Raw genomic sequence first — 62,813 nt, 5'->3', positions numbered from 1 at the left:
ACAACTCTTCTGGACGAGAGACGTTTATCTGTTGTAAATGACCAAGCCACTGCAATGTTTGATGTTGAATTTGACGTTCAATTGGTTCTTGGCAGATTTCAAATTGAAGGAATTTCTTATCTTGTTCAGTCTTGATACACCCAAAATAGATCTAATACAGCGCATATGAAAAGTGTTCAGTCTTCGAATATCTGCTTGAGTGATTGCCCAAGTCTCACAACCATATAGTAAAGCTGGCATCACTAGTGACTTAAAGACTCTCAGTTTTGTGTTCTTGCTAAATCCTCGGTTTGTAAACACTCTACGTTTCCAGGAACAGAATGTCCTGCTAGCTTTCTGAATACGTTCAACAACCTCTACGCGACAATCCCCTGACTTAGTCACAATGCTGCTCAAATAGCAGAATTCAGAAACATTCTCTAGAACACGATCAGCTAATTGAGATGTTTGCTTCTTCAGCACCAATACTCAGAATTTTAGTTTTGTCAGTGTTGAATGGCATACCTGTCACAAGTAACTGCGTCCTAAGCACGCGCTCAACTGGTCTTACTGTTTACTCAAGGCGATCTATTTCAAGAATGACTGGCTAGTCCTAAATGCCAATCAAATGACTGGACTCACACAATGTAATTTCCCGGATGTATATACTACATGCTTCTCCCCCATCTATGTCATTGAAATTAACAATTAAGAGATATATCGTACAACTCAATAGTCTAATCTACTAAAAATTCAGTCTGTCGGGTGCCTTTCTCCTTCTGCTGGAATGGCGGATTGGAGTCACTCCTTTGCTGGCACCTAGCTTTGATGCTGTCGTTGGTTCCACGTGTGTCTCTAAGTTTTCTGGTCCTGTGCTGATCTCCGGCGATGATACCATCGCGTCCTGTTCTATTTGTTTGTCAACTCCATCTTGTTGTTCTGGTAAGTCTGGTGCAACAACCCACTCTTCGGGTCTTCCTGGCGATACCGGTACCATTGCTCTTGAACATGGTTTATCCTTTGGATGTACTGGTTCCGCCAGTAGGTCTTCTGCTTCACTTCCTTCATGTCTTTCTGATTGTAAGGTTTTCCGAATCTGATCTAAATGTCGTTTGACTACCCTCCCATCATCCAGTTTGATAGTGTATGAGAGGGGGCCTGTTTTGGACTAAACCACACCAGCTACCCAAGGACGACCTCTGTTGTAATTGCGCACGTAGACACTCACCCCGTTGTAAAGGTCTATCATACTATTCCGGTTACCCTTGTAGAATTGTTTCTGTTGCCATTGCTTTTTGTGTACTGTTTGCTTCAAGTTGGGGTGTAACAAATCTAACCGTGACCGTAATTTGCGACCCATTAATAATGTCGCAGGTGATATTCCTGTTGTGGAATGCGGTGTAATCCGGTAGGTGAACAACACTTGTGTCAAGCGATATGACAAGGTTCCTTGTTTTGCTAGGGACAGTCCTTTTTTCAATACCTGTACTGCTCTTTCCGCCAGCCCATTACTTGACGGATGATACGGTGCTGTTTTAATGTGGTCTATTCCATTCGATTTTACAAAATCGGTAAACTCTTGACTGGTGAATACTGATCCATTGTCTGATACCAGTTTTTCAGGAATTCCATGAGTTGAGAAAATTTTTCTTAACTTTTCTACTGTAGTTTTTGTCGTTACTGATTCTACATGTTCTACTTCCATCCACTTCGAGTGTGTGTCAATGAGTAGAAGTAACATTTTCCCTAGCAAGGGTCCAGCATAGTCCACGTGCACCCTCATCCACGGCTGATGAGGCCAAGACCAGGGATGCAATGGAGCTTTTGGTGGTGCATTCCTTGTTTCTTGACAACTAGAACAACCTTGAACCTTGCGTTTGATGTCCCCATCCAGTCCTGGCCACCAGACTATCGTTCTGGATAAGCCTTTCATCGGTGCCACACCAGGATGACCAGCATTTAACTCTTCCAAAACTTGTTGTTGCCCTTGTGGTGGTATAATCACCCTGTACCCCCATAATACGCATTCCTCTTCTATAGATAATTCACTTGCTCTTCGCCAGTAAGGAGTTACGCTTCGATTAGTGGTTTATTAGGCCAACCATGGTGAACATAATATTGTACCCTAGACAGTATAGGGTCTTGTTCTGTCCATCTTCTAACATCTCTTGCCAATACAGGTGACGATTCCAGTTGCTGTAAAAATTGAATTGTCTCTGGTTGTTCTTCCTCAGTTGTCGACGGTAGCTGTAAGGGTAATCGACTGCAGGCATCTGCATTACCTATGTCCCGGCCTGGTTTATATTGCAACTTATAACTGTAACCTGATAGGATCATGGCCCATCGATGAATTCTCGCTGATGTCATTGGCGGGAGAGGCGTATTTTCCCCAAACAATTCTACCAGTGGTTTATGGTCTGACACTAGCACAAAGTCTCTACCAAATAGATATTGGTGAAACCTTTGTAGACCAAAAATTACTGCCAATGCTTCTCTTTCCACCTGTGCATAATTCCTCTCCGTTTTCATCAATGTTCTCGATGCAAATGCTACTGGGTGTTCTTTGCCGTCCTTCCCTCTCTGAGCCAATACAGCACCTAAACCGTACGACGAAGCATCACAAGTTACGACGGACTCTTGTTGTGGATCGAAATGTGCTAACACTTTGGCTGACACTAACAGTTGTTTTGATTGGTGAAAAGCTCATTCTTGTTCACATGACCAGTTCCACTTTACTCCTTTTCGTAACAATCTATGTAGTGGAGCTAGAACTGTTGATAAATTCTGTAAGAATTTGCCATAATAAGATAGCAATCCTAGGTATGCTTTCAATTCTGTAACGTTTTGTGGTCTGGGTGCTTCCGTAATTGCCTGGATTCGTCCCTTGTCCGGATGTAAACCTGTCCTATCAATGACATGTCCCAAATACACTACTTCAGCTTGCATGAACCAGCATTTGTCTTTATTCAGCCTTAGTCCAGCCTCTTCCAATTTTGTCAATACTTTATCTAAGTTAGACAAATGCTCTTGTTCGTTTCTTCCTGTTATTAGTATGTCATCTAAGTAGACCACTACTCCTGGAATTGCTTGCAACAGAGTTTCCGTCGTCCTTTGAAAGATACCAGGAGCAGATGAAACACCAAACGGTGGTCTATTACACTGAAATAATCCTAGTTGGGTATTGATGACTACATACTTACGTGATTCCTCATCAAGTACAAGCTGTTGATATGCTCTATCCAGATCCAGAGTTGTAAACTTTTGTCCTCCTGATATTTGAGCAAACAAGTCTTCAGTGCGTGGAATGTGATAAGTATCGCATTTCGACACTTGATTCACTGTCAACCGATAGTCTCCACAGATTCTGACCTTTCCATTGCTTTTCAAAACTGGAACTATATGGGAGCCGCCCACTCCGAATAGTGAATTGGCTCAATAATTCTGGCTTTTGTGAGATCGAACAATTCTTCCTCTATCTTCTCTCTCAAAGCATACGGTACTTGTCTTGGTTGGTAAAACTTGGGACTCGTCGTTTCTGTCACTGGCAATTTCACTTTTACACCTTGCAATCTGCCTAGCCTATCACTGAACACTTCACTGTGTAATAGCAATAGCCCTTCCACTTTTCCTTGGTGAGGGTTTGTCTCCAAAAGATGAACTCTTCCCCAATCAACTTGTACTTGTCGAATTCAGTCTCTTCCCAATAAACTCGGGCCAGACCCTGCACTACCACAAGCGGGAGAGACAATCGGCGTCCATCCGGAGTGTCTACCCACACTTCCAACTTTCCACATACAGGTACCGGCTCACCAGTATATGCCTTCAGTGTCTTCTTTGTAACCTTCAATGGTGCTTCACCTTTCTTCCAGACTGACTTCCATGTTGTTTTGTTCACAATACTGACACTCGCTCCCGTGTCTATTTCCATCTCGAGTGGCTGTCCTTGTACAGTCAACGTTGTCTTCATAGGCTTCTCCTTTCCCCTGTGCAACGCGTGAATATTGCCATTAAGCCACTCAACCTCCTCATTCTCATTTGTATCTGACTGCGCCTCCTCATAGCCGATTTTGTATGTACTTCTGCCACTGTCCCCTTCTGAGCCATTTTTCTCACTGTGCGACAAACAACCTTCGCATGCCCAATTTTTCTGCAACCAAAACATTTGACATCCTTGAACCAGCACTCGAACTGTTTGTGTCCCTGTTTACCACAGCGATAACAACACCGGATATCTTGTCAGTCGGCCTGTTACCTGCTTTGGGTACTCGTTGCCTCTGTAACTGGTGTACAGGCTGTTTCTGTAACTGGTGTACAGACTCTCTTTCTGGGTTGCCAGACGCACTACTTGCTTCCTTCTGTTGTAACTCTGTGGTATTCTTTTCAGCTGTTTCGTGTGCAATCGCTAAGTCATACGCCCTCTTGAATGTCAGCTCTTTTTCTGCCAACAGCCGTCGCTGTATACGGTCATTCATTATACCTACGACTAGTCTGTCTCGTAGCATCTCACTAAGCACCGCCCTGATTTAGCAATGTTCACTGAGTTGCTGCAGTTCTGCCGTGAATTTAGCGACCGACTCACCTTCCTGACACGATCGACTGTTAAATCTAAATCGTTGTACTATTACTGATGGCTTCGGGTCAAAATGTTCTGTCAACGTCTGTAGTATTTCGTCGACTGACTTCTCTTTAGGCTTCAGCAGAGCCACTAAACTTCGTAGAGTTCGATAAGTACGAGCTCCAATCACGCTTAATAGAATAGCTCTTTGTCTAGCCACGTCGTCCACGCCATTTGCTGCGAAGTATTGTTCTAACCTTTCTGCATAAAGTGGCCATTCCTCCTTTGATTCGTCGAACTCCGCTATTTGTCCGCATACTGCCGCCATCCTCGTCGCCAGATGTCACAAGTAACTGCGTTCTAAGCACGCGCTCAACTGGTCTTACTGTTTACTCAAGGCGATCTATTTCAAGAATGACTGGCTAGTCCTAAATGCCGATCAAATGACTGGACTCACACAATGCAATTTCCCGGATGTATATACTACAATATCCCATTTTATACATGTATCATGGAAAGCATTCACCATCTGCTGCAACTCACTACTTGACGTACCTAGTAGGGCCAAATCATCGGCATACATGGGAGCTTTGATCTTATGTGTTCCATCAGGTTTTACATGATAATTCATGAACAGGCCACCATCTGTTCTGTAAGCAATCTCAATGCCACCACCCTCAAACTTGTCCAGAGTCTCACGCATAATTCTGTTCATAAACAGATTGAACAAGACTGGAGACATCACACACCCTTGACGGACACCTGTAGTTACTTCAAACCTTGAAGAGATTTCCCCCCTATTTCGCACAACACAGTCTGTATCATCGTGCAGGTCAACAATCAATCTACCCACTTCATCTTCTGTGCCAGAATCTTTGAGAATTTTGGTGAGATCATGTCTTGGTACAGAGTCAAATGCTTTCGAGAGGTCAACAAAACAAATTTGTAAGTTGGATCTGTGCTCTACTGCCTTCTCAATGACTTGTCGAAGTACCCAAATCTGGTCAATTGTTCCCCTTTGAGGACGAAAACCACATTGCTCTTCTAAAAGAGAAGGTCCTATCACTGGTTTCAGCCGACCCAACAGAATATTGGTAAGGACTTTCCCAGGAATACTGAGCAATGATATCCCACGATAGTTATTACATACGAGACGGTCCTTCTTTTGGAATAATGGAATCAGAACTGAATCTTTCCATTCTTGAGGTACTTTACCAGTCTTCCAAATCATTTGAATAATCTCAATTAGCCAGTCGACAAGTTGGGGTGGTCCAGCTCTGAGAAACTCTGTTGCTATTCCGTCCTGACCAGTTGCCTTACCATTTTTCAACTTTTCAGTGGCTTCTATAATTTCCTCATCATTGAGTGCAGTGCCAGGAACTGAACAAGGAGAAGCCCCAGTGTCCAAGGCCACTGCACAGGTCATGTTCAACACTGGCTCAAAGTGGTGTTGCCAATGAGCTGATTGATCTTCAGTTGTCAACAATTTGTATCCTTGTTGATCTAAGATCACATCAGAAGGCTGCACCGACACCTTATCAAACTTCCTGAGTTTCCTAAAGTACTCATCATGCTTGTGTTGCTTACAATCACTTACAATCACCACACACACACACACACACACACACACACACACACACACACACACACACACACACACACACACACACACACACACACACACACACACACACACACACACACACACACTGGCAGACAACCATATGCCTCCACTGCACTTGTGCACTGAGGCATAAATATGTGTGCATTTGCTTTTAGACGTTTAGCATCATTGCAGAAAAGAAGAGAGTTGAGAGCTGCTGGTTTAGAGTGAGTGTAGCTTGGGCGCATTTTTTTGATTTAACTGTCTTATTTGTTGTGGAACAGTGTGAGGCTGAGACCAAAGAAAAGCCGTAGAAGAGGTGTAGATTACAGTGCTGATATTCCATTTGAAAAGAAGCCTGCACCTGGTGAGTGTGGTGTTTTCAAACTAGACATGTGTAGAGTGGGTTGCAGTTATGTGTGATTAAATGATTTGTTGTGTTTCTATGTTTGGACACGTGTCAGTCTGTCTGTTTGTCTCTTTTTCCTCTTCCTGTTCTTCGTAGCTTGTGTGTGTGTGTGTGTGTGTGTGTGTGTGTGTGTGTGTGTGTGTGTGTGTGGGTGGGTGGGTGGGTGGGTGGGTGGGTGGGTGGGTGTGTGGGTGTGCGTGCGTGCATGTGTGTGCGTGCATGCGTGCATGTGTGTGTGCGTGTATGTGCATTTGGAGAATGAAAACATCCGGGACCTTGCGGTGTTGCAGGTTCAAGTCATAGTGATGGCGAGCTATGGCATAAGAAACTTACACACAATTGCTTCTCTCGACTCAGGAGTATAAATGAGTACCTGGTCATTGGCAGGGGTGGACATGACCGCTGGCTTGACAGTAACATCATGCAAGTAACATCATGCAGCAGACGGGTACAGTAGAACCTCGCTAATCCGATTCCTCGCTAATTCGATTCCTTGCTAATTCGAATTACTTTTGGTGCCCTGTCTTGCGTACCCAGATCTTATTGGGCAGTGTGATTCGGCTTGTGGTTATCTAGTTTTCAGCAAATGCGTGTATCTAACTATTTTAAATCCTGACTGTCATGTTATTTAGAAGTACATGTAGTCATTGCAGCAGTGTCCTTTACCACAAACATGACATGTGTGTAGAGATACATAAATGCGCTAGTAGTTTGGGTGTCCGAAGCAAAGTCTGGACCTCCAAGGCTACATGTTTGGCATGTTTGATAATTCGAACGGGGCTTGGCACGGGGCTGTACAGATTAGCGAGGTTCTACTGTACTTGTGGGCCTTGGTGTCCAGTCCCAGAGCTGCACCGTAGTCAGTGCACCTAGATGACTCCCGCCAAGCTCCATCTGGATTGTAGCACTGGCCCTAAGACTCCACATAGCTCATGGAGGCCCTATCTCTAGAGGCAGGGGAGCTATCTTCGCAACTGACTTTAAGGTCAACGTCAATGACGTGGAGGGCTTGATATTTTTATCCATTTGTCCATTTGTGTGTGTGTGGTGGTGGTGGTGGTGGTGGTTGTGGTGTGTGTGTGTGTGTGTGTGTGTGTGTGTGTGTGTGTGTGCGCACGCGCACGCATGCCAGAGACTTATTTTATGGGCGTGGTTGGGTACATAATATGAGCCAGTTACAGCGCTTGTACAGGTCACATGGAGGTAGAATATAACCCATTATCCACCCACTGTCATAGCAACAGAATATACTTTGGGTATAGTTTAGAGTAAACATCAGGCTCCAATACAATACACTAAATGCCATTTAGTCTATTAGGACCTTTCCCTTATACAAACTTTTACAAGCCATTACCTACCAAACATAACACAACACACTTAGGGCAGTCACATAACACCTATTACAATCTACTAATTACATCAGCAAGGTTACAAGCACAAACAAGTTATTTAGTGCTTGTTGCCTGTGTAGAATGTAACCCTGCAATTTGAAAAGTGGAAGGGGAGTGCAGGTGTTGTTGCTTCACATGACCTGTCCCATTCAGCAGCATTGCTGGGGTTGTTTTCTTTGTTGTCACTAGTGGTAGCCTCGAATTTCCAGACCAGAGAGCTTGCAAAGCGCGCGAACTCTAGTCTGGACCAAGTCGATACTACAATGATTTTGTAAGTATTTATCAATAGCGATGCTAAATGGTGTCTAACAGTGTAGGATAGTTTTACCTAGATCAACATATCATTGGTAAATGCCATGAGATCTCATGAACAAAGAAAAGACGTCTGCCGTGTTTGCGGCGATATCTTGGTAGATGGCATGAAACAAGGATTCTTTGATTCTTAACCGCTCGACTAGTGAGACTACCGCTCGACCAGTTGTCAAAGGTGATGATGGTCTGGCGACGCTGCGGTGCATGTCCTGTCACTGCAAGCTTGAAAATATCAAAGAAATGAAGCTGAAACTAAAGCTAAGTTGTGTGCGTGCAGAGTCTAATCATTGTTCTGGCGTGCACTTAGCATAACCAATTATTGCTAAGCCAATCAGAATTTACAACCGAGATTTGGGTTGTAGAAGCTGATTGGCTTAGAAGGGCTATTTCCGAAATCATTTGGTATCGACTTGGTCCAGACTAGAGTTCGTGCGCTTCGCATGCTCTCTGGTCTGGAAGTTTGAGGCTACACTAGTGGGTGCTAGTGTATCCAACCACGCCCATATAATAAATTACATATTACATTGGTATGTGGTGTTTATGGCATTATCGACACCTTGGCCTCAGGGCTTATCACCTCCGTAATTAAACCTTGCGTCTGGCTTGGTCAATTATCTGTTGATAATCCAGTGAGGCCTGGGGTCAATAAATGCCACAAACACCAGCTACCCATGTAATAACTAATACTAAATGATATATTGTTGACATCTTTATCATAGGTTTTTATGGCATCTTTATCATAGGTTTTTATGGCATCTTTATCATAGGTTTTTATGGCATCTTTATCATAGGTTTTTATGACACATCTGAGGAAAAGCATGCTACCATTCTTCCAAACTTTAAGCGGCTTCGGCGTCATGATTTGGATGAAAAGCGACGAAAGCATGAAGAAGAAGTTGGCTCTCTCACTACTTTAGTTTTAGTTTGTGAAATTTGTTAATATTTATACATCACAGCGTGAACGACGGAAAGACAAAGAAAGACAGAAAAAAAGAAAGGAGATGGACTTACCGGGTGCTGTTAGTCAAATCAGCAAGTGAGTGCAGAAACAGAGTCTGCACGGTATTGTGTTTGTCATTATTGTTGTTTTGTGAGGTTGAACAGTGCAGAGCCAGTAAGAAAGAGGAGCAAACTAGTGCTTCCTTCACCACAAATTTCAGATATAGAATTGGAAGAGGTACAGAAGTTTCTGTAGAACAAATGGGGCAACAACGACTGTAACCTTAATCTTTGCAGCTGGTATATGTGATGACCAATAAACTGTTGTGAAACTGTTGTCTGGTGTTGTATCACTCATTAGAATGTCTTGAAATTATGTTTTACTGCTTGGAGGGTTTGGAGATTTGAAAGTTTGAGGTGGTATTAAGCATTTCCATTGATGATGTAGTGAGAAAATAATTTTATACAAACTTGTCACAATGGAAACATTTTTGGGCAAGGGATGAGCACTACTAAATCGTCCCTAGCTCAGTTTTTATGGTTGTATAATTTTGGCTTATAAAGCTGCTGACACTAGAATGAGTCTTCTAGTTGCACAAGCCTGAGTGTTATGTGGCATATTAAGCCATGTCATATTTTGTTGTACAGCTACAAGTGCACATAATAAGTCTTGCTTCTGACATGGGTATTTGATTGTTGTATGTAACTGTTGCAATGTATTGTTTGCTTTTGATCTTATTGTGTTTCGCATCTGTTGCATTAAATTGAGCATTATTTCACTTACAGGTTGTTAAGTTGGGGCAGGCAAGTGAACAAGCTCACATTTCAGCCATTGAAGATGGAATGTCTGCAGCTAGTCAGTCCCTCTTGGCTGACTATTCTATAACTCCAGCATCTGGGATGAGTCTTCGAACTCCACGAACACCTGCCGCTAATGATAGTTTACTTCAGGAAGCTCAGAACCTCATAACTCTGACACAGGCAGAAACCCCGCTTGCTGGTGGTGTTAATGAACCTCTTCATGAGACGAGTTTTGAAGGAGTGACACCAAGACGGCACCAAATTGAGACTTTTAGGACACCAGAACGTGGAGGTATGTAGTAGTGATTAACTGCATGTTGAGTGTGAGTTCTATTTACTAGACAGATGTAGGAGCTGCACATTAGCATGTTTGGTTTCGGTTTTCTCTTTTTGTCAAATGTATATTTTGTTTAGTAATTCTAGTACAGGTAAAGCAAATTAAAACGTTTATGTGCAATAAATGTGCCAAGAATATGGTTTATGCAAATGTACTAAAGAATTTTATGGAGCCATTAAACCAACAGTTAGGCTACTGAACTGAAATTGAACAGTGTCTAGGTTTGGCTGGCTCATTGTTGAGATGATGTTCTAATTATGTGTATTTCTTTGACAGATTAAAACCATTGTTGAAATTTCTAAAACTGACTTTGTTTCTAATGTGTTTTGAAATCAGTGGAGTGCACCTTTCTGTCTACATTATGTTTCTGTTTATCTTTCTGCATATTTATTGTTTGTGTACTTTCCAATTTTCTTTTTGTCCATCCCTTATTGTCTGTTTGTTTTTTGTAGTAATGTTTATGCAAGTCAAATATTTTATTTTTTGTGATTTCCCAATGAAGAGATCATCCTTGCGCACAGAGAATTCTTCATGAATGTGCAGATAACTTATGGGACTTTCTAGTTGCCACTAGAGAGGCTGAGGGGCAAACTACATCATAGCTCTCAGTTAAACATTGTTGCTGAACTCAGGTGTTGTATTATCTGTTGCAGGAGCTACTCCTCGAACTCCTGTCAGAGACAAACTTTCAATTAATCCAGATGAGGCATTGCTCGATGATTCTGAGGAAGCATTGAAGCAGCAGGAACAAGAGATTATGATGCAGCTTAGAGAAGAGCTTGCTGGCTTGCCTACTCCAAAAAATGACTTTGAGATTGTCATGCCTGAGGTTAGTGGTCAGTTTTTGTATGTGTATCACATTATGTTACTACGTTGGATGGGTGAATCAACTATTTACCAAATAAGATGAAATATTGGTGGGGAATATATTTTGGGGTGGATTTTTCAGCGACCGCCAATATAAAATTCGTCATTAATTTGGCTACTAGGATATGTTGACATCATCACCCACGTGGATCAGGCATCATGGTATGGCGACGGTGGTAACCTTGGCCTCCCAGGTCCATGTAGCACCGATTCTCTACACAGGTCTGGGAGGCCGAGGCTACAATGGTAGTACGTCACGCGGATCAGGCCACGAGATGGTAGGTAATCCTTGCTTGCCATCTGTTATGCCTATGAATGAGGTCGTGACGCTATGGATGAAGCTAGGCTGTCACATTCACAATGGATGAAGCTGGGCTGTCACATTCACACTGTTCCCGTTCTTTGCACTGACACAGCAGTTCTTTATCATTAGGCAGTAGTTGGAGACCAGTAAGTTAGGGAAATGTGAGCCACGAACACAGCTGTCAATCACAAACTTTTCCATGACCACTTACGGTAAGGCATGTATATCAGTTATCAAACAACGATGTCTGACTGCCAAAATAAAATCCACCAATATGCTTCGTCCGTCAATTTCTCAGCAAACCGCCAATACAAATTCCCGCCAATGTTTTCATCTTATATGGTATCTGTTTTTTGGTTGGTTTGTTAGATGCCGGTCTGTCTGACTGTCATTCTCGTTGACGTACTTTACTTTTAGTAGCAGTCATGTTGTATTATTGTATTTTTTACCATGATTGTACATGTTAGATGCCCACTGAAGACAAACCAAGTAACCGTCGTTTTGTTCCTGATGCTTCTGATCTTGATGCTGCTGCACAGGCAAAAGTTAATGCAGAAGGTAGTAAAGGTTGCTATTACTAAGTTCTTTGTCATGATGCAGTTTTCTTTATGTCCTCTTGTATCTATGGAGCTACATTTGGAGTTGTAGATTTAATTTCTCTTGATATTTAGAGCTACTTGTTTATTATATGGGAATATATAAGGCAGCGAGCGGGTCAGTGGGTGATCTGGCCATTCAATTTTTGTATTGCAATATTTATGTTTCTAATTTCGTCATTTTTATTTTTATTTATGTTCTAATTTTTAGTTTTTGAAATAAATGCTTATTTAAAACTAGCTACATTGCCCAGCTCTGCCCGGGTACATTCAATTGTGAGGAATTACCATGAAAGTATTTTGTCTAAAAGTTTAGTTACAGTTAGCAGCAAGTATTCTATTTAAAGTTACAGACCTTCGCAAAAGTATAAAGCCACTCCCTGCACGTGACTATACCTGAAGTTTGAATGACCACAAAATTATTGTAAAAGCTTTTGCAAAAATAATTTAAACTGTAATTTACTGCAAATTTTCTATTCTAAACTAGAGAGAAGGACTCTCCCTATTGGGTGTTTCGTATGACAGAATTTTGAAGTGCGTGCTGCTTTCACCGCAAAACAAACACGTGATGAACAGCTCAACAAAACATTTTTGTTATTCAATTTTGCCATTTGCTGAAAGAAACCTACGCATGCTTTACCCATAATCTACTTGAAATACAAACTTCTTTCAGCTTTTCTTTAAAAAAATGAAAAACCACTATGACGTCATTTTGTCAATAAGAAAACCCACAAAAACCACAATAACTTGAAACATCCACTGAATAATGTCTAGAAAACTAAATGTTGTAAAAAATCTACTAAATTCTTTAGATTGTACACAAAATTTCTAAAAGTGTAACTTCCGGTTTGAAATGGTTGTGGTCGAAATGTTGCAAAATGATGTTGATGGCGCGAAATCTTTGATTGTCTAGTCGTTGTTTGAGCTCACAGAGCTGCCAAAGTGCGTATTTCTGTAGCTGAGTGACCAATCTTTCGCTAGACGAAATTGAGGAAAAGTAGGACAGCTGGTGTGAGTTTGGGGATGCCCCGAGATCGGCAGCTCAGTCCACGACATTGCGGTAAAATCGAAGGCTTGAAAGAATGTGGTCTGGGTGAGTGTAACATCGCCAAAACCGTCGGTGTTTCACGTGGATCGGTGAAAAACTGTCTAAAAAGACTAGAGGTCGGAGCAATAAGCTGTAAGAAAAGATCTCGTCGGCCGAGAAAAACATGTGACAGAGATGACCGCTTTCTGGAGGAGACAGCAAAGAGAAATCGCCGTTGACATCGCGCCAGCTGAAACGAGAGTTCGAGGAGAGCACGGGACAAACTATTTCCAGATCTTTAGTTTGTCGTCGACTTGTGGAGAGAAAAATGCACGCCCGTCGCCCTCGCAAGAAGCCGGTAGGCGACCAAACATCGTCGTCTCCGGGCAATGGTTTCGCGACAATGACGTCACTGTTTTGGATTGTCCTTCGTGTTTGCCTGACACCAACCCAGTCGAGAACCTTTGGCGAATCTTGAAGGTAGCGGCAACCGCTGGTCACCCTTGCGAAGAGTGAACGGTAGTGCAGGCGGCATTGCGTTGATTTCTCTAAGGGGAGTGCGCGCGCTAGTAGAGTGTTCCGCGACGAGTTGAATCAATCCGGAAAGCAAGAGGAGGAAACACGAAGTATTAAAGCAGAGTCTACATCAAAGAAACGTTTCATAAATAACTGGCTTTTTAAAAGCCAAAAAGCAGTGTCTAGAAAGGTCATTCTGCTAGACTGTGCAGATGCCCACGCAAACGCCGTTTGCATTTTGCTTCGTAACGCAATGACTTTTGAAGTTTTCCCAAATAAAATTTGTCATGTTCTTGTTCTGTTCTTATTTTATCACATGGTTGTTTGTTAGACGCTCTTTCTAGGTACTAATTGGTGAATCAGCCTGGAAAACTTCCGGTATAGTCACGTGCAGGGAGTGGCTTTATACTTTTGCGACGGTCTGTAGATTCTGTATGTCGCTCATTAGGTTTGGATAGTGACGGCTGGCTCAAGTTGACGTCAATTTAATTGTCGAGCGAAGCGAGCCTAGGCTCTCTCTTGTCATGTCAATTGAGGGTTTTATTAGAAACCAATCTTGTAAACTGCACTGATAATATGGTGTCAACGTTGCTGTGTACATACAACGCAAATGAACCAACACAGAAGCTTTTTGCTCTTTCTAGGGACTGTTCAGAAATTAGAGTTGCAAAGTAGATCGTTTTCGTTGCGACTTGCGAAAACCTTGCTTCATTAACATTGTAGCGTCACTAGCTAGCAGTAGCAAATGAACCTATGTCACACAACAATAATGAGCTTGCAGCTTGGGTGACAAGAACTATTGCCTTAATGACCGTCTAATTGTAAGGTAATTGCTACTTAAATTATTCTAATAGGATCCTACATGTGTCTTCTCACACCCTTTTGGTCGCTCGATAACAGTTTTGACCAATCAACACACTGAAAACGTACTACACGAAGAACTAGTGGAACAAAAGCGCGTGCTAAAACACGTGGAGTGTGTGCAAGGAGAGGACTTGGTAGAGTCTAGAGGCGAAGTTATAGAAAGGACTTATTAATGAATTTCTGCTTTAAACATAGTTTGCAGTTGGCAAGTGCTGTAACAAGGTGTAACAGACTATTCTACAACAAGGAAACATCACAAACTGTCTGTGTAGACTGCACAATCTGGTACCGTCTCGTACACTGTGGTGATTGCTTGTGTACAGTATTCGACTGAAAGGATGTAGCACCAAGACTGTACTTATTGTTGCACAATTACATTTGAGCATCTTTGCTACTACAACCAGTACTTTTTCTTACATTATTTGATGTCAACTGTGCCGGTTGTTATATTAGTCATAGTGATACACATAGAGTCTGTCAAAGCTTGACTCCATGCTACCAAGCTGAGTCTTGCATGTCTTTCACTATTCGTGCTAGAAATTGACCGAGTGTTTTGGCAGTATGTGCATCAAGTTTCATGTGTTCTAAATGTGGTACAAAGCACGCATCATCACATAGCACGCATAAAAATTAAACATTAAATTAATAATTCAAATTCAAATTTAAGATCCTTTTAATAACATTTAAATTGAATGGCCCAATCACACACAGACCAGCGTTTGAATTTTCTAAAATCTTATCTCCATCCAACGACTCAAGTGTTCTTCCCAGAATTTTAAAAGGCAGAGCGGGATACTCCGTGAAGTGGGCGTTACCCAATGTCACACCCAATGGCTGTTAAGACTATATTTTACAGATCAATGAGGCTCAACTGTGTCAATGTAACATCATGTGGTCTTACTCTGAAATTTTTTATTAAATTTCCCAGCGTAAAGCTAAAATTTATTAGTAAACACTAAATTTAAATTTCTTCAAAATCCAATATTTATTTAATTATACCAGAATCTGAAACAGCAGTTGCTTTATTCTAATAGTTAATTAAGATATATGCTGTTCAAGTAGTACATGCACCGCAGTGAAGAAAACCCTTAAGCAGCTAATGAGACAAAGTGTTAGTCACAGTGATTCTACGATTTCTCCAGCTGGCGCAAATATCACATTCTTCTCATATGGAGACAAGTTAGGGTGTGACCCCTCTATTGAAATCATCATAAGTTGATATAGAATTCTAGGACTGAGCCTGCTACGTAGTCGGTTTTAATTCTTGATAATGCAGAAACCCTCGTTTACAGTCTGCGGCCAATGTTGGCAGAACAAGTGCTATGCATGCTAGTTTCCACGGATTGGGAAACATGGCTTGTATCTCCTGTGATTCTACACTGACCAGCTTGCACATCAAGGAATACCCTAACTCATTCTTGAGATCCTTATCTGATACTGCAGTGGCCACAAATAGCCTATATTCCAAGAATGTACTTCCAAACTGATAACATTACATGGTCTGTAGTGTTCTGTCAAGTCATGAACTTTGTCTATCAGAAACTGTGGAAGATCTGCAGATGAATTTTGAGGCATTTCTGATAGATTAAAAATGCTGAATGCTATGATTAGAGAAACATCGGGAAACCGTTCATCTAAATGCCATGACACTGCAGCCTGGTAAGGCTTATACACCTCTTTTGAATTTTCTCATCTTGTCTTCATTATAGTGCTCAAAACCATTCTCAGACAATTTGACCATGGCAACTGGAATACTCTGGAAATGGAGACTAGGTGAATGCTCTTGAGCAGCTACTACTGCTTTTATGCCCTGCACAAGTGGCTTCACAGCAGAAAAATTGAGATTCTTTTTCTGGAAAGCCTTTCGGAGAGATGCAAGATGAGGTAGAAGATCAGAACGTATGTACACTGATGCAACAAATTTGTATATTTTAATAAAAGTAGCTAATCCCTGTGCTCGTGCATCACTTCTTTCTGATGCCTCCCTTTCTAAACTTGACAAGACTGAATGAATGTAAGTATCGTCGAAGGTTATTGACTTCTCTCTCATAAGGTAGCCATCAAACATCTTTCTCTTGGGTGAGTTTGAGGTTAGTATCAATCGAAAGTTTTTGGATAGCTGCCAATCCAGCCATTAGAACAGCAGAGTTTGATAATACCTGTACAATTGGTCAAGGATGCTCTTAAACTTACAAGGGTATGGAATCTTATTGGCAGCCTGGCCACAAGCAAGTGCAAGTCAGTGTGCAATACATTACCACTAAGAATGGTACTTCATCCTTCAACATCTTAGCTACAGCAGCTCTTCGACCCAACATCACACTTGCCCCATCACTACCAAGGCCACACAGTTGATTGTGAATGTCAAGATCCCATGCTTGACAGAACAGTATCCCATTAGTTATTGTCTGAGCTTTGCCATCAAACAACTCAACTAAACGTAGAAAAGCTACCTTGGGCTGACCATTGTTCATATATTGGCAGTAGATAATCCTATTACCATAATATGCCAACCCACGCTTCCGTCTTTTTGGATGTCCGGATGTCTGTAACGCACCGATCGACACAATGCCGGTCTCGGATCGTAGCGAAACGCGGTGACCGGGTTGCGGTTGGCCGTTCGAGACGAACTGTTGAGTTGGATTTCACCTAGACTACCTCTGACAGCCAGAAACAAGACTTCGGTGGCCTGAATAAGATGCGCTCCAGTTTGTTTAATTAACCGAGTATGCAGAAGTGACATGCGCTCGCTAGCCACTGTACACCATTCTCACAATTGGTAGAGTGGAAGGTGCGTCTTCTTATAGATTTTTAACCCTAATATATAGGCGTAGTGAGGGTTATAGTAGTCGTTTCACGGGAAGTAGTGCTCGACGGAAACGACAGTGTAAACAACTTTGGAATGTATACCTAGCGTGTGTTTACTGGTAAAAGGTTAGTGCTCATGTAATCTCGACATATGGTTGTTGGAGCTTGTCCGCTAGTCTAGGTGGTATCACGCAGGACGTTCCAATTTTGATTACTGATCATAACTTTCGAGTGTACCTTCAAGGTCGTAGGGAATGGAGAGTAAGTGACCAGAGAGTAAGTTAACCTGTGACAAAGCACCGTGCCGAAGTGATTTACCATTTGATGATAAGACTGCCTGTTCTTTCTCAGCCACCTGTATAAACAAATGTTGGGTGTGACTCAGCCATCTATATAAACAAGTTTTGGAATGATTGTTTCTACGTGCACGTGGTGTTAATTCATTTGTGCATGCTTGCAAGTAGGTGCTTGCCAATACATGTGCAGCAACTGTTTGGTGTTGTTAACCCTAGGCGTTGTTGCGATTGGAGTACGTAGCTGTGCCTCGTTGTTGAAGCTAATATCAATCATTGGGTGTTCTAGGAACACACGCATAGGTAAGTTTCTTGCTTTGCAGTGCGTTTGGAAGCACATTGCTAATTCTACTCTAGAACCAAAGTACCCGTAACTGGAAGGGTCAATTTCTCCTTGCCTAGGGTTCAGCACTGTAGTGCTCCCTTTCATTTAGATATGTAGCTCCCAAAGACTTTCCTAACTGCACCAAAGGTAGAAAGTTTGTTGAGTGAGCGATTTCTTGTTTGTTTAAGAAATACGTGCACTTGTTTCCTGTTTGTTTGAAAAACTTTAGAAATTCTGCCGTCCTTGCCCGTCAGTGCATGGGTTGCTTCTTTAGAAACAGCTGATTCATGGTACGAGCTTCTTTCATGCTCTAGTAGACTTTGTCGAGTGAGCGTTTTACATGGGATATCAATCCAAATAGCTTTCCCTAGTGCACATCATTTAGGCATAGATTGTGTCTTTCGACAAAGAGCACAGCAATGACTGTCTTGTTTTTTGCCTCACTAACTAGAAGCCATGGGAAATTATTTAGCCACTGGCGATCTACTCCAGTCGTCCTGTGCTTGGAAGATCTGCTAGGAGCTTCATCAGTTGCCGCTCATTTTCTCTCAACAATGCAGGTGTTCTTACCTTCGACAGCATTGCTCGTGGAGGAAGACTCAATAGTTTTCTGCGAGGCCGACATGACACGTGCACTCTGCTGACATGTATACCTACTTGCACGTGAACACCAGCTGCGAAAGCATAGTTAAGGGCTGCATGCGTGGGTGTAATGAAAGTGTTAGTGTTCCGCACAATTAGATGCAACCCGCTATCTTGTTAATAATTAATTAATAAGCTTACTTCGAGATCCTCAAGTCTTGCCATCTGGATGATCTACTTTACCTTAATTGCTTAGAATAAGGCAGAGTGGCCCGCTCTGCAAAAGATCCTGGGGAGAACAGTGCATCTGTTATTATTGCATCCTTGGAGTCCCTACCTCATTATAAAAAAACCAGGTGCCTCGGGGTTCTGACACTCCATTAGGGAAGGCCCTTGGGTCTACTGTTGCACACGGTATTTGTCTAATTTAAAGGGGAACTCCAACAGAATACAGCCTGATCTCAAAGTGTAGGCTTATCATGAAACTTCGTGTTGTGCTACTTTCTGGCAAGCCGTCGCTTTGGTAGCGGAGAAAATGCAAGTTATGTACAGAGCATGCGCCAGACTGCAATGTCATCGGCACTAAGCTCTGCCTACACCAAATGAATTGCCTGTGTATCTCAGTTATTTTGCCACCAGTAAGCTACGTGCAACTAAACGGGAATAGAGGGATCTTGTGTTGTATGGCCCTAGAAGAGCTCTCTATAACAAAGTAGGATACTAGAGGCGGGTTTTTCTCCCGGCAGACTTGATCTTCTCATCTCACAGAAGATGAAGCTAGTGTGATAAAACTCAATGGTAATTAGCATTAGTCTTTGTTGTATTAATCTACGAAGATAAACACTCAGAAGGTTTGAGTATGAGGTTCTCTTGGAGAGATCTGCGTAAGTGGGCAGGCTCGTTTGAAACAGAGTCTGGGCGAAATGTTAGAGCGTGTTCACACCGACATCTAGACTAACTATGATTAGGCTATCTTTGATTAAGCCAACATTAGCACAAGCGCATTCATACCACCAACTATGGGATTAGCAAGTCACTTGGGCACATGAGTGTAGTTAGCCTTGACAGTTTTCATCTGACATATCTGGCAAGAATTTGCGTGAATTGTCACTGCTTTAGGTTTTGAAGAGGGAAACATTTTGTTTGCTTTCTCTGGCAGCTCCTTTAGGAACGGCAGGAAGTTGTCTCAGGCACGGAGGGGACACATCTGCATGCGCTTCCGTATATGTCGTCACGTTGCTGCTTTTGCACGTTTAAACATATAGCACCACATCAGAAACATTGGCTGCATGCTACTCATGTGTCAAAGTCACTTGCAACCACTAATGCGAAGGTAATGGAAAGACAGACTACTCATTGCCTAGCGATGGAAGTTTTCTCAGGTGAAGATTTTGCGGTAGGGGAACCCATTCGGGGTAACCGAACGTGACGCACTGTGTGGCTGAATTATATCAATAGGACTACTTGTTTCCCCCATCTAGCGTTCCTGAACTGTGGAACTGTGAAACTGTGTATGTTGTCGAACTAGGGTCAGCAAAAATTCGTCAAGCCTATTCAACCTTTTGTGGAAGGCGGTGAGCTCATGAGCTTACATCACTTGATGTACCTTGGCCTGATTCTTTGTTTGCTATATAGAGTAATAGTCTTGGCTGCTGGTTCAATCCAACTCCACATCATGTCAAGCACATTTCTCGACACAAAACCTGTGTAAAACTTGATTTTGTCATTTAGCAGTGTGTTGATCGATTCCTTGCAAGGTCTTACTCGAGAACTCTAATCTTGTTTTCAAGTTCCACTATTTCATTTGCTTGCTGTTCAATTATCCGACGTAAACCATCAGCTTCAGCCTTAGTGACATTTTTTGCAATCAACATCTTCACTTCTTTAGGATCACTAGACTATACACATGTCTTGATCAATTGCACCTGCGAATGAGGTAGAACGGCCTCTGCTTTCTGATTTAGACATTACAGCTATGGAATAGCGAGTGCGCGTGTGTTGTGTTACTTTAGACATAATTGGCAGCTAGTGCTAATAAACAGTCTGTACTGTAGTGTACATGTACTGTACTCTGATCTGCGTCAGTACCCATCGAGTGCAAGTTATCACAGTAATATCTTCCACTTGGCCAATTACATATATACAGAAGCAAGCTAGACTGCTCAGAAACAACACAGAACATCCTACATGTCTGGTTAACGTTACCATTTGGCATGATTTCACTCGCTAAAACTAATCCATCACTAGTCAATGAGTAGTGTGTTTCCACTCCACGTGTATCTGTTCAGAGTGTGAATCAGGCGTCTTTAGCATGAACAGCAGTCTCTTACCCGCGAGAAGCCATACTCAAGAAATGGCTTCCTACTCATCTCTACGTAGGCAAAGTCTCTTACAAGATGCATAAAATGGTAAGTAGTGAACTTACTTACAAAGCCTAGTCAACGGCAAGATGATCCACGGTCCAGAAGCAGACCCAGAAATGTGGACTTTGTGTACAGTGAGATCGGCGAAAGGTGCGTGTTACTTTCGAGATTGCGCATGCTCTAGAAGCTTCGCCCCCAAATATCGTATCAGGTTTAGGCCCGGTGTGAACACGCTCTTAGAGTTGCAGAATGGCTTTTGTTGAGCTTTATATTTCTAACCCAAGCACAATGATGTAGACTTGTGACCAATCTCACTGCCCTTTCATCATTCCTGGATACTCAGTAGCCATGCTGACCGCCTAAGTTGAGCACACCGGACTGCTACCTAAATTTGACCTGGACGTAGGATTAGAGAACAAACTTGTGTCTGTCTACGCAGGTCTCTCGAAGAGAACATCTATGCTTGCTTGACATACCTGAACCTTCTGCCTGTTTCTCCTCGTAGACCAACAGAGCGAAAGCTGATGCTAATTACCATTGAGTTTTATTGCGCTAGTCTCATCTTTTGTGAAAGGAGAGGGTCAAGTCTGCCGAGAGATAACTGTCTCTAGCATCCTACTTTCGTTACAGAGAGCTCTTCTAAGGCCTGAAAACACAAGATCTTTCTATAGCTACCATTCCCGTTTAGTTTGTGTGCAGTGTACTGGCAAGATAACTGAGATACGCAGGCAATTCAATTTGTGTAATGACGAGGCAGCCTGGCGCATGCTCCATGCATAACTTGCATTTTCTCTGCTACCAAAGCATCAGCTTGCCTGAAAGTAGTGCAGTACGAAGTTTCACGATAAAGCCTACATTTTGAGGTCAGTTTGTATTTTCGTTGGAGGTGGCTGCTCACAATTCACCATGCACACGCAGGTACACCCACGCAAACTTGAAAACGGCCACGATTTTAAGTTGTGTCATAACGAAGCAGAGCAAACTAACATCTTAGGGTGCACCACGTTCTATGACATACAGCCTTTATTCCTAGTACAAAGAGAAATGCAAATCGTGTTCTTGTCCGCCACGGCAGTTTTGCTCCTTGTACTTTACATTTTGAGAAAGCTAATGACAAGTGTGTTAGGTTCTTTATCTACACATTTACCATTTACCATTGTGAAATAGCTTGCCGTTGAACGACAAAGCGCTTTCTCGATTGTTTTGTTGTTGCACATGACCCGGAAATGGGTGGAAACCTGAGCATTATCGCACTATCATGATGGCATCCGAAACTTGGAGCGTTAAAGTAGCCACGTAGAGGTGCTGGGCACTGCCACTGGCTTCAAAGTTTCAGACCCATTTTCAGGTCACGTGCAACAAGGAAAGATCTAGGAATCGCTTATTCGTTCAACAGCAAGCTATCTCAAACTGATAAATGGTAAATGTGTGGATAAAGGTACAATTTCAAGTTTGTGTGGGTGTGTCTGCACGTGCATGTGAATTCGTGAGTGAGCACCTTTAACAGAGTACAGTCGCGTGTCAATTATCCGACGTTCACTTATCCGTGTCGGATATCCACCAGGTCAAGCTTCCCATGTGGGTGATGATGTGACAGATGATATGACAGATGTATGATATGACAGATGATATGACAGACAACGCATCCTGCATATTATATAAATTCACAATCAATCATGAAAAGTATAATTTTATCTCTAGGTCAATAAGGCATTTGGTTCGTTTAAATTCACGTCTACATTCAGTATACCTAATGTGGAAAAAATGCCATATAGTGTGAACAGTAGTTGAGTCCATAACAGCTTCAGTTATCTAACACATTCACTTATCCAACAGGGGTTGGATAGGTGACACGCGACTGTAACTATGTTGAAGAAAACCACTTTGAGGTAATCTACGCTATTAAAGGAGCGCAGTTCAGATTTATGTGCATGCTTTTGCCTTGGGTAGAAAGCAGATTTGCGAGCAGGCTGCCGGCCACTCCTAGAATAAAATGGCTTCCTTGAGAGACGATTATGTGTACTGTGTTAAGCCAGACTCGGATAGCCGATCTAAATCCGACAAAGTATAGGTTTGGTTACTATTGTAATCTTTTGTCGTATAATGACCACGTTGTGCGTCTTGGTTGTAGCCTACTGAAGGGGAGTGCATGTGACGTTTGGGTGTAGAAATAAGTGCACAGGTGAAAGTCGTGGTCTACGAGGATGTGAACGCAAAGCTGCTGCTGTTGCTTGTGTGCAGTTTCAAGAATTGAAGAGCTGTGGTCAATGTCGCGGCTATTGTGGACGTGCCAGTAGCATTTCAGGGCTTCACTTCTAGGCTGATGACAGAGAATATGCTGGAGAACAGGAAATGCTTCATCTAGAGAACGGTCTCCTATAGATGCAGAAGTAATGACAAGCAACAACGCAACGTACACAGCATCATGCAGATAGTAGCAATGGCAGTCAGCAGTCAATGTGGTGACACATTTAGGATGTTGAGGCACCCTAAACTGCACTTGTTTTACTACAGTGCTTTCTGCAAGATCAGCAGCTGTTGGTGGACTACATGAAGCAACAATTCAAGCAATGTTTTCAGAGTCCTGCTATCATATTATTGCCTGACAGTGACATTACTTTCTTTCTTATACCCGTCTAATTAGACGAGCACTTATAAGTGGGCCAGCCCGTGCTGGCTCGGTTTCTATGGTACATGTAAACGCAGGTCGAGCTGTGCAAGCTTGGCTCGGTATTTCTAGCCAGGTCAGCACGCGCTAGCCTGGGCTGGTTCGGGTCAAGTACATCGTGTAAATGCATAGCATGCGGAAAAATGGGCTGCGCATGCTCATTTGGTAGTCTCATGTAGCCAGACCCCTTTCCGTAACGTCATACTTCTGTGTAAAATTGGCACAAATAGTGTGAAGCGAGACGGAGCTCTGTGTCTTATCCAATTATGGAGCGGCCAAGATGAGCAAGAAGTTTAGCTTTTGAACTCTGTTGCTGCATGTGTGCAACAGTCATCTGGCGATAGATCTACAACATCTCATATATGTCCTACGCATTCTAGATATAACCGTTGTGAAGCCATAGAGAAAAAAACGCGAGCAGCTTGGCTTCTGTTCGTTGCAAACGTGAGCTAACGCGAGCTATGTCAAACTCAAGTAACTAACGCATGTTAGTGACACGCATTGGCTTCCTTCTACGAAGTGTGTCGTGTAAACGCGGGCTGAAATACTGGGCTGGTACAGGCTGACGTGGCTCAGCTCAGCTCGGCTCGCTATGCGTACTCGTGTGAAAAGGATTAGTTTGCTTTTCCTGATCTCGTGTGTAACCTTAGTTATATGATGGTACTGTCTGCTTTCATTCACTCTCTTTACAGTCGATTGGTGGAAATTTTTGTTATATTTGCATTGAAATCTCAGTTTTCTGGCTTTGTTGTAGCCTGTTCCGGAGATGGCTGCTTGTCATAATTCATGCTTGCTAGTAAGCAATAGGCCTTGAATGCTGCATGCCTACAACACCTAGAGTTTTAATCATAGATTGACTGGAGCTGTGAATTCACTCACTAAAACGATATTTTGGGGTAAATTTAGAATGAAATTGTGGTAATTTTCAAGTGAACTTGTTTGGCTACAGTGGTAAATGTAAGCTTACTACAAATGTGTATAAAATAAATAGCATACAAATTATTAGACATAATAGGCCATGGATCTAAGCCTTTTTGGATGCAGCAGGAACTTTCACAAGAACTTCATTGAGGGTGAATTGAGACCTAGACTAGTGGAGACTTTTTACTTTCTATCAAGTCATCTTTTGCCAGTCTTGTCTTGCTAATCACTCTTGTCTTGTATCTCCATGCTTTCTTGCACCACGCTGGCTTCTTGCAGATGCCGTCAACATGACAGTTGACATTTCACTTTCTGTCACGGGTAGGCGAATGTGAAAACAGATAAGTTTTGTTTTGTAACTCCTACCTGTTATATTTGAACCGTATCACTTTAGCAAAGTATAGAAAAGGCCAAGGTCTCGTGTTCCCCTGAATAGTCTCTCTCTCTGATTCTGTCCCTTCTCCAAAAGCCTCCTCACTATCTCTAATTTATTCTCTTCTTTTTGTTGTTGTTGAATTAGTTCCAAATCAAATACCAGCCTTGATTCCTGACCCAAACACCCCTCTTTCATTTGTGCTTGCAGTGTTACCACTAAGTGACCATCTGCTCCAACTTTGATAAATAATTTGCCATTCCTAACTTATTACTTTTTCATAGTGGTAGTGATTGTGCATTGAGGGCACGATAATCAATCACCAGACAAAGTTGGCCATTCCTTCCTTCTTGCAGAAATAATTGGAGCTGCCTATGGGCTGTTCGACGTTTCAATTAATCCTTGTCGAAGAAGATCTTCTATTTCTTTCCCCACTTCTTCCATTTCCATTTGAGACAACCTTCTTGGTTTACTTGCTTTTGGTGGAGACCCTGGTTTATGTCTGATCGAATGCTCTACACCCACATTCACTACTGATCATTTCTGCACAGGCTCCCACATAACTTCCTTATACTCTTGTAACATATTGTTCAGTTCTACTTTCTGTTGCTTTGATAAGTCAGCTCCAATAGTTGTATCCCTTAACTTCCTGCTGACTGTCATTCTATCTGTTCTGTCCAATACACGCATCTGGATACAATGTTGCCATGTACTCGCCCTTCTGCAATGTCTCTGGCATAGTATTCGTATTAGCCACTCGAATCCAAACGTTATCTGCCATTCTTGGCACTACAATCGCGTGTCCTGGTTTAACCATCGCATCCTGACTCCTTAAAGGGGAAGTCCAACAAAAATGAACTTAACTTGTATGAGTAGATCTTACCAAGACAAATAGATCAGTATAAGTTACTTCGTCATCTTCGCTTTCGTAAACGAGAACGAGCGATGTTTCTGTGATGTGCAACGCCCACGCACCTGCTTGGCACTTCCTGGTTGAGTAAGCTCCGCTCACTGCAAACAAATGCGTGTACGGATGACTGCTACGGATATATCGAGAATGCCGAATGTGAATGTAAAGATATCATGAAGATCTGCCTTCTTGCCGTCAGTGGTTCTTCTCTAAAGTGAAATGGTGTCGGTAGAGCTGTTTTCTCGCCGGACTTTGAAGCAGAATTCCTTAATACCACGGCTTACCTAGGGAATGCACTTGTGCTCGAGTATTTGTTTATCCTTGTTCTTTTAATATCTGAAGAAAAACGTTCAGCATGCCATCTGGCGTGTGCAACAGAGGATGATCCTATTTTGACATCCGGGATTATAACCTTCTACCAATCAGCAGCAAAAGAAAGTGAGCAGACCGGATGCAAAAATAGGAACGTCCTCTGTAGCACACGTCAGACGGCATGCTGAATGTTTCTCTTCGGATATTAAAAGAACAAGGATAAACAAATACTCAAGCACAAGCGCGTTCTCTAGGTAAGCCGTGGTATTGAGGAATTCTGCTTCAAAGTCTGGCAGGAAAACAGCTCTACCGACACCATTTTACTTTAGAGAAGAACCACTGACGGCAAGAAGGCAGACCTTCATAATATCTTCGCATTCACATTCGGCATTCTCGATATATCCGTAGCAGTCATCCGTAAACGCATTGATTCGTTTGCAGTGGGCAGAGCTTAATCGACCAGGAAGCACAGAGCAGGCGCGTGGGCATTACACATCACAGAAACATCGTTCATTCTTGTTTACGAAAGCGAAGATAACGGAGTAACTTAACCGATCGATTTGTCTTGGTGAGATCTACTCATACAAGTTAAGTTCATTTTTGTTGGACTTCCCCTTTAATGGTTCCACCAAATATTCTTGACCAGGTTGTAACCCTTTGGCTGTATATGTGAGAAATACCTCACTCATACCTGACACTGTAATCATTTCGTGAAGCCTTGCATGTGCTATTGCCAACTTTTCTTCCAACATTCCACAATCATATAACAAATTAATCTCCTTCCCTATCTCATGTAACTAACTTTGAACGATTAAAATCTAATGTGACCTTTTCTAGTCGACTCAGGAAATGCATTCCCAGAATCATAGGGACCACCAATTAACTGACCTTTTATTCTGATCATGTCTCCTCCAGCTCCTTGACAGCCCTCCACTTCCACTGTTTCCATCTTGGTCAATGCAGCTTCCAACAGTCTTTCTGCTGCTACCAAGCTAAAATCTGCTCCAGTGTCCAGCATAGCAACCACTCTGTGCTTCTGAAACCATATAAGAGAGACGTATGGTACGTTGGCCAATGCCGCAAAAAGCGACAAGTCACATTGCACCCCACGCCCTGCAAATTTGTAGTTCCATCACATCTAAGAGATTACTTTCTCAAGTAGATTTGCACTTGTTTGCGACGTTAAAATTGGGTCGATTTAAAGAAAATGAAGAAAGTACATGCAGTACCGTCACTCTCACGCAAACTTCAATAATCTAAGTCTGCAAAAGATATAAGGTCAGAGAAAAGAGAGTCTACAGTTAAATTGCTCCTTGCTACGTAGCCAATTGCCACAAAAGAAATCATGCCAACCAGGTTCTCCTGTTTTTTTTCTTCGTAAATTTTGGCACGAGGCGACGCTAGACAAGGTTTTTTCGCTAGCTTAGACATACCTCTCGCACTCAGATTACATCTGTTACACAACTACCTTCAACCTAAGAACGTTGCTAAGCACCCACAAGTGTCCAGAAACACAAGGAAAGCCAAGAACAAGAGAGAAATGTCCCAGATGTAGAAATGGTGTCTTGCTAGGCGCATTGGCTTCTCTCATTCTAGATGCAATTCGCAACTTAAAGGAACACTCCGGAGAACAGCACAACATAGTGTGCAGCCAAAATAGCGAGGTCGGGTGATCGATGGAGTTCATGGAAACCATTCCTGCGTAGGAATGAGTGCCTTGTAAACTGTTAGAACACGATCGACGACAGTGTCCATTATCTTCAGTGCCAAGAATCTCACAAAACGCCTATTCTCTCGAATGTTGCCGGACGGAAATAAATTGCACGAAAAGATGGTCAGTCTTTAGACAGTCTGAAAGTAGCATGACGGTTTCCACTGTCCTTGGAGCGACAGAAACAACAGAGGCCATTTTTGGGAACGTGATTGTGTCCGTAAGGCTCATGTGATCTGATTGCATGCAAAAACCCTTCACTTGGCAGACGAGATTCTTGGAACAGCCCCGTCAGTTATGAAACGTTCTTAACATACATCTGTCGGGTTTGCTCTGTGATAGCACCCAGATAGCCAACTTGGTTAGTATGGATTTCCCATTAGCAAGTGAAAACGGAGCCAGCAGCTTATCGTATCTCCGGAATGCTCCTTTAAAGGGCCACTGACATTCAAGAATCGAAAATTGTTTTAAATTTCTTTATATGATAGTTCTAAAGGTGTACATACCCGAAAAAATAATTTTAGATTTTAAAAGCAAGGTTTCTCTAAGAAAATTACACCATAATGTGCTTCCGGATTATCGCATCCAGTTTCAAGCAGTAGATTTGGGGCTTGTACATATGACGTAAAAGTGAGAATGGATGTCGCGTTAGTGCAAAGCAAATAGGTAATGCACAAGACTCGAGTGTATGCCGCGGTAAGAATATTCAGACAATGTGTGGCAGCTGGGTCCTATAATGCGGTGAAAGAAGGTGTGAGGCTCTTAACAAAGACGAAAGTGGGCGGAGCAAGTCAGACAAATGAGAGATAGCTGGGAAGCCCCGACTGATTCTTTCGTATTATGTAGTCGTTTTATCGGAGCAGACTGCGTTGAAGATGAGCGTGGATTATGTGAGCAATTCAGTCTAGGCTACCGGGCGCCGAGAAACTGGTATACAAAGGACGTGAAAGGAAGAGAATAGGTTGTATTTAGACTTTACAGAAGTGTACATGTAGTGATGAATTGAATTGATTAAAACTATTGAGCCGCTGAACAATTTCTATGGTGGTACACAATCTTCTAACTGCTAACAAGAGGCATGACAGCCAGTACACCATCTTGCTAATTGATGGTAAGAAGTATATCTGTATATCTCCTGTGCAGCACAGAAATCCAATGTTGAAGTCAGCATTGTGGTAGTCATGAATGGGAGGAGGATCAGTTTCATGCAGTGTCATAGTCCTGCTGTTATGCAGTCTGCAAGACCCACACATCTACGCAGACGCCAGAGAATCCTGGGTGTTCAGTGATGTAATTTTGTCAATTACTTTTAAGTATGTCCTGACAACACCCACTATGATGACCAAAGGTCAGCAATCACAACTACAGTGTACAATTTTGTACAGGTATTTGTACACCTAAACAAAATTCCACTACATGACTTGTATTATCATCATTAACTGTTTAATACCATGATAAATCAAGTAGTCATTTGATTTGCTCGTCTTCAGGTGCTATGGGCAATGGCATCTCCCTAGTGACAGATTCGAAGTTAGACAGACAGCTCCACCTATTCTACGGCTTCACTTTCAGGTTTGTCCCCAGCATACAAAAGGCATGGCGCTCCGCCGTGCCTTGGCTCCCGCTTGGTACTGGCCCGCCATGCTTTACTGAGTAGGCAGTGACTACTCTACAGTCCGTTCACACATTTTGCGCGGTATGGGAAAATTTGTAGATCTGAGGATTCTGAGCACGTACAAGTGTGTACCGATAGCAGGTGGAGACAACCGGTAAATAGAGATGGGGGTACATGTAATGTAGTTATGATTATTTAACCCCAAAACTGACAAGTTCCGCATTGTGATGTATAAAGCGCCGTCCTAGACCCGCCTCGTTTTGACATAAGCAGATAAGGTAAATGTTTAACTGCATTCTTTTAGAATCACCATACACTAATTTAATTAGCTGTTTCTATAACAGTTGTTCTTTGAGTCTACTGTTCTCTAGTGTAGCTATGAAGACAACGAACTTTGTATTTTAAAAATTTGCAAAGTTGTTTGAGGCAAGCAACTAATTCTTTCCATATTATTTTAGTTCTTTGCCTAGAGGGCCTGGGATGTTTGGTGTGATGGTAAGACCAATTTGGGGAATAACTACCATATGGTATGAACTTGATTGCAATACAAGTACTCAAAAAGCAACAGTGGTTGTCATGCACCGCCCACAGTTACGTCGTTAGCAACTGCAGTTTCCCCTCTAGCATCACTAAACATTTTTAATTTGGGGTGTAGCTACTGCAGAATATTAGACAGCTTTAGAGAACTAACAATGAACAGGTTAACAATAGAAATAAATGAGGAAGACTTGTCAGAACTGCGACAAGGTTCTCCATAGAGACCAAAAAATATAACAATGACTAGCACAACTGGGGTGCTTTTCTTTTGCCTCTTCTGCTCTTCTGGAATAGAGGTGTCAGAAGAGAACAGAAGAGGTCGATCATGCGCAGTCTGATCAGAAGAGCCAAGCCAAAGAAATGACCAGAAGAGGATCTAGAAGAGCTGAGCATGCGCATTAATAGTTTTAGAGTACAGACGTACTCTAGTTGTGAAATTAATTAGCAAAATAAGGTTTTCACTAAAGAAATTGGATCTCTACTTGAAGAGGCGACTTCTACAACCGTTGTCTCCGTTTCTGGTGCCTCAAAAGGGGTCCTTGGAGAACACCCACTAGCAGCAGCTGTAGTTGTGGGACTTGATATTGCTGGAAGACCACTTGGTTTCCAAAGCAATGGAAGTGAAGGCCGCTCGTACGGCTCCATCAATACGAGCGTTTTTAATGCACATGTCTCACAAGTCACGAGACCTCTTCTCTTCTGCCTCTTCCGCCTTTCGGCCAGAAGAAGTCTCGTGACTCTTCTAACACTTTAGAAGAAGGGGGAGAAGCAAAAGAAACGACCAGAAAAGGTCGCGCGACTCTTCTGGCCTCTTCCAGAAGAGCAGAAGAGGCAAAAGAAATGCACCCCAAGCTTGATTCTTGTTGCTATTTTGTTGGGAGCATCTAGGCGAATCTAAGGCATGTCATTGTAGCGGAGTAGGTAGCAGTCTGTAGATATGTTGCCCCTCCCAATCACGTGTTCTTGACTGATTATGCGAATCAAATATCTATTGCTTGAGCTCTGAAAATTTCTCACAGGCTTTAACGGACTTTTTAGTTTGACGCGTATTCCAAGTTGTGATATACTGCAATGTGTGAGTCATACTAATCCTTTACCTAAAACCCCTCCTCTTTTTAGCACAATGATTGTGGTAAGTCTGAGAATGTGCACACGCTAGATTAGTTTTGCGAAAATGAGTGCTCCATTACTGAAAGACAACGTAGCTGCCAGTCTACTTCTAGCCTCGCCCCAGACACAGTGTGGATTGCAGCCCCGGATGCGCTTCCATCACCACTAAGTTTGGTATGGTACCGTCTTTTTGGGCGGGAGTAAGTATGTGATTTTAGGTCGCTGTCAAGCGTTAGTAAGAGATTAGCGTAGCGGTGAAATGTCAGATCAGAAATGGCACTTGCAGTGCATCATACGCCTTTGAACGCATACACAGGTTCTCAGTTGAAGCTGCAATGCGTCATATGCCTCTACTGCAATGCATTGGACTGCTGCTTACGTACTGCACACTAATTAGCGAAGATCCCACACGACAGTCGTTACCTGCAATCTACTACGCCGACAAAGTACACTTGTAACTGACACTAATCATGTCCCTAGGGACATGATTAACGCTGACTGCAAGGGGCAGTACCATACCAGACATAGTGGTGACGGAAGCGCATCCGGGGCTGCAATCCACACTGTTTCTGGGGCGAGGCTAGTCTACTTCCCCATGATGCTCCATCAGAGTTAATTCCCGTTCATGTCAGTGGCAATGGCAACTGCCTCTTTCGTGCCTTGAAAGTGGCATTGGCTGCAACCGAAAAATGTTTGCAAGTGGCAACGGTTAGTGATCTTCGAAGAAACTGCGCCGACGAACTGGAAAAGACGGAGCAATTTACGCAGCCCTTATTGTAAGGCAAGCCCTTAGCGTCAGTGTCAGGGATGGTGACACGTTGCATCCAGGATCGTTAGTATGGTCATGTCTATCGAATGCTGCTTTGACAGATTTGACAAGTGTAGCGGTAAAAAAGCGTACTGTTGTAAACTTTAAAAGGTGTTTTCTTTTCTTTTAACAGGTAATGGCATCTGATTCCCGGTAGCAATTGTCCGAAAGCGTTGCAACAAATGAGAACAAAATAAGTTTTAGGTTTGGTACACATCAGTAGAACACTGGGTATATAGACAGGTCTATATATACTATCTGTAATAAGACTGTCAAGCAAGTTTGATTGGCTTCTAGATTAAAATGCGTTAAGTTAAAAATTATGCAGGGGCGTGGTCATGAGAATTTCTGCCATGCCTTACAAAAATCCTGGGGACAACCCTGACTTTCGTCGTCTTCCGAGCCATTCTCCACATCACCAGTATCTACTTCATACGATAATGAAGGTTGTACGCACACAGACCATTCAAACCGTCATGCACCAACGATTCCGGATGCTGACATTGCCGTAAACAATAGTGTTTTGCCCGCTAACGATCGTACCTCGTGAAGAGTATGATTGTGCAAATCTTTCTTGATATCATCGCTGTCTTCATCACTAGAGTTGCTTGCTCTGTCACAATCACTGCCTGAGCTAGTCATCAAAATGTTTTATGCTAGCTCGCCATCTCACTTTTACGTCATATGTACATGCCCTGAATCTACTGCTCAAAACCGGATGCGATAAACTGGAGGCACATTACGGCATAAGTTTCTTTTAGAAAGCTTGCTTTTATAAATCTAAAATTATTTTTTCTCGTATGTGCACCTTTACAGGGATTTCCTAACCCTTTCAAACATGCGTCCTTATCTATTGTGCATATTTAACTTTGTCCCACAAGGCGTGGCCAAAGTTGGTGATGTGTTGTGCTAACCCTAACCTTTCAGCTCACGAAAAACACCAAATTCATCGACACGGTGTACTGTGGTGTACTGTTGAGTTCCTGCTGTAGGCATTTGCGTTTTGGTTTCTCATTTGTATACATGAACTCCATCTGTTTGCCTGTCATCACTGTAGTATGATTATAATATATCTATCTATATCTTACACAGGTATATGGAAACGAGGCGTTTGAAAGTGTGAAGTTGAATGGCTAGCAGCACGTCTGGCTCTCTTTTATTAATTATTTATTTAAGTTTAGGTTATCTAAGCCAGCCCTTCCTGCAAAGGAAACCAAAGGATAACCTTTGCATATCAAAATATGTTCTGATGGAATGGGGGAGGGATGGTCACTATCCAATTATCTTGTAGGATCAACTGACCAACAGCTAAATCCTTTTGACATATAGTAGAGCAGCTCGTAGATAATCAGTCGTCTAATGAGCACACTTGGTGTGGTAGGCTTGCAGCGAGGGTTTAGCAGTTGAGTGGTTTTTTTATATTAGACAAGAATGCACATAAAAGGATGCATCCTGCTCTCTGAAATCTGCATCCCGCTCTCTGAAATCTGCGTCCCAACTTCCTCAAATGCTGCATCCCAGGACGCATCAAATGTATTGTAGGAAAATCACTGCTTTATAGCTATCATATAAAAATTTAAAGTAGTTTTCGATTTTTGCCTGTGAGTGGCTATATTTTTTAATCATACTCGACAGTGGCGGTTTTATTGTGCCTTACTACATTAGAAACAAGTTAATTAACTAGGATATGTTACTTGCTAGTACGTAGCTACGTAGTAGGGACACATGGTTACCTAGAGATAAGCTTAGTTAAATGTATGAGGGTACGACACATGCAGAGCCAACTTTTTAAACAGTACAATACAAGATTGCTTCAAACTGTTTAGTCGTCGTCGCTGTCACCATTATCCAGCATATCTTGTTCAGCTCGAACGACCTGTGAATCTGTGTCTTCACAGTGATCGCACTGCAAACATCTGTGCACAGCAGCTGCATGGTCACTTTATATTTCTGTTAGGCTATATGATTAACTCTAAACGAGTGTGTCATGCTTTGCATGTTAGTTTGTCTTAGGCAGCTTGCTAAATTGTCAAACTCTACACAGTGAGCTTGTGGAAACACGCTTCCTTTGTTTGTGTAATGAGTAAATTGACTCTGTTAATGTTTGCTTGTATAGCTGAAGCTGAGAGAAAACGTCAATCTCAATCTGTACAAAGACACCTTCCTCGCCCATCAGAATTGAACAGAAATATTGTTCGGCCAACAACAGAGCAGCCACTCAGTGACTTACAAAAGGTCATTCACTCATAATCATAATAATTGCTAACGTTGTGTAGTATCAGCAGAGAAGATACTTTGAAAAATTAGAGCATGACAAATGGCAGGCTCACAATTCATATCAGTAGAAGCGCAGAATTTCTTTTAAATTGATGGTGTACACGGTACAGTATTACCCTGTATGCAGGCATTGCCCGGGTTTGTGGGCACGGAAACCACTAGAAATGGCCTTAAACAAAGGTAAATCTTTTCTAAAATTGCATAATGAAAAGGGTTAGACTTGATCTACGTAGGAGTGCTTTCAGTTTTTGCAAATCTACTCTACAAAGTGAGAAAAGCTCTTGTCAATATATGGGGTGTGGCTAAATTAAATTTTTCTTTTTCCAGTAAGGATTACTCTAAGTCTACAACACATCGGATCTTGAAATTTGGGGATAAGGCATAAAATAATCTGACTTAATTTCTTTTAACAAAATAAAGGAGAGTTATTGAAGAAAACAGTTGTTTTGCCATTATGCACCACAGACCTCTGATCAAATTCATTCAGTGCACTCTCCCGTGTCAACATCTAGCAACGCTTTTAAGTCACGTGTGATCATAGTGAATGCTGATTGGTTGCTACTATGCAATGGAGAGCAGATCGTTGCTACTATGCAATGGAGAGCAGATCGTTGCTACGAAGCGCATTTTACAATTTGAGTGTCTGTGATGTGCCATTAAAGTTATGAAGATATCTGGTTAACAGGTGCAAGCTTTGTCAGTTTTATAGCTGGGATCTTTAATCAGTATTACGCATTTTGCAGTTGCCGTACACTACAGATTGGCGATGTAATTGACAGGAGAGACTTTGGCTGATGGACTATATGGAAGTTAACAATGTTTGCTTTCACTGTACTGCTATCATTAAATGTCCTACCTCATTGATATAGTTATTTGGAAAGCAGAAGATAGGTTCATAACTGCTCACTGTGTAGCTTGATGAACTATCATCTGTGAGTGTGTCTTTCCCTGAATGGCTTTCCAGTACGGCAGTCGTAAAACTTTGTGCACGTTTCTATATCTGCATGTGCAGCATGCTTTTACTGTTATACCAATAATGGTTGAGTTTGGATACTATGGTTGGGTATGGGTGCTGGACTGTTAGTTTTATTGGTATATGTTGTTTCAGTTTAATCTTCAATCATAACACTGTAATTTAAAGTATATGAAGTTTGAAGTGAAACCAGCTCCTCGTGCCAACTGATGAAAAAGAAGTTCCAGTGATATTCACAGGTTGAGGTCCAGCTCATGGTGTGGTAACTTCTTGTGTATTGTGATGTGTGGGTGACTCATGCCATGAGGGTGACAGGTGTTATGAGGATGCAAGGGTGATATGGGTGTAACAGGCGACATGTGCTGGGACAGTTACATGGCTTGTGCAAAGATGTCAGGTCTCATGCAGTGCTTTCAAGAAATGATTAAGGAGTGAAGTTTAGAGCTGGAGCAAGTACTGACGAAACTGGGGTAGCAAGACATGAAATTGATACATATCTTGCCAAACCATTGGTCAAATTTTACAGCTGAAACTCTTGACTGGCAGTGCAGAAACCGATATCTATTATTTTCCAGCTGCAACTGCACAGAGCAATTATTATCTGAAGCATCCGGTGTGCCATCAGAGAGACACTTTTTAATTGCTAGACACACTCCAAAACAGAAAACTTTATTGCTCCTGAAAAAGACTAACTGCTTGATTGATTTTACTTAGACAATGGTGACTATGTGCTTGAACTATGAAGAAACGACTGTGGGCCTTTATTTGCTGTTAGGAAACATGATTGTTGAGGAATATGGGTACTTACTGTGGTAAATAGGCTACTGTATCGGTGATAGGCCGCATAAAACTTATTTGTTACTGGTTTATCAGTAAATCTCTATCATGACAACACTTTTAAGGATGGTGGAGTTTGTATTTGCTGGTGGACTGCTTGAGTTCTTATGGCAACACCTGAGTGTTAATGAGTTTGTGTATGCCTTTCTGTAGGCTGAAGATATGGTGAAGCACGAAATGCTGCGAATGTTGTGTAATGATGCTGTTAATCATCCAACTGCAGACCAAGCTGGTAAGAAAGGAAAAGCATCAATTGCTAGTCTTCGGGGAGAGTTGGAGGCAAATCCACTGTCTAAGATTGCAGATGAAGAAATGCAAGAGGTGGTAATGATTGGGTGGGGAGCTGTTGGTCTGTATGCATGTGTTCTTGAATCAGTCAGTCTGTACAGTTAGCTGTTTCTTTGACTTATGTGCTATTAGGGATGTGTGTATGCATCTATTTTTGTCTTCTTGATTTCATTTTCTTTGTTTTTCGCCTTGCATGGTTTTGTTAACCCAGTCGAGGACAACTGATGGTAATCCTAATATTACAATGGATTTGTTGTGTCAGGCAAGAAACTTGTTAGCTGAAGAAATGACTGTTGTCAAGAATGGCATGGAACATGGAGACTTATCACTTGAAGCGTACAGCACTGTGTGGGACGAATGTTATGATCAGGTTTTTTGTTCCTACCTTTAATAATGTCATTGTGTCAGTGTTGGTTTGAACATTATCAGGTGATGTTCATTCCAAGTCAGAATCGTATCACACGTGCTGCTATGGCAAGCAAGAAGGACCGGTTGGAGTCTCTTGAAAAAAAACTTGATGTTAGTGATGTGTTGTGTAGTATTAATTTTTTGCCAATTTTCGATGTATTTGCTTGGTATAGAGAAATCGAGGGCACATGATGAAGGATGCCAAACGTGCGGCTAAGATGGAGAAGAAACTGAAAGTGCTCATGGGAGGTTACCAGGTTGGTTGGTTTGGTGTATGTCTGAAGTTAGGTGCGTAGTTGTGAGATGTGTACTAACTGGTGCTTTAGGAGATAGACAGGGTTGTCCTTTGCAGATTTCGGAAGTGCAGTGCAAATGTCCTTTCCTAAAACCATGCCTACATTAACCATGACCACGTTATAGATGCTGTATCACCAACTTCAAACTGATGATCTCATACACGTCCTGCACAGTTTGCACATTGCACCTTGCGACCTTGCAGTCTCATCCCATTGTCCGGAAGGAAACTTTTCAATCTACATGGGTTGATCAAATCTATGCAGTCTGTCTATGATGAGATTGCTTGGGTGGAGGAGCTTTGTCAGTAGTCTCGTGGCTTGTGTATCCCATCTTATGATCAGTCTCATCTTCAGGCCACTCCAAGAAATGTATTTGCAGTACTTCAAATTTGACACGGGCGGTTATTATTATCTTTACGCAAGCCTAACAAATAGTTTTAATGGCATTAACTCTGAAGACAATCTACTAACATTATTTGACTTTACTGTTTCCATCCGTACAAACTATAAACAAGTACAGCAAATTGAAGTAAATACTTCTTCACTCTTTCTTTGGAATTGCAGTGCTCTAAACAGATAGGATAGTATCCAGTGATTGTACTGTGTATGCAGAATAATAGTTTTCTTAATCGGAGACAAAATCATTAGGGCGGCTACCAGAAACTACTGTATTTGTTGGAGTGGCCTCATTGATGACTTGCCTATAAAGTATCTGGTGCAGAGCTATCATTTTACCTTGTCTAATTAATTTTCTTGAGATTAGCAATATAGGCTCTTAAATTAAGTTAGTTTGTTTTTAATGTCTTGATCTGAGAGCAAACTGATACCCTCTTTTATTCAACTCATAGCAGCATCTTGCATTGCCTTTCTACAGCATGAGGAGGCAAAATTTTAATTTTCTTGACATGTTGGAAATCAGACTACTCTGCAACTGCAATCTTTTATACACATTAGTGCAGGCAGGCTTTGCTGTGTCAGTAATTGAATCAACAGTATGTTATTGTTTGTAAAGGTTTTGCCTATATTGAATGTCCTTCATGAAACCTGCCAGGTTGCACGAAGACAGTAGGACCAGGTTAAGAAATACGGAAATGTTGAGGCTCATTGCTCATCTCAAAAGGCGTAGCACTGTGCTATGCCACAAACGTCTTGGGAAGAACTCCGTATATGTCTGTTCATATCACCACAATGCGTTAGCATTGGTATGTAGGGTTGAGTTATTGTTCAGTTCTTCTGTGAGAGTGGGTATCAGTATCAACCGTTTATGCTACAAAGCGGATTTTTACACCAAATCTCTGTGCTTTGGTGTAAAAATCCGACCCCCACTTAAATTTCTCGATGATGCAAACACTACACTTTCCAGTATATTTGACTCCACACCCACACCCCTCCCGTGTAAAATGCACGTGTTGTCGCCCTCCACAACACTTTCAGCAATCGAAGACTTCTTGCTACTCTTCTAGCATTTGTGTTTCTGTCAAAGTTCTGATTGCATTTGCACCAAATCCAACCTATACGTCTCCTACACTGAGCGCTACACAGAGAGTGTGTCAATTTCTACCCTCAATGTCCATCTTGCCAATTGCATACTGCACATGCTTACATACACCATTATTGATCTGACGGCAGTTATCCTGTGGTTTCAATATCTTTTTTTACTTTTTTAATTAATTAAAGAATTTCAAAAATGGAAACAAGTACAAAAATATTTTGAAGTAGTGAGAAAGATGTAGGGCGTGCTGTGACATCTTTCATGAATTCACTCGTACAGACTGAGCAATGCATCATCTCTACATTACACCATTAACATAATCAACATTAGGTGTTTTATACCTTAGTAAAAATGGTGGGTGGAGTTCAAATTCATTCGTTTGTCCGTTCAAGTTAACTTTGTCATTTCCAATTGGCATTATGTTAGTCATTTCAAATCTGTTATTAATTTAAGCATTTCAAATTGGCTACTGAGGCATACAAGTACGTATATCAATTGCACGCAATTGCCATTTTACTGATTGACCACAATAGATTGAAATTGACATATGTACACTGTACTGAGCTGAGCAAATACACTGCATCACACAAACGATATGTTAGCATTACAGTAAAAACAGAACACTAAGTTAATTAAGTCATCTCATGTCAATTTGCCTTTGTCTATAATGGTTTGTCAGTGTCTTTGACAATGACTAAGGCAACAGACAACTAGAAGTGGATCTAAAGTTGATTCAACTGCTTCTTTAGCAATGTCATTCATATTTTGGCGTTTATGTGCTAGCTACATGTGTTTTGCCTTGTGGAGTGTCGATTGGTTCTGATTGACGTTTAGACAACTGTTTCTTAACTTAATGGATCTCTTTACCACTGATCAACATCGTCAATTCTATTCAAAGCTGGATTGTACAGACCAAGTCGAATTACTAGAATGCCATTGTGGGTCTCCACAATTTGCTTGGTTATATTTGACAGTTGTCAGCAAGAAATTTTATCCATTCCAGAAAGTCTGTCTTCTTGAGACTGCCTTCACGACTAGTATAGTAAACTATGCCAAGGGTTTTCTCGATAACTTAGAGGAGCACTCCAGAGAACTGTGCTGCGTCTAGTGCAGCGTCTAGTGTGCAGTGTAGTGCGCTACTGACTCCACCTTCGCTAGCTATTGGGAAATCCATGCTAACCAAGTTGGGTATTTGTGTTGGCGCTGTCTCAGAGCAAACCTGACAGATGTACGGTAAGAACGTTTCATGGGCTGTTCAAAAATTTTGTCCACCAAGTGGAGCATTTTTTGCCCCTCATCGGATCACTTGAGCCTTACTGATGCAATCGCATTCCCAGAAATGGTTTTTCTGCTGTTTCCGTTGCTCCAAGCACGGTAGAAACCGCCTGCTACTTTCAGATCGTCTAGCGACTGACCTTTCATATAATCTATTTCCATTCGGCAACTTTCGAGAGGATCGGTGTTTGGTGTGATTCTTTGGCATTGAAGGCAATGGACGCTGTCGTCGATCATGTTGTCATAGTGTACGAGGCACTCATCTCCATGAAGGAACACTTTCGAGAACACACAACCAAAATGTAGAACAGTGCAATTAACATGAAGATACACCAGGCACGGACCCAGAGCTTCAAGATGGTGTGTACGATCTATATCAAAAGAATAATAGGAATATTAACACAAGGATCCTACATAACCTCGGTAGTTATGAAACGGCACTACGCACTAAGCTGCCAATTATATATAATTAGCCATCTGAATCTAGTATACGGATAAATTCAATCCTTCAGGGATGTTTTTGTAGTCTGTTTTATGTCGTAGTGAAAGCGTATCTAGGCACGACCATTACGTCCTTTCTGTCCCATGGCAGGTGAGTTTTAAGTTGTCGTAGTTCATGCACTCATACTCCGCTCACAAATAGTGCATGGTTACTGTATGTGTGCATACAAGTAATTCTCAAAAGTGTATTTATTATTGGAAAGTACTGTTTATCTGTGCCTACTGCTAGAGCTTTTTGCGAATTTGAGGGTAAGTTTTCTATTTGAAAAGCCTGGCATTAAACGTTCCAACATCCCAGCTCCTCGTCCAAAGTTGGAGGACTATAGGCAGATCCTCTTGGTAAAACGCTCCAAGCTCTTCCGCTTGTTTCCGAAAGGTATCTGTACACTTAGCTATGGCAGGACAAGGGTTAGTCCAAGCACTGACTTTTTCTGCGTTTCATAAAATCTTTTCCTGCGCCATGCACAAACAAAGAAATCATGACATCCCAACAACATTTGAGTGTAAACACTTAGATTATTTGACCAAGGAAGTGATCCGGAAACAGAACGACAATAGTTCTTGTAGAGTACTCTTCCATTGTGTCTGTTAGAACATTTACGTGGTTCTTTTGCATACCACAATGACGAGATAAGGATGGCACACGGGTATACAGCTGCATGAACTTTTTTAGCTGCATATTTGAACCATCGGTCACTGTCCTGACATGTTGTCCCTGAAATGCTGCAGCTAGTGGAAAGTCCTATCTACGTCTTCATATATTCTCTAGAATCTTTTTTATAGAATTTGTATAGAAATTCCTCAAGACACGCTCATTGGGTTAGGGGTGCACGTGCACCATCTCTGGATCTGTGTCTGTTACACCATAATTAGCATGACACAGCAAATTTGAAATGACTAATGACAGCTTTGAAATGACTGTGAATGAATTTGAAATGACAAATGACCAATTTGAAATGTCTGTGAATGAATCTATTTGACATAAGGCCAATTTGAAATGACAAAGTATGAACTGGAACTGACAAAGTACAATTTGAATTGACATAACGCAAATTTGAAATGAAAGGGAGCACTACAGTGCTGAACCCTAGGCACCGAGAAATTGACCCTTTCAGTTCTGGGTACTTTGGTTGTACAGTAGAATTAGCAATGTGCTTCCAAATGCACTGCAAAGCAGGAAACTTACCTATGCGTGTGTTCCTACAACACCCAACAATTGATTTTAGCCTCCAGAACGAAGCACAGGTACGTACTCCAATCACAACAACACCAAACAGTTGCTGCACAGATGTACTGGCAAGCACCTACGTGCAAGCATGCACAAATTAACACCACATGCACATCACTAGACACAAGCATCCCAACACTTGTTTATACAGATGGCTGAGTCACACCTATTTATACAGGTGGTTGAGAAAGAACAGGCAGTCTTATCATCAAACAGTAAATCACTTTGGTGTGGCGCTTTGTCGCAGGTTCACTCATTCTCTTTTCACTCTCCATTTGCTATGACCTTGAAGGTACAGTCGAAAGTCATGATCAGTAATCAAAATTGGAACGTTGTGCGTGACTCGGCTTAGACTAGCGGACAAGCTCCAACAACCATACATATGTCAGGATTACACGAGCAATAACAGTGAACGCATGCTATACATTCCAAAGTTGTTTACTTGGTAGTTTCCGTCGAGTCAGTATTTTTGTCGAGTTGGTCGGTCCCCACTTCCAGTGTGACAACTACTATAACCCTCACAACGCCTAGGGTCAATGACTATGAAATGACTACGAACGAATTTGATTTGAAAATTGTTTAGTCACAGGGCTGCATAGTGCTAGTAAATCACTCCCATTGGCGAGTGATTTTTTTGAACTGGCCACTAGATCATTGATTTTATTGGTCTGGTGCGAGTGAATTTTGTGAGATGGTTTTCATATTGAAAAGTGTTGTGTTGGTACCTGACAGCAGCTTTAGGTTTGTAAAACAATAGTAAAATTAATTGACACCAAGTTAATAAGCCCAATTAACCCATGGACACTGTGGAACATGTCAATTAAAGATTAATGACACACTGTGAAGCTTGTGGCAGGCCAGCTAACCAATGTTAGATAATTGGTACGTGTCCTAAACATGTGAGTCTAATTAATTCCATGGGCAGGGAGAGTGGCAGCTGTATAAACATTACACATGTGTAGTTGCCTGTAAGTACTCTCTGTTCTCGTTGACTTTGCGCTTTGAAAATCTGTAATAACTTCTGTGCAATAGGGTGGACAGTGACGATCTTGGTATCGTTCAAAACCGCAGTTCCTGGATTTTTTATAGTTAAGGTAACAAAGAGGTATGTATTACAGGTGATTTGATAAAGCTCTTGCATATCAAGAGTCGTTAGGGTTTTGACTCATTAGGGTTTTGACTCATTAAGAAGGTATGGTCTTACAACAAGACTGCAGCTAATAGAGGAAGTAGCCAATTAGCAAGGTCACTAAACAGTTTGCTGCCTTGACATCAACACACAGTCGCTCTTGTTTCGTAAGTAGTTGCTTGGTATTTCTGACTCCTCTTCTTGTTCTGTTTTATCTTGATAACCTGCGACTTTTCCTACTGTTACCTAACATCTTTGTATTGTAATATGACCTCTAAATGTACAGTTAATGGGATATCACTTAACATCTGAGTGTGGTAAACAAATACAGCTGTATCATTAGTCACTTCCTAGCGCAAGGTCAACACAAACAGAGTAGTTGTGCAGTGTTGATGGTGTACTGTACCCTGGTGATATGTGGATCAAGAGACCTAAGACCTGTGGAGGTGACAGGAGACAGTGACTGCCTACTCCATGCTGCTAGCTTGCTCACCACTAGCAGACAACGCTTCATTCTACAAACATATGTGTAGGACTGCGAGGCTCACAATTTGTTTGCCGAGTAAATTTTATTATTTACTTGCCAAATGCAAGCATTTCTACTGGAGCGTGTGCAGCTATGTATTCAGTCTTTGGGTTTGCTTTTTTTGTGGACAACTGCTCTTGTGTTTGTTTTTGATGTCTCAATTGGCTGTATTGATGTTTGCTTTGTCATAGTATCTTTAAGTATGCTTTAGTATGTCTGTCAGTTTGTCAATATGTCAACAGTCTGTGTTGTGTGTGTGTGTGTGTGTGTGTGTGTGTGTGTGCATGTGTGTGTGTATGTGTGTGTAGCCTCGGCCTACAGACCGTGTAGCACCAATTAAAATCGGCCTCCACAGGTCTGAAATGGTTCTCCCTTTTTTAATATATTATGGTTGGTCCCATGACCATCATCAGTGTTCAGTTTCATAAGTGCATACCTTTCAATTACAGGTGTAATACAAGGACAACAAAGACATGCATGGCGTGGTTGTAATATGCTGTATATCAGGGAATTCTGTACACAAACGATGACTTATAGTGCACTTTACACAACATCACATCCCTACACCTTGTGGCTTGTATTGTGCACCTGTCGACAGCAGTAACGACTCCTTTGAATCCCAGAGCTGTGCTTCAAGTAACTCCTCAACAACAAATTCAACATACGGTGCGGCATACGTGTCAAACCAGCTGCATGCTGAACGACTTCATGATCACATGTAGTACACAACAGACTAAGACACATGCCAATTGCATCTGTGACTTCATTAGTAAAAGAAAGTGTTTCTTATCTAGCATCCCATATATGTTAACTAGAGATACAACATGCAGACCTTTTACACAATGACAAAACGGTAGCTACAGCAAACACAAACAAGGGTACCTCATACAGTGCAATGCGACACGACATTCTAGCATGGCATGTATTACAATGTAATGTTGGAAAGGTATGCATTTGTGACACTGAACACTAATGGTGGTTCTAGGACCAACCGCAATATATTGAGAACAAGCAGCAGCATCCCAGACCCGTGGAGGTCGATTTTAATTGGCGTTACATAGGTCTTGGAGGTCAAGGTTTGTGTGTGTGTGTGTGTGTGTGTGTGTGTGTGTGTGTGTGTGTGTGTGTGTGTGTGTGTGTGTGTGTGTGTGTGTGTGTGTTTGCTTGCTCATGCAGAAACCAGTCCTTTCACAAGATGATGCATAAACACTTGCAATGTCCGGGGGGAGGGGGGTGGTGAAGGAGGGGTGAAGTCAGGCTCGAGTTTGCAGCATCCCGTCGAGGAGAAAGCCCGATTGGAGACATTCACCACTCAAACAAATCGTCGACTCTGTATCCTCCAAGTAGAGTGCCCTTCAATGTTTGTGCATCTTCGATCAGGATGCACGTCGCTATTGGCTCTTAGCTAATGTAATTTCGCTCTGACTCAAGTGCCTGCAGTCTTGACACATGCCATCCAAGTCTACAAACAACAGGCCGACTCTTTCCAGCTCTTCTTGTTGTCTGTCACTCGTTCTAAAAACGCTGGGCTTAAAGCTTACCACAGAGATCGGCCAACCAAATTTCGACCACAACTTATGCAAATCATATCTCTGCACGTTGCCATGCTTTCAGTGAAAATACCACGCTTTGTAGATGCACTTGTTCAATGCATGCAACCGTACGACACCCTGAGCGACTAGAAGTTGTTTTCACGCACTGCCTATTCGTTCAAGTAAGACAAAGGAGAAGATGACTTGCAGGTGTAGCTCACACGCTAACAAAATGTAGCCTTGGCCTCCCAGACCTGTGTACAGTCGATTCAAAATTGTCCTCTACAACAAAATGTGATATCAGACGGTAAAAGCAATTGACTACTCAGTTAGTTATAAATGCATTAGCAGAGAGCCAATATTGACGGGCATTGCTATCAGCAATTATTGTGAATGCACATGCATGCACAAACACTAACAAATGTGTAAAATCCTGATTGTACGATAGTGTCGGCGGTTTCCTTTGAGTGGCAAATGTCTCCAGCCAGTTTTTTCTCCTCTGCAAGGGGGAGAGAGATGATCGGCAGAACACTCGAGCCTAGGGTGCGTTATGCATGTTGACATGTGTGTACAAGGGCATGCATGGTGTCATGCGCATGTATGTCAATATGTTAATAAGATAGTGGTATTATTGTTATTAGGCACGTGCACTTGGCTTGTCAAAACAGATGGCAGACATCCATGACCAGGTGGAGCAAACATTTGTTGAAATGAAAACTTTTGAAGCTCTTAGAATTCAGGAGTTGCAGTCAATTCCGAGACGATTAGAGGTCTGCAGTGATGTCTTTTTAACATTCTCAGTGTAGTGTATACATTCTATTTGTAGTCTCTAAATGAAGCGGTCACTCGACAGTCAGAAAGAGAGAGAGAACTACAGTATCGATTCTCACGACTGATAGTTGAAAGGGACATCATATTTTCTGGAAATGAACAGCTGACTGCAACTGTGCTTGTATGACATATATCTTGTGATTGTAATGTGATACAGTATTGGTAGGATTAAAGGAACACTCCGGAGAACTGCACAGCTTTAGTAGTCTCGCGTAGCCAGACCCTTCCTGCCTACATTCTGCTGACGAGAAAGAGTCTGGGGAAATGCTTTGTATGGATTTCCCACCACATTCTGTTTGGTTAAAGAGGTGTTTATACTGTCTTTGGTGGGCTATCAAAATTCATAATGAACACGACAACACTGCGTGTAGCAAAGGTCATATCGTGACACTGTAGTTGTTTTAGCGTTCCAATAACAACAACTGTCACAAATCACTTGAGTGGGAGGGGCTGGTGGGAATTGTGATTGGGTAACTGAAAAACAGAGCCACGTGACAGATGGATGGACTGAAGACTGGTGTTTTGACTGGAGACCAGCACTTGACGAATTGGGGAGAGAGCTGAACAATGTAGAGTCAAGTTGGAGCAAATTTAGTTTCCCCAACCAGTCTTGTGAATGCAAATAGCTCACCTGAGCTATAGAAATGTGTAAATAGGGTGTTGTCTGTGGTTTAGCACTTTGGAGAAAAAACCAGGGGGAATTTTTGATTGACAAGAGGGAGCGTAATATGCTAATAGCGGTTTAGCGCTTTGGGGGATTTAATTTAAAAAACATTGTAATTATAATATTTAATTTTGGCATATTCATCTTTATCGGTGTCCTGTGTAGCCTCGACACACTAGGCCTTCTTTCCCTTTTGGTGGTCCTTCCATGCCAGAGTAGCAACGGGGCGGTATCACATGATGTTGTCTCCTTAAAGCAAAAGGATGCCCAGTGACTCTTTATGTCATTAGACAACTTAACTAATTATGTCTTTAGGGAAACCCACCCTTTGTTGGTTTGTTTCATATTGCTAAAGACTTGCAAAAGAGATCAGGTGTGTTTTCGTCTACAGCAGGGCATGCCGTCATACCAAACGTATTGGAACGGAAATGCAGTCAGTAGCTATGCATGCTGGCCTTTGTGATGCTGCTTAGTTTAGTTTAGTTTTATTAGGGAGACTATTCAATCAAAAGATTGATCTACCATAATTCCCAGATAACACATACTAAATACTACATGGACAAACATAAACTAAAACTAAGTTAGTTTAAGAGCAAAAGAGTTTTAAGGTTCTTTTTGAAGGGCAATAAAGTAGTGTATGTTTGGGCAAGTTGTTCCAAAGTTGACTTCCTCTATAGTGAAAAGTTCTCTTCATAAAGTTGGTTCTATGTGTTGGCAGTAACAGGTTATAAATTTTGAGATAATGGATTTATCTGAAGGAGCCAGTCTATGCAAACCCGTTGGGAAGAAGACCTTGGAAAAAAACTATAAACTATGAATGGAGATCGATGATAGTTTGGGAAAGGGCGATTCTTAGTGTGAATGGTAAAGTTTTATGTTAAACTATAGAGTCACAGAATTGTTTGCGTTGTCTCTTGGAGTGCTAAGAATTTGCGCTATTAGACAAACAATCTTGTAACAACTCAAGGAAGTTGCAACCTGCTTTAATACCGGTAAACGACTGACTGACTTTTATATTAATCTCACCGTCCCGGATATCTATTTACATACTACATTATTCTTCCCTTTTCAAGTACATGACTATATACTATATAGTAAAGTTAATACCAGTCACCAAATCTTTTTGGTGGTCTTCCTTTGGTTTCTCTGTTGCTCTTCCGTAATTGTGGTGGTTCTTCATGATTTGGTGCACATGGTTCTTCGTGATCTAGATACCTCTGTCTTCCGCTGACGTCATCATCATCGGTGTCTGAATTCTCATAAGATGTCACTTCTGTGTGTTTTGATCTTGCCATATCTTCCACAGGGAGTTTGCCTACACTTCGATGAAGCAGCTGATTCATGTGTACTTTCCTTCTTGTGCCGCTGTCCGTAATTAGAACTTCATAATATCGTGTTCCAAGCACAGATACTATTGTAGCTGGTCTCCAAATTTCCTTTCCTTGCCTGTCCGGTTGTCTCACTAACACAGCATCTCCAAGTACCAATGACTTTCTATGACGAGCTTTCTTGTCATAGTTCTTCTTCTGTTTCTCTTGCGATAATCTAACTTTGTCCTGTAACTGCTGGTCTGAATGATTCCCATCATATGGTTGTAGTAAGTCTAAGACACATCAAAGAGGACGACCCATAAGACTTACTGCAGGACATTCTCCTGTCGTATGATGAGATGTATTACGATATACCGCCAGAAATGTATCCACCACATCCTCTAACTGAGCTCCTTCTTCCTCCATTCCTTTCTTAATACCTCGCTTAAATGTCTGAACAAACCGCTCTGCCTGCCCATTACTACTTGGGTGATAGGCAGGAATTCGAGAATGAAGAATTCCCCGCTGATTGCAAAATGTTTTAAATTCGTCGGCCATTGTCTGTAACCACTTGCCGGGGAACTCCAAATCTTGCAAATATCTTTCTAAGTGCCCAGACTGTCTGCTTTGCTGAAGTTGAACCTACATGAAGTTTAACAACTTCAGGCCACTTTGAGTAAGCATCCACAATTATTAGCCACATGAAACCAAAAAACGGACCGGCATAATCTATATGTACCCTAGACCAAGGGTGAAGAGGAAATTCCCATGGATGAAGTGGAACGACAGGAGGCTTGTTCCTGTACAAGGTACAAGCCTCACAACATTTCGTAATCCTGTCAATATCTGCATTTATGTTTGGCCACCAAATGTAGCGACGAGCCAACTGCTTCATCCTGTCAGTTCCAACATGCGCACGATGCAGTTGCTGAAGAAGTTGTGGTCGAATTGCCTTCGGTAATACCATGCGTACTCCTTCATTGTGCTTCAGAATGCAACCCTCCACTACTGACAGTTCGTGCTTACACGTGACAAAAGATCTTATTTCTGAGTCCTGTATCCGTGACGGCCAACCGTTGTGAATGTAATGTATAACTTGCCGTAGAATAGAGTCACTAGACGTATACTTTTGTAACTGGTGGTAATATATAGGTCCATCTTTGATGAACTGCTTTTCTAATTCAGCAACATACTTTTCTGCTTCCTTCTTTTCTTTGTTACCCTCGTCAAATTTTACATCCGTTCCTATTGGTAAACGTGATAGGGCATCCGCGTTGCCGTGATCTCTTGAGTTCTTGTACTCTATCTGATAATCATACTGCGACAACTGCAGAGCCCACCGCGTCAATCGGCTACTGGTCCTGGTTGGTGGTGTAACCTTTGTTGCATTGAAAATAGTCAGTAAAGGCCGGTGATCCGTTCTCAGCACAAATTTCCTTCCTAATAGAAAGTGACGAAATTTTTGAACTCCAAAAACTATAGATAGCCCTTTTTCAATTTGTGAGTAATTCATTTCTGCAGTAGTTAGACATTTAGATGCATAAGCAATCACACGTTCTGCACCATCTTGGTCAAAATGAAATAAACATGCGCCTATCCCTTTACAGCTGGCATCACATGATAGGCCTACCGGCAGTTTTTCATCGTAATTAGTGACAACTGGTAATGATTTAAGCCTTTTCTTTAATCGTTCAAATGCCGACTTAGCTCGTGCAGACCAAATCCAAGGAGTATCCTTTTGTAGAAGCTGGTTGAGCGGCACCGTTGCGTCTGCCATCATAGGATAAAACTGGCGGAAATAGTTCACAAGACCCAAAAATGATCGAAGTTCTGTCTGGTTTTTAGGACTTGGTATAGCTTGGACAGCTTTGAGCTTACTGTCAGATGCTCTAACTCCGTTACTATCTATGACATGACCCAAATATTCCACTGAAGGTTGAAGGAATGCACATTTACTTTTGTTTGCTCGAAGTCCATGCTGTTTCAGTCGCTGTAATACTGCTGATAAATTCTGAAGATGATCTTGATCATTGTCACCGGTTAAAGCTATATCATCAGCAAAACTGGCAACCCTTGGTAAACCATCTAATACGTTAGACATAATCCTTTGAAACAGTGCTGGGGCTGAACTAATACCAAATGGTAGACGTAAGTACTTGTAGAGACCCTTGTGCGTATTGATTACTAGAATTTCCTGACTTTCTTTGTCCAGACACAACTGATGATAAGCATCCGATAAGTCTATTCTCGTAAATTTCTTACCACCCGCAAGAGTGCGGAATAGATCTGTTGCCAATGGAATAGGTTGTTGGTCAACCAGTAGAAATCGATTGAGGGGCTTAAAATCCCCGCATATCCTCACAGCACCTGATGCCTTGACAACGTTTACTGTTGGAAATGCACATCTCGCAGTCTCGACAGGCTCCAAAACTTCTCTTTCCACAAGTCGCTGCAATTCTGCTTCAATTGCTTTGCGTAAATGGATAGGTGGTCTACGAGACGGCCAAATCTTGAGTTCTGCATCAGGTTGCAACTGAATTCCCACTCGGATATCACATTGTCCCAGATCATCTTGAAAAATCTCGGAGTTTTCTTCCAATACTTCTTGTAAATCTGTGAGTTTTGTTCCTTCTGATAATAATACTGACGGTTGAACTTCACACTTCAATGACTTCAAAAATTCAGCACAAGCATTAAGAAGCCCCGTCTTCTTTATCCAGTCCATGCCAAGCAAATTCGATCCCCTTCCGTGCTTGACATAAAATAACACCTCCATAATGCTGTTTCGAAATCGCACTTGCTTGTTAACCGTGCCTTAAATGTCATTAATTTACCTGATGCATTTCTCAATTTGTCCGTGGTAGCCGACAGTGCTGGTTTGCCATGCTCCTCTTTCAACTCTTATCACGATTGCAAAAATACTCAAGGGAAGAGCAACGTACAAGGATCGCGCTACCGTTACACCGAAGATCTGCTAGCCTTAGACGGTGCTGTCTCGTCATTTGGAGACGGTTTGGACGTACCCGTTGGTGGTAGACGCGTGGCGTAAAGCGCCGGACAACCCCCAGGAAACAGTTTTTGCTAGATACATTGTAAGTTGTTCGTCTCTTGGATTCCGAATTTTTTATGATTACAACAAAGCAAAAGCAAGAAGATCCCGCAGGAACATAAAATCGGCAAAGCAAACGCCTCGTTCATGGACAGTTACACTGCACTTGCAAAAGGAATGCGCGGAAGCACGTATATATCTCGTGTCTTGACGAGCGTAGAACAGCTGAGGCTTACGTCAGCCCTATGGCAGTAATTCCAAAATCTCACCAACCAGGTTGATGGTGCCTAATTTTAGATTTATCATCCATCGCCATTATAGCAAAGCTTGATATACAAAGTGCATAACAGCTTATCCCCATTCACTCAGACGATCTTCATCTCTTGGGAATATTGTGGAAAGGAAAGGTGTACCTCGAACGAGCTTTACCTTCTTACTTGCGTTTGGCCCCAAGGTATTTTCTGCTGTGTAGCAAATTAGCTAATGTGGATGATGTCCTGTCAAGGCAAAATAACCGGCATACATTATTTGGACAATTTTCTATTTTTCGGACGTCCACAAGAATTGGAATTCGATAAAAATCTTGCAAAAGCATTGAACATATGCAATGAACTAGGCGTGCCAGTAGCTACACACAAGCTCGATTGCCCCACTACGTGCTTGACATTTTGGGGTTTGCAGCTCGACTCACAGGATGGGATCATCAGCTTACCAGCCGTTAAGCTGCAAAAAGTACAATCCACGATTGCAAAATGGCTAATGCCTGCACGAAACGTCAGCTGCTCTCTGATTGGTACGTTGCACCACGCAACTTCAGTTGTGAAAGCAAGTTGAGTGCTTCTGTGTCGGCTAATCGATCTTGCGGGTACCTTCAAGCAATTGCATTACCGGTGCGTATTAGAAGGGAGGTGCGTGCGGATCTTCAGTGGTGGGACGCATTTCTCGGAAGCTGTAACAGAAAAAGCACTCTTACCACTTTGCCCACTCGCTCCAAATTGCGTAGGACTCATTAGGCTCGTTGGGGATGTGGAGCCATTGGCCCATTGGCGGTGCAACTGGTTTCAATGGAAATGGTCACGAATGGGAGGACATCAGCATTGCATCGAAAGAACTGGTACCAATTCTACTAATAAGCGCTACACGGTGAAAACATATGCACGGAAAAATAGTGCTGTTTCGATATGACAATCAGACTGTAGTGTCGGCTCTCGCTAAATCGTCTATCCGAGATAAGATCGTCATGCAATTGCTGAGAGTGTTGCACTTTGTAGCAGCCCTTTACTTTTTTACCTGGATCTCGTAGCACATACCAGGTGTCTCTAACGCATCGGCAGACGCCGTGTCAAGAGAGTATGCATAACAACCAATGTCTGTCGTTGCAGCTCAACGAGCAGCCAGAGGCCATTTCATAAAATTTCTGGAGCTGCTGTTGTCTACCCATCTAAACAGGAGCTCCGACACCTGGAGACGTCAGCTTGTTGTTTCTTTGTTTCAGGCTTAACAGAGTTTTACCAGAAAAGCATACGCTTCGGGTCAAGCGAGGTATCTAAAATTCTGCAATCATTTTCCTTTCACCCCTCCTTCTACATCTGAGCATCTCTTTTGTCTGTTTCTTTCACACCTAGCCGGAGGTCTGTCACAAAACTATCAAAAGCTACCTGTCAGCAGTGTGCCAACCACAGATCCAGTCGGGTTTGGTTGCTCACTGAACTTCTTGGACACGGTCCCTGCTGATGTCGAATTTCTTTCAAGACTTAAGCTAGTTGTGGAAGAGGGCGTTGAATGTGTCACTCACAGAAGCTGGACGTAACTGCACAGGCATTACAGGCCACAGCTTTCGCATTGTCGCAGTCCAACAGCGAAGGCAAAGAGGGTTGGACGATTCCATAATCAAAGCCCTTGGAAGGTGGTAGATTTCAGCGTTTAAGTCGTACGTAAGAATCCCTAGCAACAGGTTAGCAGAATTTTTGCAGTCACTCGCCATAATTAAAGGTTGGCGGGTGCACTACTAACTTAGTAAATGGTTAATAACACAACTTTAGAATAAACGCAACATGAACGGCAGCTGTTTCACCCGCATTAGCCTCTTATGTACTGTGCTTGGAAATGCCACTCATCATCTGGTAGGAGATGATAGTTGGCCCAGAGTGTACCGTACTTAGGCTGGTGATTTAGTATAGTCCCCGGATGGGTTGGAGCCCCAGTCTGATGACTGTCTCCTATGTTGGAACCACTGTATCAGCTGCTGAAACAGAGAGTAAAATGGAACTGGGGTCATCAGCAACAAAAAGGCATTTCAAAAGCCAAGAATGCCTAGTTATCGCATCAGGTGTTGGCTTGCTATGACCGTAACCTCGAGATTATATTGACCTGTAAAGCTTCACTATATGGTTTGAGTGCTGTTCTGTCACATAAGTGGCCAAATTGTATGCATTGTTCATTAGCTTTTGCCTCTCGATCTTAGAACAACACAAAGAAAAGGTATTCACAAATAGACAGAAGAAGCCTTCTCATCGGTATTTGGGGTGGAACAATTTCACAAGTAGATATTTGGCCAATGTTTTACTTTACTGACAGAACACAAATCTCTGCTGTGGCTGTTTCAGGAAGGAAGAGCAATCCCGGGAATGGCATCTAGTTGATTCAGCGTTACGTCTTCAAGCTGGCAGAATACAAATATCGTTTTACTATGACGAAAAGGCTCAAAAACAGTAATGCAGATCCCATGAGTGGTTGCTACTGAAACATGGGGCAACCGAGGACGATACGGATGGAGAGATTGTCTTGGCCATAGCACAACTATCTACACATCAACAGTGTTAGCTCATTAAGTAAAGGCCCAGACAGGAAAGGACCTGTGGTTAGAAGTGGTATGGAAATGGATAATGTCAGGATGTCCACAGGCAGGCTTTAGAGAAGACGGAATACTGTAACTAGGACGAGTTCAAGTCTTATTTGCATTGCAGGCATGAGTTGTCAGTGCTTAACGAATTCGTTATGTGGTGTCATAGGGTGGCAATTCCGTTGAAAGCAAGACCAACAATGTTTGAGGTATTACATGAAGGCCACCCAGGCATTTTAAAAGCTAAGGCCTTTGCACGGAGATATATTTGGTGGTCAAGAATTGACGGAAACGTAGAACGAGCAGTGAGATCTTGTGTTTATTGTCAGCAATATAACCGGATGCTTGCAGTACTTCGCAGACGGTATTTGTATGTAGATTAGCGTTGCATGTAGATTGGCGCTGGTCGCTGAATTTGTTTGAAAAAGTTAAAACAGCATATGACTTCAATTTGGTCCTGTTCATCTTTTTACTGGGATTCTTTCGTTCGAATGGGACTGGGAAGGATCTTTCATCTTATGGGATATTGATGTTTTTCGTCTTCGGTTGAGACGTTGAACTTCCTGAAATGGAATAGATACACATTTCGCTTACTTTACAGTCTCCAAAGTCTAGAGTTATTTTCAGCAACTACTTCAATCGTGGAAACCTCAAGACGAATTTGCCTTGGTAAAATTTCGACGTTAGGCGTCATCTACTAAACTATAAATTGTCTGCGCTGTTATGGAAATAACCTAAAAAGCTTTTGGGAGTCAGGAAAGCAAATCAAAGTTATCACCTCTGTCAACCAGACCTTACTCGCGCATCTTGACGGGTAGATTCGACACTTTCATGTTCGTGTGTTACGTCTGCCAATCCTGAAAGTGTAATGGCACTACCTTTTATAATAGAAGCAAGTCATTCCGTACTTTGAACCAGCTCTGGATCGGTCATAAATGTCAAAATCCCATTCAGACGAATTCGTTCAAACAGGATTTTGGTACCTAGCTTGCTCTTTAGCGCACAAAATACGACAAAACGTTATACCCTAAACGCATCAAATCACAACATTGATTTCACGGTGGCCATTGAAGCTTGTGGATTATAAAATACCCTGGTGGGGTTATCAAAACCTGTTTGAAATCCCACTAAAACCCTTTCAAGGTTTTGAAGGGTTTTCTTTATTACTGTTGGTTTAAAAATAGCATATCGATATAATTTTGTATGGAAATGTTCTTAATCCGATTAATTTAATAGGATAGATATAAAATTTGATTAGATCAAGTCCCACCATATATTAAATTGGCAGAGTGTAACTATTTATAGAACGTTGTCAATTGATTAATTAAATAAATATTAAATAATTATTTATAGTTTGCCTTTGACATAGCGCACGTTCTCAAGGTAGCATGTGTAGAGTTCATTTATTACTATTCAGCTGATAAGACAACGGTATGTTACACTACAGGCTTAGCTAGGTGATTAAAAATATCTAAAAAAACCAATGCCCTCATGCATGGCGATCGAAGGCTACGCGGTGTGCTAGTCTGCTTTTTCACTCGGTTTCTAATCATTCTCTTGCCCAGGTGATGAATCTCTAGCAAGCAACAGGAGTTTCTTCCACTTGAACCGTCATTAGCGACCTTTGGTTGATCACTCAGGAGATTTTATCGTTTTATAATAGAAAGCAGTTGTTGTAGCTGCAGTAACGCAGGCAAGAAGAGACAAGATGTACCAGTATTTGTATTATCGAATATTCTCCAAAAGCCTCAATCTCAGCCCCATGCGCATTTGTAACATGAAGAAACTGTCAACATCTTTGAGATGGGCTTAGGACTCTTCACCTATGTTTTTTACCTACGTACAACAGAAGTTGTTAGCGACAATCAAAGTGAACAGCTAACCCACGTTCAACCAAGACTGTACAACAGCGAAAGTTCGTAGTTGACGTCTAGACAAAGCAAGACCATTGTAAGTGACCATGCAGCAGCAACTGGAACCCTGGTGTGACAAAGTATACCCTTTGGATTAGGGACATGTATTTGCTTGTCGCTGTCCTGTACTGTTGCAGCTGAAGGCATATGATGCGTAATCCTCTTCTTGCAGCCGCCTCGTGCCGTAGTTCAGTTGAGAGCATTCTATCTGACTGTTTCTCTGTTAGCTGATGTCTGCAAATAGCATGCTTACCCTATCTCTTGAGCATTTTCTTCTTGGACACGGCTAACTTGTGGAGATTAGCGCTGGTCGCTAAAAATTGCGAACTGTCTGTCTGTCTGTCTGATGGACAAGACAAGCTAGAGATGGACAAAGCCATTCATAGTTCTATTCATTAATTAAAACGAAGAACAGTAGGAAAGTAGAACTTTTAGTACTGCAGCAAGTGATGTAAGTAGTGACGTTTGATGACAATAAAACAAATCTGTCTGTCTGTCTGTCTGTCCGTTTGTCTGCTTGCCTGTCTGTCGGTCTGATCTGTCTGTCTGTCTGGTGACCGTATTTGTATCTTTCAAAATGGACACTACAGTATGGAGTCCATTATTACTGTTATCAGTATGACTGTACATAAAATAAGTATAACACTAATAGTAGTCCTTCTGACCTTCATTATTATAGCATCCTGTCATTATTTCCATCCATTATACGTACTTGAAAGTAGGGGTAATTCGTCCACAAATGTTGTTAGGAAGCGTAAGCAAGTTGTGTAAATGTGAATTAGCATGGTACAAAGAACAGGTGGATTAATACCATACAACAAGACCTGATGTCACTGAATATTGATGAGGAAACTTTTGAAGCACACATTGAGTATATTAAAAGAATTTCAGGTTCTAGGTGCGAGTGTATGTATGAAACCAAAGTTGTAAACTCTTTTTGGAGTAGTAAAAAAGAAGTGTGTGTGTGTGTGTGTGTGTGTGTGTGTGTGTGTGTGTGTGTGTGTGTGTGTGTGTGAACGTGTGTGTGTGTGTGTGTGTGTGTGTGTGTGTGTGTGTGTGTGTGTGTGTGTGAACGTGTGGTGTGTGTGTGAACGTGTGGTGTGTGTTAGCATGGTGGAGCAGATGGTAGAGCGTTTGTGATGACATCCGGGACGTAGTATTCCGTTGACGGTTGATCCTGGTGGAGGTGACACTATCGCAGTTTCCTTGAGCAAGAAACTCACCCACACTTGCTTCTCTCGACTCAGGAGTATAAATGAAGAAGTGCAAACCCTCGGCCGGTATGCACCTTGATTGCATTCTCCTCGCTAGTGGAACGAAAAGCACTTAGTAAAACACGTGGAGCGCGCGCGCTAGGAGAGGACTGGGTACGAGTCTATTGAAATGTTACAGTTACATGTACTAGGCCGTAAATCTTATCACTTACCGTAAAACAAAAATGAATAGAGACGCACTAGCGTACTTACAGGTCAGCAGAGCCGCTTCATCTTACAAACAGACGCTGTCATGGACAATGCACGTTCCCCTTCGCAAATTCCCGTCAAGCGCCAAATTTCTGTTTAAGACGAGAGGGGTAATCTTTGCAACAACACCACGGCTGCTCAGTCACGCACACCGAACATTCAAGCTGGCAGACTGCAGATACACTGTCGAACAACCACAATGTTAGAACAAATATAAACTATAGGCGTTGTTTCTATGTGCTAAACCTCTAAAGCAAAGGACTAAACACCATGTACAGGACGGACGCCCGATGGCCGAATTCTCGTTAGCAGCTACCAAAGAAAGAGAGGTGGAGTCTCATGATGACATCACGTATTGGTCAGTAATGACACCACTTCTTGTCTATTGGTCGGAATAGCTCATTTGCATCTGTGCTAACCAACTATATATACGGTCGGTCGTCCGGTCATCGAACGACTACTATACTCAAGCCCGGAAATCCGGGCCTCGGGTAATGAGTACGTATCTGGTCATTGACTGGGGTGGACAACACAGCTGGCTTGGCAGTAGTCTCTTGCACACAGCCCCTCGTAACGCGCGCGCTTGGAGCAACAGTTTTTCGCATGCGGGGACCCCCCTCTCCGCTCATCGCGCGCGCGTTAAGAGGGGGTGTGCAAGAAGCAGTGTGGACCTTGGTGTCCAGTCCCAGAGCTGCGTCATTGTCAATGCCCGTGGATGACTCTGGCCAAGCTCCAGGTGAATTGTAGCGCTGGCCCCAAGACTCCACGTAGCGCATCGAGGCCCTGTCTCTAAAGGCAGGGGGAGCTATCTCCGCAACTGACCTCAAGGTCGACGTCGAAAGACGTGGAGGGCTTAACATTTGTCCATTTGTGTGTGTGTGTGTGTGTGTGTGTGTGTGTGTGTGTGTGTGTGTGTGTGTGTGTGTGTGTGTGTGCGCGCGCGCGCGCGAGTGTGCGAGTGTGTGTGTGTGTGTGTGTGTGTGTGTGTGTGTGTGTGTGTGTGTGTGTGTGTGTGTGTGTGTGCGATTGTGTGTGTGTGTGTGTGTGTGTGTGTGTGTGTGCGTGCGATTGTGTGTGTATGTGAGTGTGGATAGTTGTGTATGTGCGTATTTGTGTTTTATATAATGTACATTTATGTAGTTCTTCTGTTTTACAAAATGTACGTAGATATGCAATACGAAAGCACACTTGCATATTTATTATGTTGAATTGTTCAAATCATGCTATTTTGGAGCTGGTACTACCGCGCAGAGATGACTTGGAAGACCAATAATATCACTAACAATCAGTAGTCTACCATCATTATTATATTGTATGTATGTAAGTATGTGTTAATTAAGTAAGTATCTATTCTAGCGAATCACTGTTTTCTTGTGCAGACTTTTGTGTTATGCAAATGATAGTTTCATCAACCTAGCAGATAACGGTTTTACAGTATTTTATGATGTAATAGTACTTTCATAGTATAGCCTTGGGTTACAGTACAATAACAAGTTTGCAATAACATCAACAAACATTTACAATATGTATTAATGACGATAAAGCAACTGTGCACCTCACCACTTTCAGCGCTAATTTTAGTTCACATACACACACCACGAAGCTTGTAGGTTGTCCTACGTCGTCGCTCGGAATATGGAATAAGACCAAGCACGAAGTCCACTACAGGAACCAACAACTCTACACATAGCTCGGTATGCAAATCACCAACGTCCACCGGCTTCTTCAATTCGAACATAACTATCTAGCTATATCTAATATATAAAGCTCAAATTGTCTGTGTGTGTGTGTGTGTGTGTGTGTGTGTGTGTGTGTGTGTGTGTGTTCGCGTTCGCGTTTGGCGGCCACGTTTTTTGTCCGTTCGCAACCGAAATCGGCACGCACAGGGGAAGGTTTGCGTAAAACAATCTAAAAAATTATGCACCAGGTTCCCTCTCGAGGGGTCAACCCCCGCGTAAAATTGCCCGATGACGCAAACGCTAGACATTCTAGTTCATTCCAACACACGCCCACACCAGTCCTGTGTAGACTGTATGCATCGTCGTCCTTCCCAAAGCTTCGAATATCTCTTGCCGACGAAAGTTACTCTTCTATCGCTTTCGTTTCTCTCCAAATTCTGGTTGCATTTGCACCAAATGCAACCTACACGTTTCCTGCAGCAAGCGCTACACAGGGAGAGTGTAGATTTCTATCGAAACAAGCCCAAATAGCAAGAATCGAATTCATTCCGTACATCCGGGACCTCGCAACAAAGATTGCACGTGACGTGTTCACAAACTTATCTTTACACTACAGTATCTTGCCCGTACGAAGGTAGCCTCGCTCTAGACGCAGTGTGGATATCAGCCCAGGATGCGCTGCCATCACCACTACGTCTGGTATGGTACCGCCTTTCTGGACGGGAGTAAGTATGTAATCAACTTCTTCAGCGCGTGTGATACTAGTAAATGTTGTTAGCTAGGAACTGAGCACTTTGACGTTGTTCTTGTCTCTGTACTTGTCGATAATGTGATTTTGGGCCGCTGTCAAGCGTTAGTAAGAGATTGCAGCTACTTTAGAGAGCGCAGCGGTGAAATGGAAGATCAGAAATGGCACTTGCAGTGCACCACACGCCTTTGAACGCGTACACAGGTTCTCAGTTGAAGCTGCAATGCGTCATATGTTTCTACTGCAACGCATTGGACTGCTGTCCACGTACTGCACGCTAATTAGCGAAGATCTCACGCGACAGTCGTTTCCTGTAATCTTCTACACCGACAAAGTTTCCTTGTAAGTGACACTAATCATGTCCCTAGGGACATGACTAAAGGTGACCGCAAAGGGCGGTATCATACCAGACGTAGTGGTGGTGGCAGCGCATCCGGGGCTGCAATCCACACTGCGTCTGGGGCGAGGCTAGTACGAAGGACGGGCCATGGATCCTAGTAGGCTGTATAGCTATATCTAGAAAGCACGTTAAAATGAACTACCCGTATGTACATCTTCTAAACATCGCTATAAATCTACTTCGACAGCTACAGATCTGCCACTTCGTACGATGGTTGTCGTCAACGCCATCTCGCCGTTGGGTAGCACAAAAAATGGTATCAATGTCTACTGTGGTATCCACTATAAAACGCCCCTTCAATATTGTGTGTCTAGCCTTGAACCTAGAATGAAGACGTACAGGCAAGAAACGAATTTGGAGATGCAACAGACTCAACTCTACACGGCTATAAACATCGCTTACTTCGGGACCGTGGAAATCAAGTTGTACTCAGAAAATGTAGTAGACAATACTCTTCTACACAAACTATTGTAAAACTATTTACAAAGTACAAATGACAAATTGTACACATCTACACTATCTACAAACTATTACTGACAACAAAACTTGTCCTCTGCTTGTACACAGCATTCAGCTTCTCGTTCGACAGCGATCACGCCCTGACCACTTCTCTGACCAGACCGTGCGAAATGACCTGAAATGACTCTGAATGCCGCAGAAAGTGTGCAACAGCTGTATTTAGACACAACTTGTATTCACCTACGGCGTTCTACTTACTAGCGCGACGGATGCATTTTTGCAAACATCCGTTCCGTTGCAATCAACAAAGCGACCGGAAGTATGACCACTGTTGAAAGAAAATATTCCGTTGAGTAGCGAAACCGCACTCCCAACTACGTATAGACGAACCTATGGATTACGAAACAATTCCTCTTTTCTTCGAAAGCTTCGCTAATCTTCTGCCAATCCTTCCCTGTGTGCTTGACGGCCGATTTTTGGCCGAAGTGAAAACGTCCAACTAGGGGTCGGAAACTCGCCAACCAAACACGATCAGACGATCTACTCCTTCTTTTTCATCTTTCTCCAATAGAGAATATCGAGGCCGCCATTAAGCAGTGAAGTCAGGGACGCTATGCGACAACGTTGCAACCAAAAATTGCGAATGACCAATGACGTTTTCTTCTATGATTGGTTAAATGTAATTGCTGAGTATAATTGAGTTACGACGTCCAACATTAACATTATCGTTGTAAACTCTGAATGCAACACAATTGCTCAATGGGATATTAAGACGTTGAATTACGTCGTTGATTGATTAAAGAATTATAGCAGCCGTCCCAGCTTCTTTAAACTTGATAAGACGCATTGTCTAGAAGTTAAATACTTCATCGGGAATCATGATCAACAAATCGTACAGTCAAAGGATTTAGTTTTATATCGTCAATTCAGTCAGGAGAACCATTAACAACTACAAGAATATCATTTCGGTATTGGGCTGTCTGAAAAAATATTTGGAAAAAGAGGACAAAATGTATCAGCTAGAGACATTGGAACGTTATGTTCTGCAATCATACACATCATCTTGACTTTAGTTCCAGTAACATAAATCAAGAAAAAACCATTTCTGTAGAAACAATCTATCCATCACATCATATTCCATCATTGCATTGATACATACATAAAAACATACATACGTATGTTTAGTAGCTAGTACTAGCAGAATTGTTGCTACTAACGATAACTAATATAGTTTATGTGTGCAGTAAATATGTCTATTTCACGCCGCTGGGTGTGTGGACTTCAGAAACTGCCTTATGTTAACCAAAACCATGATGTTGAAAAACAGTAACAGAAGGCAGTTGAAGACTGAATATCAGGCATAACAAGCACTACAACGTCGTCGATGTCGGGCCATCATAATTCTAAGATACAACAAACACACACACACACACACACACACACACACACACACACACACACACACATACAAACACACACACACACACACACAAACAAACAAACAGCAACACACACACACACAAACCTGTGGTTACTTCAAACCTTGAAGAGATTTCTTCGTATTTTGCACAGCCTTTGCCATCGTGTAGGTTAACAATCAATTTAAATCACTTCATCTTCTGTGCCAGAATCTTTGAAAATTTTGGTGAGATCATGTCTTGATACAAAGTCAAATGCTTGCAAGAAGTCAACAAAACAAATTTGTAAGTTAGATCTGTGCTCTAATGCCTTTTCAATGACTTGTCGAAGTACCCAAATCTAGTCAATTGTTCCGCTTTGATGACGAAAACCACATTTCTCTTCTAAAAGAATGTTTTATCATTGGTTTCAGTAATTTTCTCATCATTGAGTGCAGTGCTAAGAACTGAACAAAGGAGACACCCCAATGTTCAAGGTCACTACAATGGGTCATGTTCAACACTGACTCAAAGTGGCATTGGCAATGAGCTAATTGATCTTCAGTTGTCAACAATTTGTATCTTTGTTGATCTAAGATCACATCAGGAGGCCACACCGACACCTTATCAAACTTCCTGAGATTCCTAGAGAACTCGCCATGCTTGTGTTGCTTACAATCAATTTCCAAATTTCTTATTTCCTGATCTAGCTATCTTGCTTGTCTATTCTTACAGCAGGTTATCACTATTCTTTGCAGTTCAGTATATTTAGCACGTGTTTCCTGTTCATCCTGAGATTGCATCCAATGGATGTGAGCATCACGCTTCTTATCAATCTGCTCTAAAATCCAACTGTTCTTTGCTTTTCTTGGTACAACAAGATCTTTGTGTCACTAGATCTTTGCAAGAACTTGGCAGTTATACTAGCCCTGTATTCACCTAGGGCTTTTGGGTAACCCCAAACATCTCTCCTTAGACTGTTTGCTTGTTTCGTGACCTTCGGCTATTGCAGTTTCAATACCAGCTTACTAACGACTAATTTGTAATCACTTTCGAAATCAGGGCCTCGTTTTACTCTAGTGTCATGAACCATGGACCTCATACAATGCTTGACCAAAATGAATCTTTCACGCTTGGCTGTAAACAACCACTGGGAGAATACCAAGTGGCATTATGAATGTGTTTGTGTTGAAAGAGAGTGTTGGTAACTACCAGCTCATAAGCATCAGCAAAGTGGTCATGGGGAAGAGAAATTCGAGATTTGTGTACACACACACACACACACACACACACACACACACACAACACACACACACACACCAAAAGCTTGATGGAGAGCCGTATAAGACAACGCCATTTCTGTTGTGCGACTTGGATTAGAAGCCTTGCTTTGATGGGCAATTATCAAAATAACGCAACGTACCGAAGAACTAATAGCGAATATTCCTAGAACGGTTATG

The 62,813-nt window shown here is 42.1% G+C and overlaps 3 protein-coding genes across 3 annotated transcripts; 2 read left to right on the top strand and 1 right to left on the bottom strand.

The window, feature by feature from the left end:
* Positions 1-6,226: 6,226 nt before the first annotated feature.
* LOC134187151 (cell division cycle 5-related protein-like) lies at positions 6,227-24,157 on the top strand. The gene is made up of 11 exons (XM_062655267.1): positions 6,227-6,364; positions 6,422-6,504; positions 9,041-9,144; positions 9,206-9,285; positions 9,345-9,426; positions 9,975-10,281; positions 10,980-11,155; positions 11,965-12,055; positions 17,821-17,904; positions 19,774-19,841; positions 24,101-24,157. The coding sequence occupies exons 1-11, from the start codon at positions 6,294-6,296 to the stop codon at positions 24,155-24,157; spliced, it is 1,203 nt and encodes a 400-aa protein (XP_062511251.1). The 5' UTR covers positions 6,227-6,293.
* Positions 24,158-29,464: 5,307 nt separating this feature from the next.
* Positions 29,465-45,606, top strand: LOC134187150 (cell division cycle 5-related protein-like). The gene is made up of 10 exons (XM_062655266.1): positions 29,465-29,535; positions 32,929-32,953; positions 33,840-33,879; positions 33,953-34,071; positions 36,077-36,244; positions 36,474-36,581; positions 36,641-36,730; positions 36,793-36,876; positions 45,240-45,368; positions 45,425-45,606. Exons 1-10 carry the CDS (start codon positions 29,465-29,467, stop codon positions 45,554-45,556), a joined length of 966 nt encoding a protein of 321 aa, XP_062511250.1. The 3' UTR covers positions 45,557-45,606.
* Positions 45,607-47,373: 1,767 nt separating this feature from the next.
* LOC134187148 (uncharacterized protein K02A2.6-like) lies at positions 47,374-50,179 on the bottom strand. Its single transcript, XM_062655265.1, has one exon. It carries the CDS (start codon positions 50,177-50,179, stop codon positions 47,945-47,947), a length of 2,235 nt encoding a protein of 744 aa, XP_062511249.1. The 3' UTR covers positions 47,374-47,944.
* Positions 50,180-62,813: the final 12,634 nt, after the last annotated feature.

Source organism: Corticium candelabrum, chromosome 11 (assembly GCF_963422355.1).
Source record: "Corticium candelabrum chromosome 11, ooCorCand1.1, whole genome shotgun sequence".
In the NCBI taxonomy this organism is placed as follows: Eukaryota; Metazoa; Porifera; class Homoscleromorpha; order Homosclerophorida; family Plakinidae; genus Corticium; species Corticium candelabrum.
Note: the sequence above shows the minus strand (reverse complement) of the source record. Positions and strands in the feature narration are given on the sequence as shown.

Bases quoted from the DNA above. Each gene is read 5' to 3' on its own strand.
- LOC134187151 (XM_062655267.1), top strand. From the start codon at position 6,294: ATGTGTGCATTTGCTTTTAGACGTTTAGCATCATTGCAGAAAAGAAGA. The intron at 9,427-9,974 runs GTACAGAAGTTT...TTTCACTTACAG, and splicing joins CAGATATAGAATTGGAAGAG to GTTGTTAAGTTGGGGCAGGC. The intron at 10,282-10,979 runs GTATGTAGTAGT...TATCTGTTGCAG, and splicing joins TAGGACACCAGAACGTGGAG to GAGCTACTCCTCGAACTCCT.
- LOC134187150 (XM_062655266.1), top strand. From the start codon at position 29,465: ATGGGAAAATTTGTAGATCTGAGGATTCTGAGCACGTACAAGTGTGTA. The intron at 34,072-36,076 runs GTCATTCACTCA...GCCTTTCTGTAG, and splicing joins CACTCAGTGACTTACAAAAG to GCTGAAGATATGGTGAAGCA. The intron at 36,245-36,473 runs GTGGTAATGATT...TTGTTGTGTCAG, and splicing joins CAGATGAAGAAATGCAAGAG to GCAAGAAACTTGTTAGCTGA.
- LOC134187148 (XM_062655265.1), bottom strand. From the start codon at position 50,179: ATGGAGGTGTTATTTTATGTCAAGCACGGAAGGGGATCGAATTTGCTT.